This window comes from Salvelinus namaycush, chromosome 3 (genome assembly GCF_016432855.1).
Source record: "Salvelinus namaycush isolate Seneca chromosome 3, SaNama_1.0, whole genome shotgun sequence".
Classification (NCBI taxonomy): domain Eukaryota; kingdom Metazoa; phylum Chordata; class Actinopteri; order Salmoniformes; family Salmonidae; genus Salvelinus; species Salvelinus namaycush.
The window spans coordinates 43,503,894-43,575,982 of NC_052309.1; the positions used below are offsets into that span (position 1 = coordinate 43,503,894).

A 72,089-nucleotide genomic window follows, 5' to 3' on the forward strand; every position below is an offset into this window, starting at 1 on the left:
ATGGGCTTTGCAGGTGAGGTCACTTGCACGCTAAATACATGTCTTTCAATGTTATTCATCCTGAAAGTTGCCGTATTAAATTTTTAAATCCATGATATATTGGAAGGTGACTAAAAGTGTACAATAGGGGTTGAACAGTAGTCCTATAAATCTACCCTAATAATACTCATTAATCATGGAACTGTAATGACAACGGTCTAGTTGTTGTGAACCGTGCGCAAGGCTCCAGGTTTAAACTGCTAGGTATCAAGTAAAATTTTACTTGTCACATACACATGGTTAGCAGATGTTAATGCGAGTGTAGCGAAATGCTTGTGCTTCTAGTTCCGATCATGCAGTAATATCTAACAAATAATCCAAGAATTTCACAACAACTACCTTATACACACAAGTGTAAAGGAATGAATAAGAATATGTAAATATACATATTTGGATGAGCGATGGCCGAACGGCATAGGCAAGATGCAGTAGATGGTATAGAGTACAGTACATACATATGAGATGAGTAATGTAGGGTATGTAAACATTATATAAAGTGGCATTGTTTAAAGTGGCTAGTGATGCATTTATTACATCCAATTTTTTATTAATAAAGTGGCTAGAGATTTGAGTCAGTATGTTGGCAGCAGCCACTCAATGTTAGTGATGGCGCCGACCGAGATGGCCGCCTCGCTTCGCGTTCCTAGGAAAATATGCAGTATTTTTAGTTTTTTTTATGTGTTATTCCTTACATTGGTACCCCAGGTAATCTTAGGTTTCATTACATACAGTCGGGAGGAACTACTGAATATAAGAGCAACGTCAACTCACCATCGTTACAACCAGGAATATGACTTTCCCGAAGCGGATCCAGTGTTTTGCCTTCCACCCAATACAATGGATCTGATCCCAGCCGGCGACCCTAAGCGACGCCGTAAAAGGGGCAAACGAAGCGGTCTCCTGGTCAGGCTTCGGAGACGGGCACATCGCGCTCCACTCCCTAGCATACTACTCGCCAATAACCAGTCTCTTGACAATAAGGTTGATGAAATCCGAGCAAGGGTAACATTCCAGAGAGACATCAGAGGTTGTAACGTTCTCTGCTTCACGGAAACATGGCTCACTCGAGACGCTAACGGAGTCGGTGCAGCCAGCTGGTTTCTTCACGCATCGCGCCGACAGAAACAAACATCTTTCTGGTAAGAAGAGGGGCGGGGGTGTATGCCTTATGATTAACGAGACGTGGTGTGATCATAACAACATACAGGAACTCAAGTCATTCTGTTCACCTGATCTAGAATTCCTCACAATCAAATGTCGACCGCATTATCTACCAAGGGAATTCTCTTCGATTATAATCACAGCCGTATATATTCCCCCCCAAGCAGACACATCGATGGCCCTGAACGAACTTTATCTGACTCTTTGTAAACTGGAAACCACACACCCTGAGGCTGCATTCATCGTAGCTGGGGATTTTAACAAGGCTAATCTGAAAACAAAACTCCCTAAATTCTATCAGCATATCGATTGTGCTACCAGGGCTGGTAAAACCTTGGATCATTGTTATACTAACTTCCGCGACGCATATAAGGCCCTCCCCCGCCCTCCTTTCGGAAAAGCTGACCACGACTCCATTTTGTTGCTTCCAGCCTACAAACAGAAACTAAAACAACAAGCTCCCTCGCTCAGGTCTGTTCAACGCTGGTCCGACCAATCTGATTCCACGCTTCAAGACTGCTTTGATCACGTGGATTGGGATATGTTCCGCATTGCGTCCAACAACAATATTGACGAATACGCTGATTCGGTGAGCGAGTTCATTAGAAAGTGCATTGACGATGTCGTACCCACAGCAACGATTAAAACATTCCCAAACCAGAAACCGTGGATTGATGGCAGCATTCGCGTGAAACTGAAAGCGCGAACCACTGCTTTTAACCAGGGCAAGGTGACCGGAAACATGACCGAATACAAACAGTGTAGCTATTCTCTCCGCAAGGCAATCAAACAAGCTAAGTCCCAGTATAGAGACAAAGTAGAGTCGCAATTCAACAGCTCAGACACAAGAGGTATGTGGCAGGGTCTACAGTCAATCACGGATTACAAAAAGAAAACCAGCCCCGTCGCGGACCAGGATGTCTTGCTCCCAGACAGGCTAAATAACTTTTTTGCTCGCTTTGAGGACAATACAGTGCCACTGACACGGCCCGCTACCAAAACCTGCGGGCTCTCCTTCACTGCAGCCGAGGTGAGTAAAACATTTAAACGTGTTAACCCTCGCAAGGCTGCAGGCCCAGACGGCATTCCCAGCCGCGTCCTCAGAGCATGCGCAGACCAGCTGGCTGGTGTGTTTAAGGACATATTCAATCAATCCTTATCCCAGTCTGCTGTTCCCACATGCTTCAAGAGGGCCACCATTGTTCCTGTTCCTGCTCAGGTGGTGAGGGTAGGTAACAACATCTCCACCCCGCTGATCCTCAACACCGGGGCCCCACAAGGGTGCGTTCTGAGCCATCTCCTGTACTCCCTGTTCACCCACGACTGCGTGGCCATGCACGCCTCCAACTCAATCATCAAGTTTGCGGACGACACTACAGTGGTAGGCTTGATTACCAACGACGACGAGACAGCCTACAGGGAGGAGGTGAGGGCCCTCGGAGTGTGGTGTCAGGAAAATAACCTCACACTCAATGTCAACAAAACAAAGGAGATGATTGTGGACTTCAGGAAACAGCAGAAGGAGCACCCCCCTATCCACATTGACGGGACAGTAGTGGAGAAGGTGGAAAGTTTTAAGTTCCTCGGTGTACATATCACGGACAAACTGAATTGGTCCACCCACACAGACAGCGTTGTGAAGAAGGCGCAGCAGCGCCTCTTCAACCTCAGGAGGCTGAAGAAATTCGGCTTGTCACCAAAAGCACTCACAAACTTCTACAGATGCACAATCGAGAGCATCCTGTCGGGCTGTATCACTGCCTGATACGGCAACTGCTCCACCCTAAACCGTAAGGCTTTCCAGAGGGTAGTGAGGTCTGCACAACGCATCACCAGGGGGCAAACTACCTGCCCTCCAGGACACCTACACCACCCGATGTCACAGGAAGGCCATAAAGATCATCAAGGACAACAACCACCCAAGCCACTGCCTGTTCACCCCGCTATCATCCAGAAGGCGAGGTCAGTACAGGTGCATCAAAGCAGGGACCGAGAGACTGAAAAACAGCTTCTATCTCAAGGCCATCAGACTGTTAAACAGCCATCAAATCAAATCAAATGTTATTTGTTACATACACATGGTTAGCAGATGTTAATGCGAGTGTAGCGAAATGCTTGTGCTTCTAGTTCCGACAATGCAGTAATAACCAACACGTAATCTAACCTAACAATTCCACAACTACTACCTTATACACACGTGTAAAGGGATAAAGAATATGTACGTAAAGATATATGAATGAGTGATGGTACAGAACGGCATAGGCAAGATGCAGTAGATGGTATCGAGTACAGTATATACATATGAGATGAGTAATGTAGGGTATGTAAACATAAAGTGGCATAGTTTAAAGTGGCTAGTGATACATGTATTACATAAAGATGGCAAGATGCAGTAGATGATATAGAGTACAGTATATACATATACATATGAGATGAGTAATGTAGGGTATGTAAACATTATATTAGATTCTGCAACCATTCTGCAACCACGAGAGGTATATACCTTTGGTCTTATCACAGTTTACTTACCTACAAATGGCGCTGCCTAATCCAGACGACTCGTATTTTAAATCATATGAGCAAATAATATTTCACTTCATTTGGAATTGTCACGTTCCTGACCTGTTTTCTGTTAGTTTTTGTATGTGTTAGTTGGTCAGGACGTGAGTTTGGGTGGGCAGTCTATGTTTTCTGTTTCTATGTTGGTTTAAAGGGTGACCTAATATGGCTCTCAATTAGAGGCAGGTGTTTTTCATTTCCTTTGATTGAGAGTCATATTAAGGTAGGTGTTTTCACACTGTTTGTTGTGGGTGGTTGTCTCCTGTGTCTGTGTAGATGTTGCACCATACGGGACTGTTTCGTTCGTTCGTCATTTTGTGTAGTCATTTTCCTGTTTGTGAGTTCTTCGTGTTTCATGTAAGTTCGTCGTCCAGGTCTGTCTACATCGTTTTGTTATTTTGTTTAGTATTCAAGTATAATTCGTTTTCGTCTTGTTTAAATAAATATCATGTCATATCACAACGCTGCGCCTTGGTCGAATCACTACTCCTCCTCTTCGTATGAAGAGGAGGAGGAACGCCGTTACAGGAATGCTAAGCAAGACAAAATTAAAAGTGCCTATTTATATGATGAATATGAGTTTGGGGGCTGAAATGTTTCAATATTAATGCATTAAACCGCTCACTAAAAGCTTCACTCATAGATATGTTCTTCTTAAACCCGAACTGGTTTTCCAGTAGATTATTAAGAAAGAAGTGGTACGCCACAAAAGCTCACCGAACGGGACCACCGAGTGAGGCGCATACTGTGTAAAAATTGTGTAAAAATCATCTATCCTTGGTTTCAACACTCACTGACGAGTTCCAAATTGCCTCTGGAAGCAACTTCAGCACAATAACTGTTCGTTGGGAGCTTCATGAAATTCATGAAATGGATATCCATGGCCAAGCAGCCGCACACAAACCTAAGATCACCATGCGCAATGCCAAGCGTCGGTTGAGTGTTGTAAAGCTAGCTGCCATTGGACTCTGGAGCAGTGGATACGCGTTCTCTGGAGTGACAAGTCACGCTTCACCCTCTGGCAGTCCGAAGGACGAATCTGGGTTTGGCAGATGCTAGGAGAATCCTACCTGCCCCAATGCATAGTTTGATGGAGGAGGAATAATGGTCTGGGGCTGTTTTTCATGGTTCGGGCTAGGCCCCTTAGTTCCAGTGAAGGGAAATATTCCCGCTACAGCATAGAATGACATTCTAGACAATTCTGTGCTTCCAACTTTGTGGAACAGTTTGGGGAAGGCCCTTTCCTCTTTCAGCATGACAATGCCCCCATACACAAAACGAGGTCCAAACAGAAATGGTTTGTCGAGATCGGTGTGGCAGAACTTGACTGGCCTGCACAGAGCCCTGACCTCAACCCCATCAAACACTTTTGGGATGAATTGGAATGCTGACTGCGAGCCAGGCCTTGTCACCCAACATGAGTGCCCAACCTCACTAATGCTCTTGTGGCTGAATGGAAGCAAGTCCCCGCAGCAATGTTCCAGCATGTGGTGGAAAGCCTTCCCAGAAGAGTGGAGGCTGTTATAGCAGCAAAAGCGGGACCAACTCCATATTAATGCCCATGATATTGGAATGAGATGTTCGACGAGCAGGTGTCCACATACTTTTGGTCATGAAGTGTATAAGAACTGTTACAAAAAACAACACTTTATTCAACACGTCAAGTTTTTCCAATTTAAATTATTATACAAAATTCTTGCCACCAACAGAATGCTATATAAATGGGGCAAATAACAATCTAAACTCTGCAGATTTTGCTGCGAAGAGACAGAATCATTAGATCATTTATTCCGGTATAGCCCCTATGTAGCTTGTTTCTTGTCACAGGTTCAGGAATGGCAAAAAAATCCCAACATTCATTTAAAATGTATCTTACAAATAGCCTGTCTGGCGATTTGGAAAGCCATAGTCAATCCATCAACAATAGTATAATAGGTTTTAAAGGTTTTCATCTTTTTCTGACAATCTGTGGATATAATGCGATTAAAAAGGTTAAAAATGAATGTAAAACGTCACAGCACAGTATGGCACATGGAAACCAAATTAGGGTGGTCTACGGTGATAGGTGGGATGGGCTGAGAGTAGCTGAGGGGTGGGATTAAGGAGTTTATGATCAGTAATCGTATTATTGAAAACACTACATACCAGAGTAAAATGTAATGTATGTACAGTACCAGTCAAAAGTTTGGACACACCTACTCATTCAAGGGTTTTTCTTTATTTTGACTATTTTATACATTGTAGAATAATAGTGAATACATGAAAACTATGAAATAACACATATGGAATCATGTAGTAACCAAAAAAGTGTTAAACAAATCAAAATATATTTTCAATTTTAGATTCTTCAAAGTAGCCACCCTTTGCCTTGATGACAGCTTTGCACACTTTTGGCTCCTAGACCATGAGAAACAAGATTATCTGGTCTGAAGAAACCAAGATTGAACTCTTTGGCCTGAATGCCAAGCGTTACATCTGGAGGAAACCTGTCACCATCCCTACAGTGAAGCATGGTGGTGGCAGCATCATGCTGTGGGGGATGTTTTCCGCGGCAGGGACTGGGAGACTAGTCAGGATCGAGGCAAAGATCCTTAATGAAAACCTGCTCCAGAGCGCTCAGGACCTCAGACTGGGGCAAAGGTTCACCTTCCAACAGGACAACAACCTTAAGCACACAGCCAAGACAATGCAGGAGTGGCTTTGGGACAAGTCTCTGAAAGTGCTTAAGTGGCCCAGCCAGATCATAGACTTGAACCCAATCGAACAGCTCTGAAGAGACCTGAAAATAGCTATGCAGCAACGCTCCCCAAAAACCTGACAGAGCTTGAGAGGATCTGCAGAGAAGAATGGGAGAAACTCCCAAATACAGGTGTGCCAAGCTTGTAGTGAGACGACCCAAGATGACTCGAGGCTGTAAATGCTGCCAAAGGTGCTTCAACAAAGTACTGAGTAAAGGGTCTGAATACTTATGTAAATGTGATTTTTTTATTTTGAATAAATTAGCAAAAATGTCAAAAAAACGTTTGCTTTGTTATTATGGGGTATTGTTGGTTGATTAAAATCAATTTAATACATTTTAGAATAAGGTTGCAAAACTTCAAGGGATTTGAATACTTTACGAATGCACTGTACGTGTATATGTACAGTATATATGCATGTGTGTATGTATATGCAATTTTACATTGTGCTATCATATGTTATTTGGGGGGGCCCCTGACTAGTGGCATGTATTCATGGATGCCAAGGGAAGCCAGACTTACCCAAAATATTGACGAAGAAAAAAATATATATACATATTTGGTCTCTGTGTTTCATAATCTTCCGTCAATTCGCAAGAGGCTGAATAATACCTCACCGGAGAAAGCATCCGAGCGAGTGAAACAATGCCCCTCTGTCTCTGTATGTGTAGCCCATCTATCTGATGCTGTCTGGTCAAAAAGAACATGATATGTTTTTCTATACATTTTTATTATTATTAACCCATCTCTCTCCGGAGGACAAAAATAGCTGTTTTTGTTTTTACAGCTTTTTTTGTTAGAGTTAGATATACATATATCTTACATACATGGTCCTATTATATATATATAAAACCCTCTTAAGCCTTACTCCCCCTTATCTGAGATATCTACTGCAGCCCCCATCCTCCACATACACACCCGTTCTGCCAGTCACATTCTTTTAAAGGTCCCCAAAGCACACACATCCCTGGGTCGCTCGTTTTTTCAGTTCGCTGCAGTTAGCGGCTGGAACGAGCTGCAACAAACACTCAAACTGGACAGTTTTATCTCAATCTCTTCATTCAAAGACTCAATCATGGACACTTGACAGTTGTGGCTGCTTCACGCGATGTATTGTTGTCTCTACCTTTTTGCCCTTTGTGCTGTTGTGTGCCCAATAATGTTTGTACCATGTTTTGTGCTGCTACCATGTTGTGCTGCTGCCATGTTGTGTTGTCATGTGTTGCTGCCATGCTATGCTGTTGTCTTACTGTAGGTCTCTCTTTAATTAAGTAGCGTTGTGGTGTCTCTTTTGTCTCTCTCTTGGGCTCCCGAGTGGCGCAGCTTTCTAAGCCACTGCATCTCATTGCAAGAAGTGTCACTACAGTCCCTGGTTTGAATTCAGGCTGTATCATATCTGGCCGTGATTTGGAATCCAATCGGGCGGCACACCATTGGCTCAGCGTCATCCAGGTTTGGCCGGGGTAGGCCGTCATTGTAAATAAGAATTTGTTCTTAATTGACTTGCCTACTTAAATTAAAGGTACAAAAATTGGCGTGATGTGTGTTTTGTCCTATATTTTTATTTTTATTTTTTATTTTTAATCCCAGCCCCCGTCCCCACAGGAGGCCTTTTGCCTACTGGTAGGCCATCATTGTAAATAAGAATTTGTTCTTAACTGAGTTGCCTACTTAAATAAAGGTTCAATAAAAAATGTATAAAAAATATATACTGTACAACATTCACACGACAATATATGCTACATACAGTACATACATAAAATATATGCTATATACACACCTAGTCATTCAAGGGTTTTTCTAGATTTGTACTAGATTTCTACATTGTAGAATAATAGTGAATACATAAACTGTGAAATAACACATGGAATCATGTAGTAAGCAAAAACGTTTTCAAAGTAGCCACCCTTTGCCTTGATGACAGTTTTGCACACTCACTATTCTAAAATGAAGAAAATAATACAAATAAAGAAAACCCTTGAATGCGTAGGTGTGTCCAAACTTTTGTCTGGTACTGTATATACTGTACCTTACTTTGCTCATAATGATGAAATGTTACAAGAATTGTCGGTCTGTGAGAAGAAGAAGCCTGCACACAGTTTGATCTCAGGTTTGCGCGATTATCCCAGCACCAGTACACTTTTTGAATATGTATATCATTGCCTTGTTTTTAAAGACTTAGATCTATCTAATCTACGGTATTTGCTCATTGAGCTTATAGATGGTGTGTGGTGCCCGAGTGGTTTTCAGTACAACTGTGTAATGGGCCACTGAAGAGACAGGGTATAGGGCCCCTTTGGCTCCTATTGTGTGATTGATTTACAGGCACTGGTCAGAGCTATGGATAAGGGGTGCTTAGTCTCTGTAAATACAGGGGAAACAATTACATATTTGTTGTGTTGTTTATATCAATATTACATCAATTACCAAAGCAAATTGAACATCAATTTGTGGAGGAATGCACATTTTTGGCTTGCTTTCTTCCCAAGGTTGCTCCCATTTATTTCTGTTATACATTAGGAGACTGTGCTAGAGAGCTTCCTCAGTGTTTTCAAGTTGAAAGGTAGGTTACTGTTCTATTTTCAGTGAGGACTTTCATCTGTGTTACTTCATATTCTATCATAATTTTTAGCGTCAGTTGATTAGCTTGAGAAAAAAAGGAGTATTGCCAACAGAAGGAGTAGCCTATTGCCAAATCGTCCATTGGGTACTTGGATTTCACTTTGCCCCCTATAACACCTTCTCAACTCAGTATTTGTCTCTATGTGTAACAGTGCCTTTAATATATCAGCAACTCCTCTTAGTTTCTGCCTGTTTTATGTAAGACATCTAGCAACATAGAGATGTTACCATTGCACAAAGATTGGCCAAGATCACGTGAAATAATGCCATGCTATTGTTTGAGGAGAGTGCACAATTATGAACTTGAAAATGTATTAGGCACATTTGGGCAGTCTTGATACAACCTTTTGAACAGATATGCAATGGTTCATTGGATCAGTCTAAAACTTGCACATACACTGCTGCCATCTAGTGGCCAATATCTAAATTGCACCTGGGCTGGAATAATACATTATGGCATTTCTCTTGCATTTCAAAGATGGTACAAAAAAAACTGCATGTTTTTTTCTTTGTATTATCTTTTACCAGATCTAATGTGTTATATTCTCCTACATTAATTTCACATTTCCACAAACTTCAGTTTGTGAAAGTCTTTCCTTTTTTGAAAGTCTTTCCTTTCAAATGGTATCAAGAATATGCATATCCTTACTTCAGGTCCTGAGCTACAGGCAGTTAGATTTGGGTATGTCATTTTAGGCGAAAATTGAAAAAAAGGGTCAGATCTTTAAGAGTTTAATTTTCTTATGGCTGAGATCCCGTTAACGGGATCGACTTGACAACAGCCAGTGAAAGTGCAGGGCGCCAAATTCAAACATCAGAAATCTCATAATTAAAATTCCTCAAACAAACAAGTATTTCACGCCATTTTAAAGATAAACTTGTTGTTAATCCAGCCACAGTGTCCGATTTCAAAAAGGCTTTACGACGAAAGCACACCATCTGATTATGTTAGGTCAGTACCTAGTCACATAAAAACACAGCCATTTTTCCAGCCAAAGAGAGGAGTCACAAAAAGAAGAAATAGAGATAAAATTAATAACTAACCTTTGATGATCTTCATCAGATGACACTCATAGGACTTCATGTTACACAATACATGTATGTTTTGTTCGATAAAGTTCAAATTTATATCCAAAAATCTTAGTTTACATTGGCGTGTTATGTTCAGTAATGTTTTGCCTCCAAAACATCCGGTGATTTTGTAGAGAGCCACATCAATTTACAGAAATACTCATAATAAACATTGATAAAACATACAAGCGTTATGCATGGAACTTTAGATAAACTTCTCCTTAATGCAACTGCTGTGTCAGATTTCAAAAGAACTTTACGGAAAAAGGACACCATGCTATAATCTGAATACAGCAATCAGAGACCAAAACAGGCCAGACAGATATCCGCCATGTTGTGGAGTGAACAGAAGTCAGAAATAGCATTATAAATATTCACTTACCTTTGATGATCTTCATCAGAATGCACTCCCAGGAATCGCAGTTCAACAATAAATGTTTGTTTTGTTCGATAACGTCCATAATTTATGTCCAAATTCCTCCTTTTTGTTCGCGCTTTTAGTTCCAAAATCCAAATTGATGACGCGCAGGCCAGACAAAGTCAAAAAATTCCATTACAGTTCGTAGAAACATGTCAAACGATGTATAAAATCAATCTTTAGGATGTTTTTAACATAAATCTTCAATAATGTTTCAACCGGAGAATTCCTTTGTCTGTAGAAATGCGATGGAACGCAGCTAACTCTCACGGAGGCGCACCTGAGTGAGCTCGTGGCACTCTGCCAGACCCCTGACTCAATCAGCTCTTATTCCCTCGTGCTTCACAGTATAAGCATCAAACAAGGTTCTAAAGACTGTTGACATCTAGTGGAAGCCTTAGGAAGTGCAATATGACCCCATATACACTGTATATTGGATAGGCAAACCTACAAACCTCAGATTTCCCACTTCTTGGTTGGATTTTTTCTCAGGTTTTTGCCTTCCATATGAGTTCTGTTATACTCACAGACATCATTCAAACAGTTTTAGAAACGTCCAAATCCACTAATAATATGCATATCTTAGCTTCTGGGACTGAGCAGCAGGCAGTTTACTCTGGGCACCTTATTCATCCAAGCTACTCAATACTGCCCCCAGCCATAAAAGTTTTAAGAAGAAACTTTAGTCATCGTCATACAGTGACACTTTTGTGTTTAACTCCTGGATTTCTAACCCCTTGATGTTCTTGTTGGATCTAATTTTAATAACTAGCATTTCGATGGCCATAATAAATAGATATGGAGACAACACACAACCTTGTTTTACTCTGCTTGACAGGGCAACACTTTCTGAGACGTAACCATTATTTACTATTTTACACATTATTTACTATTTTTTGCTATACATAACTTTAACCCATGGTATAAGAGATTCACCAAAATTGAAATATTTCAATTCTAGTCGTACTTTATCAAAAGCCTTTCCAAACTCTGCTATAAAGACCAGGCCTGGTATCTTTGATGTTTCATTATGTTATATTGTTTCAAGTAATTGTCGTATATTATCTCCAATATATTATCCATGTTAAAAACCTGTCAGATCAGGATGAACAATATCTGGTAAAAACCCTTTTAATTCTATGTGCTATGCATTTCGCCAGGATTTTCGCATCACAACATTGCAGTGTAAGAGGCCTCCAGTTTTTTTAAATGGACTGGATCTTTATACTTACTACCAGTAGAAATGAAATCAGACCTTCTTGCTGAGTACCTGATAGTCTACCATTTTTATAAGAGTAGTTAAAACATGCTAATAATGGATCTTTGAGTACATCAAAAAAGGTCTGATATACCTCTACTGGTGTACCATCAAGCCCTGGTGTTTTTCCAGACTGAAAGGATTTAATTGCCTCAAGAAGTTCCTCCTCTGTGAGTTGGCCTTTATACAGGTCTTTCTTTGCATTTGTTAATTTTAGATGATTATTATTACAGTCCTTACAGTTAACATCATTCAATTGAAGTGGAGGAGACTAAAAATAAACTATTATGCTTCCTCTTTCAAAATATAATTTGGTGAATCATGGATGACTCCGTCATTTGTAACGAGTTTCTGTAAATTACTTTTGGTAGCATTTCTATGTAGAAGATTCAAGAAAAAATGTAATGCATTTTTCACAATTTTCCATCCAAATTCCATCCACTTTGTTTTTGTAATAAATTACACTTGATCATTCTGGAATAAGTTCCTCCAATTATTTTTGTTTTTCCTCTAACTTATTTTGTGCCTCTATAGAACACTTTTTATTGCTATCTACCTGTGCTGTTATTTATTCTATTTCCTTTATTAGTCTAATCTCTTTTGACCGAAACTGCTTTTGTTTAAATGGCCTCTAAAAGTACATTTGAAAGTGTCCCATACAATAAGGGGTTCTGCTGTACCTACAGTATGTTGTTCAGAAAAAAGTAAATTATGAATTATTTTGTCTAAGTTATGTCACGTGTGCTCCCTCTCCTGCCTCTAGGTCACCAGGCTGCTCATTATGGAGCACACCTGTCACCATCGTTACGCGCACCTGCGTGTCGTCAGACTCGCCTGGACTCCATCACTTCCCTGATTACCTTCCCTATATATGTCACTCCCTTTGGTTCCTTCCCCAGGTGTCGTTGTTTCTGTTTCTTGTCTGTGTGCTGTTTGAGTTTCTTGTTTTGTATTATGTTCTGTTTATTTATTAAAACTGTAATGCGTCTGTGTGTAGCTGGTGTAGATGAGTCAGGCGCAGGACAGCAGATAAGAGTAATGTACGCAATTTACTCAACAATAATACAATACACGTCAATAAATCCAAGGCCATACATAACGGACCGCAATACAAAGAAACAATCACTCACAAACAAACATGGCGGAACAGAGGGTTAAATAATGAACAAGTAATTGGGGGATTGAAACCAGGTGTGTAAGACAAAGACAAAACAAATGGAAAATGAAAAGTGGATCGGTGATGGCTAGAAGGCCGGTGACGTCGACCGCCGAACGCCGCCCGAACAAGGAGAGGGACCGACTTCGGCGGAAGTCGTGACAAAAACACTCACTCCCTGAACTTGCTTCCCGACTCTCAGCGCACGTCGTTACAAGTTAAGAACAAATTGTCATCCAATAAGCATTGATTATATTTCCAATACCCCCGTCCACATGGAAAAAGTTGTTATATGGAGGCCAATTAGATGGTGGTCCGATCGCATTTGGTCTCCTATCAACACTTTTTTTTAAATGTTTGGTGCCAGCGAGAATGACACAAGGAAGTAGTCAAAATGGCGAGCTTGATTAAGCCTCCATGTTTATCTCACTAGGTCAGGGTTTTTTAGCCTCCATATTATCCACTAGTTCTAATGTATCCATGATATGTGCGATCTTAAGTGCATGAGGGTGATAGTGTGTTATGTGATTCCCTTTATGATCCATTGAAATACTTAAGACCGTATATAATCTCCCACCATAATGAAAAATATATTTGTTACTTGTGAGCTCAATAGATGACTTTATATATTTCCAAAGTGTGGATCATCATTATTTGGACAATATAGATTAATTAGCTAAATCAGTTTTTGGTCCAATAGCATATTTAAAATTATATATTTCTCCCTCCCAGTTTTTTTTCCACCCAACCTCATCTTTAGTTGTAGAGTGAGTTCCCTGTAAACAACAGATAGTATATTATTTATATTTTAGCCATTTAAAAATGTATCTTTTTTTATGATTACAATTATAACTATAAGTATGATATGTTGCCATCCATAGCATTGAATGCAAGGGAAGCCAGCGAGCATTTGGACTCCCTTGATCAAAAAATATATACAAATAATAGCCAATGAGTGTTGAGCGAAACTGAGCAAGCTCAATTGTGAATGGTCCTGGCACACCAAAAGAAGTGTCAAGAGAAGCCAGTTTGGTTTCGGCTTCACACCAATCACATCACATCAAAAACCAAACATTATTGTCAGAAAAAAATTGAATTGTTACATCTAGTTGTGTTGTCCTCCAGTGGCTAGCTAGCTAAATTAGCCATGGGTGGAGATAGGGATTTGGACTTGTGGTTTTACTTATTTCTCTGTACTGGCCAATTATTATAATAGCAAATCTGATCCAACCATAAATTCATAAATTCTAGGCAATTCTGATCCAACCGTCGATTCATAAATTCTAGGGAGCAAGCATTTTATCCAGGTAGCCTGAGACAACAATAACATCAAAGCCTGCACTGTATGACAGAGTCATAGATCGTCGTTTTGTCAACATGAAAGAGAGGATGATGACATTGGCATTTCTCAAAGAAGGGTGAGTCAACATGTTTTCTACTTGCATGAACGCACACACACACACAGATAAATTAGGACCATGGACATCCACATCATATTTAGTTTAGATTGATTGGAGTAAATCATTTTTGGTATCTTTTAGTTGTAACTGTATACGACTAAGCATACTGTAGGTGATTTGATTATGTTGAAATGGTGCTGGAAGAGTCGAGACAGTTCCTGTTTTCTTGCGACTTCAATAGTTGGTTAGTAGTCTGAACATTTTATAAACATTAACTTGCTTGACCATGTTGTAGGTCATCTAACTGTTGGTTGAACTAACAGGTTATAGATCAAACAACGCAATTATCACAGCACAGGTTGTAATATGGCAATATTTTCCTGGCTTGGCTTCCCCAGTGATTTTACCCATGCACCACTACTGCCCCCGACCTTGCGAGGACCCACAGTTTACATGAATTAAGTTGCTGTTAAACCAGTTTAATAACACTTATTAGAAGACATGTATTACCCAATCAATCTAATGTTGTTTAGAATGTTGTTTAGAGACGGGGAGGATTTGAAGTTGACCTATCCTTTGCTTGGCATGGCATGGGATCTATCTGTATGTCCTAGAAATGTTTGGTCAAGCTCAATATTTACTTTCCCTAGGCGTAGGATAACAATTGGGCACTTACGATAACAATAGGGCACATTGATGCACTTAAGTGTATTATTGCGCAAACTATTGAATCATTGGAACATGAGTTAATTTATTCTGCAACAGATGTCATTGGCGCCTCTTGGGAAGTATTGTTTGGGGAGTGATATTTATTTAGTTTTGCGAGCCCGCAATTGTCCACAATAGGCCTACAGTGCAGTAGGTTCGTCGCACTGGTTCGTCAGAGGAAGTGACGGGAACGGGATAGTAAACTCAAATGAGGACTTCCAATTTTTCATGAAGGCTGCCACAATATAAGTCTGGTTAAAGTCGTCTGAACGAAGAGCGCAAATGTTACAGTAGCCTAATGATTGTGCGCAAAAACCTTGTATTCACAGACGTCAGAAACGCTACAATGTATCAGAATATAGAACGTACTCGGGCGACACAACGATCAATGTGGGATGGTAGCCCACCAACATTTGCAGAGATTTCACAATACTGAATTAAATATGTGGATCATAGATTGAACTTCATGCAGACTTTTCGGGACTTTTCGTTGATTTGGAAATATTTGCGACCGATTTCAATATTATTTACAAGGGTAGTAGACAGATTTTTAATAGTTATTAAAGTTATTCCATGAGTTTCAGCATGTATAGAAGGGAGATATCGCCACCAGTTCGGATTTCTCTGCTAGTGGTAACTCTTGTATCGCTTGGGATTTGTTCAGAACTAAAAGTACGAGTGCGTTTAAGTGATGGACTAATTGGGGAGGAGATTTTGGACGCCAACAGTGAGAATGATGACATTACAGTCGAGTTCAAGCAAGGAGATGGTACTCATATTACTGCGGTATTTGATTTCAAACGGGTGAGTTAAGTCAATATTCTTCGATGTAAATATTTACAACAGTTTTTAAAAACTCTGTGAAATGCTGCATTATGTTTCTACCAATATATATAAACACACATACACACCATTAGGCTGTCTATTATATAGATATCCTGGACATTATATTATAAAGGCCTATCCATTATCTATAGACCTACTGTATATCTATTTAACTATATGCTGCTGTGTTGCCAAACAGACAAATGTTTTCATAACCCTTACGAAAGAAAATTGCAGTCAGAGTGCAGTATAACTGCAGTATGCTGCAAATACTGTGTCCAAAATAACATTTATTTTTATTTTTTTACTGCAGTTAGAATGCAGTATAACTGTTGTTCAACTGCAGTACACTGCAGTTATTCTGCAATTACTGCTTCCAAAGTACCACAGCCGACTGAAATTACTGCCCTTTTACAGCAATCTTTTTTTGTAAGGGATGAAATACCAAAGACAAATAGTCCTCTTGGACCGACTTTTGGAATTATATCGTATTTGTTATATTCTGTGAACATAGACATATTTATATTTTGGGATTGTCCATTATTACAATCAATACAAGTGTTTGTTAATGAGGATTTGTGGTGAACTACCCCTGATTGAGCAGGCATTTGATATTGCCCTGGCTAATGAACTCCCTACAAGGACCCAGGATATCCTGACATTACAGACACATTCAAAGTCTTATTGACTTGTAGAGCAATTAAGGAATCATACAACTATCGTCCCCCATTGACTCCACTCAGACTTACAGTGATCAGGCCTTTTTTTCTCCTGTTGGAAAACTTTCCTGAAGTCCCAGTGGGCTTATCTGGTTACAGTTAACAGGCAGGGGAACAGGACATATTTTCTTCTGTCTGGATCAAGTCAATTTGGACAGCAGCTTTCCCTCACTCCATGCATGTGCTTCCAATCTACTCCTGTCAGCATTACGCAGATTTATGGAAAGTTGGAATTGGTCTGAAGGCCAGCTGCCAGAGTGGAGTTACTGTACAGCCAGGCGAGACATCTCATCTTGTAGAGGAACCTGTTGAAAAGGTGCAATGAAAAAATGAAGGGAATATTTGTCTTCCTATGGTGTGTAGTGGGGGAGCAGAAAGACACAGAGTCTAACTGGAGAATAACATGATAATTGTTTAAGAAGTAAATGGGCTGTGCAATATTCAGAGAATCCTGCATCAATGGCTGAGAATTCCAGATGCATTTTGGTATTATTTTTCAAGTCTTTTTGGCCGCTTTGTTGTTTGTTTCTGGTTCCTCCCCTATTCCTCCCCCTCCCTCTGTATGTGAACAGATGAATCAACTTTTTAGGCAATGACAAAATACACTTGCCTTTCAGACCTTAATATCAATACCATGACATTTTAAGCCATATTTCATTTTTCACCAGACAGGGAACAGTCTGTATCCAGTTGTGAGAGGCCTGCCAAGCTGGAGTGATGTTAAAGGTACCCAGGATTGTAGACCGTTGCATACGACTGTAATGGCGATCATGTGGCCCACAAGTTACATCCACTTCATACATTGAACGCTATTACAGCATGACCTTAAGAAACCTTAGTTTTTAAAACAGGAAAATATCTTTCTGCCTCAAGCCTAGTTGAGAAATGGAAATCTCCCCCATACACCACCATACACACATCTCCTGTTGAATTTATCTCAATTCAACCATTGGTGCGATTCCCAAGCCATCTGTCATTTGTTTGGTCCCAGGTTGTGATGGCATGGGGATAAGATGAAGGAAAAGAGTCACCTATCACTTTATCCTTATGAGAGCTGCAGTTTGACCTGTCATCGGAGGCTCTGTGGTGCGTTTCTTCTGTCTGTCAGTGAGAGGTATTTACCATGCCAACCCAGCCCCCATGAAGAACCAGGGCAGCTGCAAACCCATGCAGGTTATATCATATTGTATGCATGATGAGCCAACTACACATTCATCTCCGCACCCTCACCTCCAGCTATTAGCTGCCCCATGGAAGCTTGTTAGGTCGGATTTAAGTTTTGTACAGGCTATCTTTTTACAGCATCAGTGCAGTTATTGGTCAAATACAATCCTTTGAGAAAGTAACATTTGACATAGTTTTTTTGTTCATGATGATTTTATCAGTGTTGGTGTGTTCAGTAAGCATTTTAATCAAGTTATGTTATAGGGTACTTTGTTCAAAGATTTATATAAAGACAGTTGATGCTTTGTTCACAGACTGTGGTGATATTCTCAACGTGCGGCCTAATCCCTATTTAAATAGCTTTGTTTCTGTATCCTCTGTCGGTGTGAATCCCTCCTATTTTGTCGGGTCAATCCCCAAACCATGTCTCACTTTAGCTGTCCTTGGACTCTAGTGATCATGCTAGTCATTAGACAATCACGTGTTGCCCATTGAGAGGTTAAGGGCCCACCACAGTGATTTCACAGTCTACGCAAACAGAGCTACGGAGCTCCATTTGCGTTGCATTCCAAAAATTCAGCCTCACAAAAGTACATATGCAAACTAACCTCCAGCAGATCCATTGCGGATCCGTTGCGTAGACTGTGGGTGGCCTGGAGTTCAACCATAAGAAACCCGCCTTGAATCGAGTTGTGCACAGGCCCCTCCAGGAATGCTCCCATCCCCTCCCCCACTCTGTATACCCCATCCATCTGCTCCTCTGGATATTCTACCGTCACAGTAGGGGAAACAAGAGTCCCCCATCCTCCTCCTCCTTCTTGTCTTTTTTACCTCAACCACTCCACAGTTTCCCTGACCTCATTATCGACATCTCGAACTTGAGGACCAGAGTGTTTGAATCATGGTATTTGTTTTACTCAGAGGGAGATCAACCCAATGGGATGGGTAAATGAATAGAAGAAAAGGACTTGTTCCTTGTTCAGATAGCCTTGTCTTCCTTTGTCTACTCAGCTGACTGGGATGTTTACCTCGGCTTTGTGTTCTACTGGGAGTTTTAAGAATGAGTATGTTTACATGCACAATAATTATTAAATATTATATTAATATATTCAACTGCTTATGACACTACTCTGAGTTTGGCATAATCCTAATTATGATAAGGTCATAAGCGGAGTAACCATCAACGAATTGAAACGCCAGTTTTTTAGTTTTTACTATCTTTTGAATTATTAGAAAATGTAACACCTTAATCGGAGTTAATGCAGTGTATTTGATTCACGCATGTGCTTTCACGAGCCTCCCTCTTTGGTGCGAGTGAAGTGTGTTCGGAAATGATAGTAGACTATCTATCTTAGAAATAGTTTTCACATACAAACTGTATATGTATGAACTCAGAATAAAATAAGCTTCCCAAAAATAATATGAACACTGTGATACAAGGATTATTTTGATTGGCGATTTTCTGCATTTTTCAAAGTCTTATTAGGTACAGTGCCTTCAGAAAGTCTTATTAGGTACAGTGCCTTCAGAAAGTCTTATTAGGTACAGTGCCTTCAGAAAGTCTTATTAGGTACAGTGCCTTCAGAAAGTCTTATTAGGTACAGTGCCTTCAGAAAGTCTTATTAGGTACAGTGCCTTCAGAAAGTCTTATTAGGTACAGTGCCTTCAGAAAGTCTTATTAGGTACAGTGCCTTCAGAAAGTCTTATTAGGTACAGTGCCTTCAGAAAGTCTTATTAGGTACAGTGCCTTCAGAAAGTCTTATTAGTTACAGTGCCTTCAGAAAGTGTTCACACCCCTTTGTTTTTCCCACATTTTGTTGTGTCACTGCCTGAATTTAAAATATATAAAATGTATTTTGTTTGGTCACTGGCCTACACATGAAATGGGGTATCATGTGTAGAACAGTGACCAACAAAACTACATTTTATATATTTTAAATTCAGTCTGTCAAAGTGGAATTACATTTTTTACAAATTAATTAAAAATGAAAAGCTGAAATGTCTTGAGTCAATAAATATTCAAGCCTAAATAAGTTTGCGAGCAAAAATTTGCTTAACAAGTCACATAGTAAGTTGCGTGGATTCACATTGTGTGCAATAATAGTGCTAATGTTATAGACACGTTTAATGGAACGTTGCAAGAACATTAATGTGTTTAGTTTTGTGAGGGCTAGCATGATTTTGAATTACTACATCATCTCTGTACCCCACACATACAATTATCTGTAAGGTCCCTCGGTCGAGCAGTGAATTTCATTTTTTTTTTCTTTTTCCAATGGTTCGCAAAGAATGGCATCTATTGGTAGCTTGATACATTTTTTTTAAAGCAGGCATTGAATATACACCCAGTCACTACAAAGAAAGAGGCGTCCATCCAAACTCAGTTGCCGGAGAGGAAGGAAACTGCTCAGTGATTTCACCATGAGGCCAATGGTGACTTTAAAACCATTACAGAGTTTAATGGCTGGGATAGGAGAAAACTGAGGATGGATCAACAACATTTTAGTTACTCCACAATACTAACATTATTGACAGAGTGAAAAGAAGGAAACCTGTACAGAATAAACATATTCCCAAACATTCATTATGTTGGCAATAAAGGTACTAAAGTAAAACTGCAAAGAATTGGCAAAGAAATGTTGTTTATGTCCTGAATACAAAGCGTTATGTTTGGGACAAATCCAATACAAATATCACTGACTACCACTCTTCACATTTTCAAGCATGGTGGTGGCTGCATCATGTTATGGGTATGCTTGTCATCAGCAAGGACTATGGGGTTCTTTTTATGAGAAAAATAAATAGAATAGAGCTAAGCACAGGCAAAATCTTAGAGGAAAACCTTGTTCAGTCTACTTTCCAACAGACACTGAAAGAGTAAATTAACCTTTCAGGAGGAGAATAACCTAAAACGCAAGGCCAAATATATACTGGAGTTACTTACCAAGATGACATTGAATGCTCCTGAGTGGCCTAGTTACAGTTTTGACTTAAAAATCGATGGCAAGACTTGGAAATGGCTGTCTAGCAATGATCAACAACCAACTTGAAATATTTTAAAAGTAATAATGCGCAAATATTGTACAATCCAGGGGTGCAAAGCTATTAGAGACTTACCCATAAAGACCCACAGCTGTAATCACTGCCAAAGGTGATTCTAGCATGTATTTAATCAGGGCTTGAATACTTATCTAATCACGATACATTATTTTTTTTAATATATTTCTTTACAAATGTTTGAATATTTCTCCCTATTTGACATTAAAGAGTATTTTGTGTAGAAATTTGACCAAAAATGACCATCACATCCATTTTAATTCTACTTTGTAACACAACAAATGTGGACAAAGTAAAGGGTTGTGAATACTTTCTGAAGGCACTATAGCCTGATTATCAGATCTGTACATGTTAACCGCATTATAAGGTTAAATGTTCTTCTTGCAAATCATGTAAATGGTTTAATCTTAGTATTATATTAATATGAGTATTCACAATAATCATACTATTGTGTGCATGTAAACATAGTCGATGTTGGGATAGCCAAAATGAAGTCAGTGTAGCATTGTGACAGATGTGGGTATAGGGTTGGATTCAGGTCTCATGTTTCCAGTGAAGGTCAGGTCAGGTCAGGTCAGCCCTCATAACAGACATGACCCTTGATATAGTAGTTACTTATTTATGGATTATCCTTATGCCAAACGCATAGTGGAGTTTTGGCAGCACTTTTACACGAAGGTTCCCTTATGCCATGCAGTATGTATGTAGTTTCTTTCGACACCTAGTAGAGTCCATGCCCTGACAAATTGAGTCTGTTCTGAGGGCAAAATGGGGGGGTGCAACTCAATATTAGGAAGGTCTTCTTAATGTTTTGTGAACTCAGTTTATATTGTATCACTAATATGTGAATTTATATCCTGTTTATATTTCATATTTCTCTCCTCTCTCTTTTTTCAGGATGTGAGGATCGTCCGAGCTCTGATCCTGGGGGAGCCAGAGCGAGGCCAGAACCAATACCAGGTGCTGTGCTTTGTCTCGCGCCTCGATCACCACGAGATCATCCCCACTGAGTCCATGGCTCGCCTCAGACAGGTGAGCTGCTGTAACAAACCACCACCGTCCCTCATAATCTGGGCCATCATTCCCATATAGGGCACAGAGAGAGGTAACTAGGGACAGGTTTTGGATGTGGAGGAATGGTACCAATGGTGTTATTATAAGAGATGGGTCTTTACATGAAAGAGTGCCTTTTGCATCCCTTTGATATTTTAAGTATATATTTTGCACTAATATTGAATTTTAAAAGCTTGTTATATTAAATTAAGTGCCCTTTAATATAGACCACATGGATAATTCAATAAATCTATTTTTAATATCAATAAAGACTTGCTAAAGTGCCAAAATTCAGCATTTCACTGTGACTTCTAGGAAGCCTTAATTTATTTCATGTGATTAGTGATTCATTTATGTCTGTCCCAAGTTGACAAGGGAAAAATCTGTCGTCGTTCTGCCCCTGAGCAAGGCAGTTAACCCACAGCCCCCAGGCACCTCTCTGATTCAGAGGGGTTGGGTTAAATGCGGAAGACATTTCAGTTGAAGGCATTCAGTTGTACAACTGACTAGGTGTCCCCCCTTTCCCTTTCCCTCTCCCTCATTAAGATCAACCCTGTTACGTAAACCGAACTGTTTTTCAATATGGTGAAAGCAGGTGAGCTGGTTCTATACTTTTTGGCAATTTTCTGGTGTTTTGTGTTGGAAAACTGAATGGGTTGAGCATAACATGTCAACCCTCTTACCCCTAGATACACAGGCTAGAAATGTTTTAACAATTTAAATGTTGAATTTAATTTAATTGCCAATTCGTGTTGCACACAACAATCTTCTATTCCCACTGTCACAAAGGGATTTATTGTCAACCCTATTACACAGTCAACCATGTTACTTTACTTGGCACTTAGTAGGCACTTTATATACACTACCGCAAAAGTTATAGAACACCTACTCATTCAAGGGTTTTTCTTTATTTGTACTATTTTCTACATTGTAGAATAATAGTGAAGACATCAAAACTATGGAATAACACATATGGAATCGTAGTAGCCTAAAAAGTGTTAAACAAATCTAAATATATTTTATATTTGAGATTCTTCAAAGTAGCCACCCTTTGCCTTGATGACAGCTTTGCACACTCTTGGTATTCTCTCAACCAGCTTCACCTGGAATGCTTTTCCAACAGTCTTGAAGAGTTCCCACATTATGCTAAGCACTTATTGGCTGTTTTTCCTTCACTCTGCGGTCCGACTCATCCCAAACCATTTCAATTTGTCTGATGTTGGGGGATTGTGGAGGTCAGGTCATCTGATGCAGCACTCCATCATTCTCCTTCTCGGTAAAATAGCCCTTACACAGCCTGGAGGTGTGTTGGGTCATTGTCCTGTTCAAAACAATTTATAGTTCCACTAAGCCCAAACCAGATGGGATGGCGTATCACTGCAGAATGCTGTGGTAGCCATGCTGGTTAAGTATGCCTTGAATTCAAAGTAAATCACAGACAGTGTCACCAGCAAAGCACCCCCACACCATAACACCTCTTCCTCCATACGTTACGGTGGGAAATACACATGCGGAGATCATCCGTTCACCCACACCTCATAAAGACATGGTGGTTGGAACCAAAAATCTCCAATTTGGACTCCAGTCCAAAGGACACATTTCCACCGGTCTAATGTCCATTGCAAGTATTTATTGGCCCAAGCAAGTCTCTTCTTATTATTTGTGTCCTTTAGTAGTGTTTTCTTTACAGCAATTCGACCATGTAGGCCTGATTCACACAGTCTCCTCTGAACAGTTGATGTTGAGATGTGTCTATTACTTAAACTCTGTGAAGCATTTATTTGGGCTGCAATTTCTGAGGCTGGTAAATCTAATGAACGTATCCTCTGCAGTAGAGGTAACTCCGGATATTCCATTCCTGTGGTAGTCCTCATGAGAGCCAGTTTCATCATAGCGCTTGATGGTTTTTGCAACTGCACTTGAAAAAACGTTCAAAGTTCTTGAAATTCCTCGGATTGACTAACCTTCATGTCTTAAAGTAATGATGGACTGTTGTTTCTCTTTGCTTATTTGAGCTGTTCTTGCCATAATATGGACTTGGTCATTTACCAAATAGGGCTATCTTCTGTATAACCCCTCCCCCCCCACCACCTTGTCACAACTGATTGGCTCAAACACATTAAGAAGGAAAGAAATTCAACAAATTAACTTTTAAGAAGGCCCACCTGTTAATTGAAATGCATTCCCAGGTGCCTACCTCATGAAGCTGGTTGAGAGAATGCCAAGAGTGTGCAAAGCTGTCATCAAGGCAAAGGTGGCTATTTGAAGAATCTAAAATATTATATTTGTTTAACACTTTTTTGGTTACTACTGTCATGTTTTTGGCTATGCCGGATTAAGTGATATGACATGCTATTCTATAAAATAATTTCTCTGTAATTAATATTACCTGATTAAGCTAATCAGGTAAATGTAATTAACTTGAAAGTTGGGGCACCACGGAAGAATGTTTATAGAGCTGTTATCTTCCGAATAAACTCTTAAAGACCTAGTCATCTTTTACATCAGTAGCAGTCAAAATTTAATCCTCACCTTAGTTTCATCTGAAAGTTGTAAATTCTTGGTTATTTACAACTTTACAACTGATTCAACCCTGGCGAACAGGTTGAATCAGCAATACAAAATTTGGTTTATTTATTTACTAAATACCTAATACCAAACAGAATTACATCTACACAGAATGGATCATACATTGATTAGAAATTATGTTATAAAGGAAAACGTCCCTAGCGGACGGAACAGATATGACGGCTGGTTACACAAAGAAAGGGGGTTGGGTTTTGAATGAAAGAGCGGGAAGAATGAGTGACAAAGGGAGAAGCTATGCTATCATAAATACAGAATCTTATGCATTCTAAATAACCGCCCATTTGAAAAAAGGAAAATGCAATAAAGATTTACTCTGAGCTGCGCTTCGGTAGATTGGTCGTAGATAGTAGGCCGGTTTGCCCAGCAGGGATCTCTTGTCCTTTGAAGAATGTCTCTGGTGGTAAACTGGATACTTGGTAGTACCGTTGTCGTGTGGTAGGACAGATACTGTGTCCGTCCTCTCCTAGCCCACGTCTACAGTTGCTGCGCTAACACAACGACTAGGTGGTTTCACTTCTTTAGTGAATAAGAGTTCAAAGTACATACCAAGTTGCCATACTTTTAAGCTCATGCTATATTCTGGCTGGTATAGTCGAAATTCATCCTTTCGGCGTGTTGACCGTCATCTTCATGTTGAAATTCGATGCTAATTTCATTAGGTTCCTGCTGAGGTTGACTTAGTTCTGTAGGTGGTCTTTGTCCTTTCAACGTGGGGACCGCAAGTCCTCACATCCTTGGAACAGGAAGTTACATTTTTGTAAAGGGGCTTATATAGGGTTGGGAGAGAGGGCCATGTCTGTTCACATGGGCGGGGCCACTGAGTTGAGCATAGTTCACTCATGAAAACCAATTCTCTCATTTAGAAGCTAAAATTACATTTAATCTTTTCACAAATATTTTCATATTTAAACATTTAAATTGCACAACAATTCCATGTGAATCTGATAACTAGAATGTGTAGACTTTCCAAGATACAGTTTATGTCGTCCTATCATCAGTAATAATGTCTCAGACGCCAACTGATCTGACATCATATTCAGTAAGTACCAACGCATATTTTCAACTGGTTGGATTACCGAAATAGGGTTCCGTTTCCCACCTTTTGATGTTCCCAGACTCTCTATGTTAACAAAGGGATTTTCAATAGTCACATCGGTAGAGTAGAGAGAGGAAAAGGGGGAACGGTATTTATGGGGGTCATGAACGTCCCCCAACAGGCCAAGGTCATGACACTACATGATTGCATATGTGTTATTTCATATTTTTGATGTCTTCACTATTATTCTACAATGTAGAAAATAGTACAAATATAGAAAAACCCTTGAATGAGTAAGTGTTCTAAAACTTTTGACCGGTAGTGTAGTATTTTTTAAATTGAACCTCTTCGTGGGAATACGTGTTTCGATGAAGCTGACGACAGAATGTTAAAATGAGGCGAAAGATAACTTTTTTTTTTTTTTACTTCTCAAAAGGCACCGGATTGGTGGAACGACCCATTTTGTGTTATAATAACATGTTATAGGGCTGGTTTCCCAGACACAGAATAAGCCTCGTCCTGGACTTTCAATACAGCCCATAATGTAAAAATGTTATTGTAGGCAATTAAAATTTTCTTTACTGCACAATGTTATCTGACTTACCACCAAACTGTTAATCCTCACACAAAAGTAGTGGAGCTTACTTCTATTGCTAAATTTATTCTACCAGCAATACTTGTCCTTTTTTGAACTTCCTCGAATTTTAAAATATAGCTGTTCTGTGATGGGATTCTACAGAAGAACCCCCACTTGGTCCGCACGGCAGAGGAGAAGCGTGGGGAGGAACACCTCCACATGGACATGGCGGTGAACGTGAGTCATGCAGGGCACCTCAACACACTCATCCACAACGTGTGTAAGGAGGCCCATGAGGGGTTTTATACCCGGGCAGCTGACACCAAGCATTGGCTGGATAAAGGTGAGTTTGGCTTCCATTCAGATGCTCTGTTAGTGTTGTTTGGGTGTTTTAAAGGAACTTCTTCATTATATCTATCCTAGCTTTTTTCCCCCATATTGTTCCCTAAGTGTCTCTAAGCTTTTGGATGTTTATCTGCACAGCTATGAAGTTCATTGCCATGCATTTTAACAGACATTCTTTGATCGAAAGTCAAAATGTCTCTACAGGAATAGAGGCCATTGAGTTTGAGCCCCTGCCCCAGACAGTGGACGTCTCTGGTCTGCAGCGATGCCCCTCCACTCTGGACCTGTGGCAGCCATGCTTCTGCAGCTATCACCTACGTCTGGAGTGGCTCCCCTGCCTGCTCAAATACTGTCGCAGCCGCCGGGGCGCAGCTGGAAGGGCCAACCCGTACAAGTGTGGCATCAGGAGCTGCAGCAAGGGCTACCGCTTTGACTACTACGTCCCCCATAAACAGCTCTGCCCATGGGACGAGGAGACCTAAAGCAGCTGCTTTTGCCCTTAGTTCTTTCCTAGAAGGCATTTAGCCTACCGTGCACATCTGGACTGAGCATGGCAGGGGATTGGCAAGAGGCCTTGAAGTGAAGGAACAGACCTGCCTAGTGCCTACATAGACACAGAGTATACCAAACATTAGGAACACCTTCTGAATATTGAGTTTTTCCCTCCGAAAAGCCTTAATTCATCAGGGCATAGACTCCGCAAGGTGCCGAAAGCATCCCACAGGGATGCTGGCCCATGTTGACTCCAATGCTTCCCACTGTTGTATCAAGTTGGCTGGATGTCTTTTGGGTGGTGGACCATTCCTGATACACACAGGAAGCTGTTGAGCGTGAAAAACCCAGCAGCATTGCAGTTCTTGACACAAACCGGTGTGCCTGGCACCTACTACCATACCCTGTTCAAAGGCACTTAAATCTTGTGTTTTGCCCATTCACCCTCTGAATGGCACACATACACAATTCATGTCTCAATTGTCTCAAGGCTTAAAAATCCTTATTTAACCTGTCTCCTCCCCTTCATCTACACTGATTGAAGTGGATTTAACATCAATAAGGGATCATAGCTTTCACCTGGATTCACCTGGGCAGTCTATGTCATGGAAAGAGCAGGTGTTCTTAATGTTTTGTACACTTAGTGTAAGTCTAACTTATTTTCAGACCGAAGATTGTCTCTGACTTACCACCAAGGTATTTGGATTCAACCAGACAGTAGCATATCTATTGTAACCATATGTTTTGAATGTTGGATGTTTCCTACAGTGATGTGTCGAGTGTTGTCCATATATAATAATTATTTTTCTAAGCATGCAAGTGTCTGTATTAGGGCAGCTAGACAGGAGACTAATGGGGGAAAATCGACACTATGAAAATTGTAATATCGCCCAACCTAGAAGGAATTGCCCATGCTACTATGGATGAATGTTTTGATTTGATGCCATCAGTCAAAGTGCTGTTCAGTGCTCCCTTGGGGTAAAACTGGATGGTGGATCTGCTCAGAGAAAACATTCATCCATGGTAGTGAATGAATCACTTAACTGATGTCGTTTTTATTTACTTAATGCAAAATAAAGCCATTTATTGACATTCTGTTAAAAGAACAAGGACATTGAAACAGTACAGTCTGTAACCAATATCAACACTCTTACCTTGAACTATAGGGACCAATTTTTGGCTCGCTGGAAGGGTTTTGTCATTGCTGTCAAATGCATCAGCATGTAGCATCATATGCAGAAACGGACTTAAGTCGTGTTTATACTTATGGTATACGGAATAAAGTGATTAACTGTGAGTATTGTACTGTCATATTCATGGTGGTATGAGATATTCATCAGGCAATCTGGGAACTTCTCAGTTCTACTTTTTGTCAATACTTTTTTTAACCTCTTTGATCAACAATATATTTTCAGGTTTACTATCTTGTTGTGATAAACTGAAGACACAAACTAGTGGACTGAAAACTTTATGTAGTCTTTATGTCCCTTATATATTTATTCAACTTTTCAAACTTAATGTCCACAGTGCCAGTGATTAAGCTTGTACTGGAGATTGCTGTTCTGCATGTCATTGGTACATTATGATAACTGCTCATATATCTCTCTGAGGGAAGAATTGTTACAAACAAAAGTGATTTTTCAAAAATGGACCTAAAGCATACGTCCAGGAACAAAACATAAACCTTTATTTTTTAAATCTGTAATTTATTGGTTGATGGTAAGTGCCTTAACTTGTCACTGTGTTGTTTGATTTGAAAGTAATTATATGGTTTAAAACGTTTTATGTAAAACATCTGCAGTTGAAGTTCAAAAATGTTTCCTAAAGGTGTGTTTAACTTTGACAAATTTAAATCCTTATTAGTCTTTATACTAGGCCTAATGCTTCTTCTGTTGGGTGTCATATTAGCAAAGCTGGATTTGTGGCCATATTAACATCATAATTAACAATCTAGACATCTAAAACTCCAAGAACACAGTGTCCTCCATCATTATTAAATGGAATAAGTTTAGAACCACCAAGACTCTTCCTAGAGCTGGCCATCCGGGCAAACTGAGCAACCGGGGAAGAAGGGAGGTGACCAAGAACCCGATAGTCACTCTGAAAGAGCTCTGGATGTCCTCTGTGGAGATGTGAGAACCTTCCAGAAGGACAACCATCACTGCAGCACTCCACCAATCAGGCCTTTATGGTAGAGTGGCCAGACAGAAGCCACTCCTCAGTAAAATGAAAGTGACAGCCCGCTTGGAGTTTGCCAAAAGGCACCTAAAGAAATTCAGGGACAAGTCTCTGAATGTGCTTGAGTGGCCCAGCCAGCGCCCAGACTTGAACCCGATCGAGCATCTCTGGAGAGACCTGGAACTAGCTGTGCAGAGACACTCCCCATCCAACCTGACAGAACTTGAGAGGATCTGAAGAGAAGAATGGGAGAAACTCCCCAAATACCGGTGTGCCAAGTTTGTAGTGTCATAGCCAAGAAGACTCGATACTGTAATCGCTGCCATAGGTGCTTCAACAAAGTACAGAGTAAAGGGTTTGAATACTTACAGTATGTAAATGTGATATTTCTGTTTTTTATTTTTAATAAATTTGCAAACATTTCTAAAAATCTGTGTTTGCTTTGTCATTATTGGGTATTCTGTGTAGACTGAGGAGGGGAAAAAATGATTTAATACATTTTAGAATAAGGTTGTAACGTAACAATATGTGGAAAAAGTTAAAGGGTCTGAATACTTTCCGAAGCCAACGAATACATAATGCACAAATATCCATTGTGGAGTTTGACTGCCCTCTGGTGATGACTGGACTGAAGGTTGCCTGACAAAATACATTTAGGAGACTTGACAGACTTATGATAGGTTTAGCCTGTAGCTAAATTATAAGGCATAGATTTTAGAAACTTTGCTGTTAAACTGCATCAAACAAACCTTTAATATCCAACAGTCTTGATTAAAAGCACCATTTGACCAGATTTGCCAGAACCACATTTTGATCCACATATAGAAAAACTACATTATCTGCAAAGTGAATAAACTACTATTGATTCATTCATTCATCAATTTCCATAAAAACATAGTCTAACTGATTTGTAACCTAATTTGGTGTGGCAGATTATGACGTTTCATGAAACAAGGCAACAATTGAACGAATGAGATATGCGTTGTGTTCCAAAACCGATTAGTTAACCTACCGCTATCGCTACACTCGCTTGGTCCGTTGGTCCTAGGGCTGGGTCTCTAACCTGTCAGAATGTGTGCATTAATTGGAGAAGTGTGTTGAATTTGTTGAATGCATGTGTCTAGGAGACGACAAGCTTACATGGGTCCAAGGTTGAGCACTGTTCCAGATTTCCTTGTGATGGTATGTGTGTGCACGCACATGTGCGGATTTGTCTTTCTGTAGGAGCAATGTGTGAAGGAGCGTATCCAATGGCATGAAAGACTGTTGAAGATGCTGTGTCAACAAGCCAACCAAAGGGAGGAGCAAGGTAGCTGCTTACTCAGTCACCAGTGCCATTCTCCCACTGGACATCAATGTTCTCTTTATCTGTTTTAAAATTGACCAAATTAATTTGCTTGAAGGTCTTTGTGTGTCCCATGCCTTCTTTTCTTCATGTCATTCAGGCAGACAGACCTGTGGTTGTGGCATCCTCTCAAAACATATTAGCACAATGTTGTCTTGTAGTGAAAAGAAACAGATGATAATGCACTTTGAACCAAACCTGCCATAACGCTTTATACAGTTATAGAATGTTATAAATGCTAATGAACTGTAATGCTTACAATGCGTGTAAACGCACATGTTTATAAATGTTTACAGATAACAAAATGTACATTTATTCATCATTAAATACAGCTTATTCATGAAATGTATTAAAAAGTGTTACCCACATTTTGGCAGTCTGCTCATTTTTTCTGCCCATTGGTAGATTTCAATCTCGTTCCATTGTGACAAATAACTACAATTCTCTTCCGAATTTGCCCTGCTTTGATGCTAAGTTATGGCATTGTGACATGCGGTCCTTCCCTTTATCCTTCCCTTTATATAAACACATACACTGAAGAGCAACTTTCCTAAGTTTGCAGACAACCCATTGTTGTTTTATGCAAAAGAACTGAGACTGGATAGGACACACAGAGAGACTTATGCAAATGACTCTATCTGCCTGTGTGGGATACTAAAAAAGGTCAATGTTCCTCCACTATCCCACTTAGGTAAATGCAGATGAGCACTAGTTGGTTTGTGAAATTTCTATCCCAATACCAGCATGTTTTTAGAGAAAAAAAAGGACATATTCACATAGTGCTATCTAAACCAGTGAGTGGAACAATTCTTCAATCCAGGTAATTATTATTAATTATTTTTTTATTCAAAATGAATAAATTACCTGTTCAAGTTTTACATACTTATATTCAATGTAATATAAAGCAACAAAAAAAAATAGCCATTTCAACAAACTTTGTGAGTGTCTCTTGACTTGATTCATCTGGTTTTGACTGAGTTCAGATAGGGTGGAGAGCTGGAGTAACTGTGGTCAATACTGAATGGGGATAACCTCCAACTTATGAATAGTAAACTGCATTAGAATAACCTCAATAGGATTTTACTGGTAGAGCTGTGTGCTGCACTGTCCCAGCGAAGTTACAATCCTTTAGGAAAATCAGCAGTATTTATCATTACAGATATTAAGATGAGCACAGATGGTGTGGAACACTCAGAGGCTCAACATGAACAAGCAGGTAAGGATGTTTCACCTGATTTTCAATGTTTATTTTCAATGTGTTTGTTTGTCGCTAACTCTTGTCAGGTGTATCTGAACAAATTATCTTGGTAATTTATGATGTCAACTTTTCTCCTCCATTGCACCTGCTAAACTTTTTTCTTGGTGATGGTGGTGTTTAAAACAAAATAGCATAACAGAATTTTTTTTACATTTCTGTTTATTCATATGTTACCACTGTCCTCATGGATTTTGGATGCATGGGTATGTGGCGCTTCCATGCAGAGCATGAACATTTTACATTGCTATGGTTATTTTAATCCTTAAACTTTATTTCTGAAGTAGTTATGGTGTGTCTGCACATTTGTTTTGTAGCTTTAAGCTATATTTTACACAAACTCTCTAGTATTTATCAGCATTTCTTCTACAATCCTTTACTGATAAGTGGGGCGTTAGGGTGTATTGATTACCACAGTGTGAATAGTGAATTACTATTTCTCTGTATAATTGTTCTGGTTGAAAGAACCTTTTCAACAGCAAACATCTCCACCAATAACACTTTACTATGAACAAGTGTTTCTAAAATAGGATGTGTTGATTCTGTCAGTTGGAGGCTCTACCAGGATGTGCTGTCTGTACCTCAAGCTGTTTGCAGAGAAGCTGCCACATCCCTAGGCTATTAGGTGACATGGAAGAGGTGGTGAAACACGGAACAAACTCAATGAAAATGTGGAACTTGGATTCAGAGTGTATGGAAGTGAATTCATTGTTTAACATTTTTGGACATAATCTTACAAAAATCGTTTTTTTAATCAGTTTCCATCATGATGTTGCCCCAGCTTCATTCATATCATTCAAACAAATCACTGTAATACAATTAGGATCATTTGAGTACACTAGGAGAAGAAACATTGGCAAATGTGTTGAGACAACTCAGGAATGAATGTTAGTAGAACTTTCCTGCCCCAAGGTTGAGAAACCTTGAAATATGAGTGCAGCGGTAGCTGGTTGCATTAACCTTTCAAGTTGAATCAACTTCACCTCATAGGATCACATCAGGATCACACCAGCTATCAATTTCATATAATCTAACACTAATAGCCACAACGCTATGCAAGACCATCAGGTAAGAGAGGAAAATATCACTATCATTTTACCCTGAGAGCAATGTTATCATGAATCCCTTCCCACAGCTTACAGTTCATTGTTTTATTGTATTTTTCCAACACAAATTAACCAAAATGAATCAAACAACTTAACTCCCTAATATTTGTTTTTTTTCTTCAATGAAAGGTCTGTATGAAACATAAATCAGTAAGATAGTTTTCTGTGTGTTAATTGTACCTTTGAGAGGATATCCCCTAAGCAAATTCATGAATAGTTATTGTATAATATACTAGAGCATGGAGACCTTTTGTCTGTTTCAAGTTTTAATGTCACATGCACACGTACAGTAAAATGCCTTTCTTTCAAGCTCTAAACCCAACAATGTAGTGATCAATAACAATGTACAGTGCATTTGGAAAGTATTCAGACCTCTTGACTTTTTCCACATTTCATTATGTTGCAGCCTTATTCTAAAATATATATTTTTTGTCCCCTCATCAATCTACACACAATACCCCATAATGACAAATGTTTGCTAATTTATTAAAAATAAAAAACGGAAATATGACATTTACATAAGTATTCAGACCCTTAACTCAGTACTTTGTTGAAGCACCTTTGGCAGCGATTACAGCCTTGAGTCTTCTTTGGTATGACGCTACAAGCTTGGCAATCCTGTATTTGGGGAGTTTCTCCCATTATTCTCTTCAGATCCTCTCAAGCTCTGTCAGGTTGGATGGGGAGCATCGCTGCACAGCTATTTTCAGGTCTCTCCAGAGATGTTCGATCGAGTTCAAGTCCGGGCTCTGGCTGGGCCACTCAAGCACATTCAGAGACTTGTCCCGAAGCCACTCCTGTGGTGAACCTTTGCCCCAGTCTGAGGTCCTGAGCGCTCTGGAGCAGGTTTTCATCAAGGAGCTCTCTGTACTATGCTCCATTCATCTTTCCCTCGAACCTGACTAGTCTCCCAGTCCCTGCCACTGAAAAACATTTCCACAGCATGATGCTGCCACCACCATGCTTCACCGTAGGGATGGTGCCAGGTTTCCAACAGATGTGGCGGTTGGTGTCATCAGACCAGAGAATCTTGTTTGAGTCCTTTAGGTGCCTTTTACTGAGGAGTGGCTTCCGTCTGGCCACTCTACCATAAAGGCCTGATTGGTGGAGTGCTGCTGAGATGGTTGTCCTTCTGGAAAGTTCTCCCATCTCCACAGAGGAACTCTGGAGCTCTGTCAGAGTGACCATCCGGTTCCTGACCAAGGCCCTTCTTCCCCGATTGCTCACTTTGCCCGGGCAGCCAGCTCTAGGAAGAATCTTGGTGGTTCCAAACTTCTTCCATTTAAGAATGATGGAGGCCACTGTGTTCTTGGGGACATTCAATGCTGCACCCTTCCCCAGATCTGTGCCTCGACACAATTCTGTCTCTGAGCTATACGGACAATTCCTTCAACCTCATGGCTTGGTTTTTGCTCTGACATGCACTGTCATCTGTGGGACCATATATAGACAGGTGTGTGCCTTTCCAAATCATGTCCAATCAATTGAATTTACCACAGGTGGACTCCAATCAAGATTAATGGAAACAGGATACACTTGAGCTCCATTTCGAGTCTCATAGCAAAGGGCCTGAATACTTATGTAAATAACATATTTAATTTATTTTTATACATTCACAAAAACTTCTAAAAACCTGTTTTCCCTTTGTCATTATTATAAAATAAGGCTGTAGGCAACAAAATGTAGAAAAAGGCAACAAAATGTAGAAAAAGGGAAGGGGTCTGAATACTTTCCGAATGCAAATAAGAAATTGAATTCAGAAACAGTCTATTTGTTGAGTTAACAATATTTATTGATGTATAACTACAATGATTAATTGCAGAAAGTGGCTTTCCAGATATCACTTTCAGAGGTGCATTGATTTCCACAGCAGTGTATCCTGGATAGAGGGCTTTGACACTTGATTCAGAAACTGTCAGTCCCATGACTGAAAACCTGGCTGAGTAGTCATCCAGAGCATGCAACCAGACAGTCTATTCTGTGTCAACTCCATTACCATTACTATTACTATGGTAATGTGTATTGTGGGAAACAAAATCATAAGACACTTTTTATCAGAGATTTTAGAATGACAAGGGGTGTGATATAACCATTATATTGAAGTTAAACCCAGTTCCATTATAGTTCTGGGTCTGGAGTTAGGGCTCTATTCAATCTGTAAAGCTGAAACGTTTCTGAATCTGCAATAGAAATGTAAAGACATTTTTTTATTTTACCTTTATTTAACTAGGCAACTCATGTAACGGTGGTCCTCCTCCTCTTCAACCGAAAAGGAGGAGTAGTGAGGGAACCAAGGCGCAGCGGGTTGTGAACACATAATTTATTTAAAGACAAGACGAAAAAACACGAACTTCACTATAACTAACAAAACAACAAACGGAGTAGACAGACCTGGACGACGAACTTACATTAAACACGAAGAACGCACGAACAGGGAAAATAGACTACACAAAATGACGATGTACAAAAACAAACCGAACAGTCCCGTATGGTGCGACAAACACTGACACAGGAGACAACCACCCACAACGAACACTGTGAAACAACCTACCTAAATATGACTCTCAATTAGAGGAACGCCAAACACCTGCCTCTAATTAAGAGCCATACCAGGCAACCCTTAAACCAACATAGAAACAGAAAACATAGAATGCCCACCCAAACTCACGTCCTGACCAACTAACACATACAACAAACTAACAGAAATAGGTCAGGAACGTGACATAACCCCCCCCTTAAGGTGCGAACTCCGGGCGCACCAGCACAAAGTCTAGGGGAGGGTCTGGGTGGGCATCTGACCACGGTGGTGGCTCAGGCTCAGGGCGAGGTCCCCACCCCACCATAGTCAATCCCAGCTTACATCTCCCCCTACAAATGACCACCCTCATATTACACCCACTTAATCTTTTGGGTAACATCGAGACAAGGGGCAGCACCGGGATAGAGGGATAGCTCAGGACAGAGGGATAGCTCAGGACATAGGGATAGCTCAGGATAGAGAGGTAGCTCAGGATAGAGAGGTAGCTCAGGATAGAGGGGCAACTCCGGACTGAAAGGCAGCTCCGGACAGAGAGACAGCTCTGGACTGAGAGACAGCTCTGGACTGAGGGGCAGTTCTGGACAAATAGCCGCTCTGGGCTGAGGGACAGCTCATGACTGGCTGACGGCTCTGGACGCTCATGGCTGGCTGACGGCTCTGGACGCTCATGGCTGGCTGACGGCTCTGGACGCTCATGGCTGGCTGACGGCTCTGGACGCTCATGGCTGGCTGACGGCTCAGGACGCTCATGGCTGGCTGACGGCTCTGGACGCTCATGGCTCACTGACGGCTCTGGACGCTCATGGCTCACTGACGGCTCTGGACGCTCATGGCTCACTGACGGCTCTGGCAGATCCTGTCTGGTTGGCGGCTCTGGCAGATCCTGTCTGGTTGGCGGCTCTGGCAGATCCTGTCTGGTTGGCGGCCCTGGCAGATCCTGTCTGGTTGGCGGCTCTGGCAGATCCTGTCTGGTTGGCGGCTCTGGCAGATCCTGACTGACGAATGGCTCTAGCGGCTCCTGACTGACTAACGGCTCTGACGGCTCGGGACAGACGGGCGGCTCTAATGGCTTGGGACAGACGGATGGCTCAGACGGCGCTGGGGAGACGGATGGCTCAGATGGCGCTGGGGAGACGGATGGCTCAGATGGCGCTGAGGAGACGGATGGCTCAGATGGCGCTGCGGAGACGGATGGCTCAGATGGCGCTGCGGAGACGGATGGCTCAGACTGATCCTGTCTGGCGGAAGGCTTTGGCTGCTCCTGTCTGGCGGAAGGCTCTGTAGGCTCATGGCAGACGGGCAGTTCATGCGGCGCTTGGCAGACGGACAGTTCAGGCGCCGTTGGGCAGACGGCAGACTCTGGCCGGCTGAGACGCACTGTAGGCCTGGTGCGTGGTGCCGGAACTGGAGGCACCGGACTGGAGACACGCACTTCAAGCCTAGTGCGGGAAGCAGGGACAGGGCACACTGGACTCTCAAAGCGTACTATATGCCTGGTGCGTGGTACCGGCACTGGTGGCACCGGGCTGCACGCACATCAGGACGAGTACGGGGAGAAGGAACAGTGTGTACAGGGCTCTGGAGACGCACAGGTGGCTTAGTGCGTGGTGCCGGAACTGGAGGCACTGGGCTGGAGACACGCACCATAGAGAGAGTGCGTGGAGGAGGAACAGGGCTCTGAAAACGCACTGGAAGCCTGGTGCGTGGTGTAGGCACTGGTGGTACTGGGCTGGGGCGGGGAGGTAGCGCCGGAAATACCGGACCGTGCAGGTGCAGGCGTATTGGCTCCCTTGAACACTGAGCCTGCCCAACCTTACCTGGCTGAATGCTCCCCGTCGCCCGACCAGTGCGGGGAGGTGGAATAACCCGCACCGGGCTATGTAGGCGAACCGGGGACACCATGCTTAAGGCTGGTGCCATGTAAGCCGGCCCAAGGAGACGTACTGGTGGCCAGATATGTAGAGCCGGCTTCATGGCACTTGGCTCAATGCTCAATCTAGCTCTACCAGTGCGGGGAGGTGGAATAACCCGCACCGGGCTATGCACACGTACAGGAGACACCGTGCGCTCTACTGCGTAACACGGCGTCTGCCCGTACTCCCGCTCTCCACGGTTAGCCTGGGAAGTGGGCGCAGGTCTCCTACCTGCCCTTGGCCCACTACCTCTTAGCCCCCCCCCAAGAAATTTTTGGGTAGTACTCACGGGCTTTTCGGGCTTCCGTGCTAGACGCGACCCCTCATAACACCGGTTCCTCTCTCCGGTTTCCTCCGCTCTCCGAGCTGCCTCCAGCTGTTCCCATGGGCGGCGATTACCTCCAACTTTAGCCCATGGTCCCTTTCCTTCCATGATCTCCTCCCAAGACCAGAAATCCTGTTTTGTGCGCTGTCCGTGAACCCGCTGCTTGGTTCTGGTTAAGAGGTGGGTGGTTCTGTAACGGTGGTCCTCCTCCTCTTCAACCGAAAAGGAGGAGTAGTGAGGGAACCAAGGCGCAGCGGGTTGTGAACACATAATTTATTTAAAGACAAGACGAAAAAACACGAACTTCACTATAACTAACAAAACAACAAACGGAGTAGACAGACCTGGACGACGAACTTACATTAAACACGAAAAACGCACGAACAGGGAAAATAGACTACACAAAATGACGATGTACAAAAACAAACCGAACAGTCCCGTATGGTGCGACAAACACTGACACAGGAGACAACCACCCACAACGAACACTGTGAAACAACCTACCTAAATATGACTCTCAATTAGAGGAACGCCAAACACCTGCCTCTAATTAAGAGCCATACCAGGCAACCCTTAAACCAACATAGAAACAGAAAACATAGAATGCCCACCCAAACTCACGTCCTGACCAACTAACACATACAACAAACTAACAGAAATAGGTCAGGAACGTGACAACTCAGTTAAGAACAAATTCTTATTTACAATGACGGCCTAGGAACAGTGGGTTAACTACCTTGTTCAGGGGCAGAACGACAGATTTTTACCTTGTCAGCTCAGAGATTCAATCTAGCAACCTTTCGGTCAGTGGCCCTATGCTCTAACCACTAGACTACCTGCCACCCCACTTTGCAAAAATCACTCCACCATTTCCTGGTTGCTAATTCTAATAGTTAGCCTAATTTCAGTTTATGTGGCAAAACAAGCAAGTATAGTGTAGAGAATCATTGTACCATCTAAACCACTGTGAAATATCTTTTCCATAAACAAAAATATTATATTTTCAGCTGTTTGAAGATGGTTTACAGAACCGAAATTAAAAGAAGAAAAAATTAAACTGAAGAACGAGAAGCATAGAAATAGCGCACATAGAACAGATCCACTGCTTCTTAGACTTGCTTTCAATGAGAATGACAGATCAATAACACAGTTTTATGTGAATTTTGTCGGGCTGCCCAAAAAGTTAGATATTGCGGCTTTAAAGGTAATTTTCGATTGAGCTGACATATGCAGCATTTACCGTGAATGCAGTTTTTGCTAAACCGGGAACATTGCCTTTAAATTTCGATCACGCTGTAAAGCTGAATTTCCGTTACGCGGATTGAATAGGTCCCTTAGTCCGTGTGTACAGTGCACCTGGGGGTCTGTAAACATTACAATGGAAGGGCCTGAAAAGGTTGCCAGGACTACGCAGCTGATTTGCATGGCTTGATGATTTCCATACTGGAAGTTTGGCCTCTGAACAGGGTGGTGGGGGGGGGGGGGGGGGGGGGATTTCCATACTGTGGGTCGAGCAGGCACATCGCCCGCCACAAACTCCCAGAGGTTCCATTTGAAATTCAAATGAGGGAAGATTACCTGTCACAGCAGACCTTTGCACTCTCTGTCTGTCACATGGTATTGTTGTATTGAAGGGAGGGTGCCATGCCAGTGTAGGGTTAAAATTACCATAACCTTCTTAATCACTCCATATGGTGGTGAATCATCCATATGGCTGTATTGAATTTTTACAATATACCCCTGATTAGGATAGATATGATTAGTGCCAAGAAACTGTATCTTGTATATTATTATCCTATATATTGATAAAATTCAGGGCATGGTGTCTCTGTGTGTTGTTTATTATAACACATTATAATAAATGTCATGAAATAACATTCATAAATTATTTAAAATAAACAAGTATTTCATCATTTGTAAACATTTGTAAATAAGTGTTACGAGTGTAACAATTTATAAACGTTTATAAAAAAGTATGCTAGTTTATAAAGCATTATGAACATTTACAAGCATTTATAATGCCTTATTCATGAAAGTTATGAGAAAGGGTTTAATGATTTGCTTAGTATTCCCTCTTGTAGCTTAATTAGGAAAAACCAGTGATGGGCAACTTTGATGGGGGTAGGGGCTACAAAAAATCTGAACTCATAAACAGGTGCCTCAGTAGTCTGCGTACCCACATCCATACCCACACATGCAGTCAGAGCTGGCCCTCGCCTTTTGGAGGCCCTAAGTTAAATTTAGTTGAGTTGGGTCCCCCCCACCTTGCGAGCAAAACATTTTAGGACCCCACTTCACAGTGGAGAGATATCCTGCAATTTTGCCATGGAAAGAAGAAAATATATTGTACTTTTAAAGACATTTTGCTGCAATTCTACACATTTTTGCCATAGGGCGGAGAGGACCGCCAGTTGCACATCCCTGAGCCATGATGTTATCCAGAGCGCTACTTCCTGTGTAGGCCTATTCTTAGAAACAAAAGGTAGTTTAACCCAGTGTAGCCCTAATATGCTAGGAAGGGCATTGTGATATTTGGCTGTCTAATATTTTATATTTACTTTCTCCTGCAGACATTGAACAAAGACAAGTGAGTATAGAAAACACATTTAATTCTAACTTCAGATTAACTTTCCATAAATGCGAATTCATTAAAGTGGGAGCTACTTTCCATCTGAGAACAGATTTATAGTAGGATGTTACAGGAAAACCATGCTTGTAATTTATTCGATATAGAAAAACTTGAAAGGTTTTTAGTTCATGCCATATGTCTCGAGACAATTGGTACTTGTAAGATTTTATAAGAAAAACATTGATTGTGATGTCAGTCAAAACTGAAAGTAATGTACGATAGACAGTGTAAATAATGTCATAAGAACATCTACTATCATATTACAGGAACTGATTAGACTGCTGGACAGTCAAACTAAGATCATCAGATTTTTCACACAACTGTTTATATACCTCATAATGTCTTCCTATTATTATAACCTATTACCTATAAGTTATTCGTAAACTATGTATTTCCAATTGGCATTCGGAGATTGTTAGAGGTTTATTGTTTTAGTCCTGGGGGATCCAGAAACTTTCTCGAGCCCTGGTGAGACATTTGCATACTGCACTGCCTGAGGGGAGTTGTGTTTATCACAGTTTGTATCTTGTTAAACAAGTCCAGCAGCCTAACCCAACCGGTCCACCCACACACACACGGGCGCGTGCGCACACGCACAGACAAAGATACACATACACACACACAGACAGAGAGACAGACAGACACACACACACTGTGATCTATGACAACATAGGCCAAATGTCAGCCTGGTTGTTCCATGACAATTGGTCATACCCAATTGATATCCAGATTTCCATTGAAAAAGACAAGACAGTGTTAATGGACTGTTATTCTTCTAAAGACAATGTCAACATCAGACAGCAGGAAGTAGGAAAGTGAGTAATACTGTCTTGTGATTGGTTCACAGATCAAAACAGAGGACCTCAACGACTCTCTCCATGCAGTCTCATCACACAAAACATGTCACCCGACACAAGGATCCCCAATACCTGGAGTCCAGGCAGGCCAGCTGTCAGTGGTAGGCCACGCATCGTCTGTCTCAGTAGATCAGGCCATATGTATCTGGTGTCTTAAAATAGGAGTGCTGCCCTAGGATCAGTTTTACCTTTTAAATCATAATATATATGATTATATAGACAGGGGGGGGATCTGATCCTAGATCAGCACTCCTACTCTATTACGCTTGATACAGTGCCTTCAGAAAGTATTCACACCCCTTTACTTTTTCCATATGTTGTAGTGTTACAGCCTGAATGGATTAATGGATTAAAGTGTTGACTTAAATAACCTTGAAAGTCTATGGCAAGTCAATGGCTGTCTAGCAATGATCAACAACCAACTTGACAGAGCTTGGAGAATTAAACAAATTATAATAAGCAAATATTATACAATCCAGGTGTGCAAAGCTCTTAGACACCTACCCAGAAAGACTCACAGCTGTAATCAAAGGTGAATCAAAGGTGAATTTAACATGTATTGACTCAGGGAGTTGAATACTTATCTAATCAAGATATATGAGTGTTTTATTTTCATTAATGTTTTACAAATGTTAGAATTCTTCTTCCACTTTGACATTACAGAGTATATGGTGTAGATTACAATTACATCCATTTTAATCCCACTTTGTAAAACAACAAAATGCGGAAAAAGTCAAGGGGCGTGAATACCTTCTAAAGGCACTGTATATACCGCCCCATGTTTAATGTCACGTAAAGCTATGATTATTGATCCTTTTCTAAGAATAGGAGGAAATGGTCATTCTGTAAGGAATGCATTTTGTTGGTTGTTTTTTGGTTTACATCCAGGTCTCTCTTGCAAAATATATTTTATCTAAACGAGACTCATCTGGATAAATAAAGATAAAATAAAGGAAAAATCTAAGATAGTATTTCTGTTCACAGGAGCTCCCCTCCCTCCACACGATGCCGCAGCTGGTGCTTATGTCAGGCTCTCACCACCTCTCACCCCCCTCCTCCTTCCTCCTCTCACAGACACAACACACGGGGCATCAAGGTACACATGTGTCATGTAAACTTTCCCACAGTTCCCAGTTTTTCCAGATACAGTATACCAGTTTGAGGACTCCGAAAACCAGGAGAGAATAAGCAGGGAGGGAATCCTCCAACTGGAAATCCTTCAACCAGGATTTCTGAAAAATCTGGGAAGTTTTGGAAAGTTACAATATCTATGATACTTCTCCAAACAAATTGTATCAATAACAATTTTTCCCCCTGTGTAGCACTTCTGCAGCAGAACCTACACAGCTTTCCCACCCAGAGCCAGTCAGGTCTCCTCCAGCACCAGCCTGGGTTAGCACTAACACCTCAGGTAAAAATCACACCTCTTACACCAGTTGACATTATTAGCTGTATGAGGCAGAGAGATGTAAGTCAAGTGACCACATTTGCTGAGAAGATTAAAAGGGCAACAATACAGGTTATGCATCCGGATCCTTGAACTTGATAACCGAATTATCCTTTTACAGGACATACCATGAGAGGGATAAGGACTTACAGTATCATGGAACTTTCACTGACATCAGTCAGATATACACTGAGTGTACAAAACATTAAGAACACCTTCCTAATATTGAGCTCAGGGCCGGTCCTTGCCATTTTTGGCGAGACCAAAAAATGCCACCCCGCAAAACTAGAATAGTCCCAGTAAGCAAAATTATGTTGAAAATACATTTAAAATATGTTTTTTCCAGATTGTGAAGTTAGTTTCAATTTAGGTTCTGAATGAAATGTGAAAATACATATTTTACGTACGTTTAAAATACATATTTTCCAGTAAGTTGAAAAGGCATCTTTTCCAGACATGGAAAAATATATATTTTCCGGACATTGAAATCAGGTTCATTTTCGGTTCTGAATAATGGTAGAAAATATTTATTTTCCGGATGTTGAAAATATGTATTTTCCAGACATTGAAAAAATACATATTTTCCGGATGTTGAAATCAGGTTCATTTTGGTTCTGAATAAAAGTTGAATAGTTGTAATTTATATAAAATCTGAACCAAACATAGATGTCTATGATTGGTTCATATTTGACCGGACCTTACAAAAAATCTATGTCCATGAACGTTGAAATCAAGGCCGGTTTGGACCGCACAAAATCTGAACCAAACATAGACGTCTATGATTGGTTCAGATTTGGTCCGGACTGGACCAAAAACCAATGACCGTGGGTGTAGAAATCAAGGCCGGTCCGGACTGCACCAAAATAAGACATCAAAAAGGCATTGGCATAGGTCCATGCTTACTGAGGTGTAGCCTAAAGTGTTGCCTGAAATTGTGTTTTATGAATGCCCATCCACGTGGTAAGCCTATTGTTTGTAAAAATCAAATCAAATCAAATTGTATTGGTCACATACACATGGTTAGCAGATGTTAATGCGAGTGTAGCGAAATGCTTGTGCTTCTAGTTCCGAGCATGCAGTAATATCTAACAAGTAATCTAAGAATTTCACAACAACTACCTTATGTGTGTAAAGGAATTAATAAGAATTTGTACATATAAATATATGGATGAGCGATGGCCGAACGGCATAGGCAAGATGCAGTAGATGGTATAGAGTACAGTACATACATATGAGATGAGTAATGTAGGGTATGTAAACATTATATAAAGTGGCATTGTTTAAAGTGGCTAGTGATGCATTTATTACATCCAATTTTTTATTCATAAAGTGGCTAGAGATTTGAGTCAGTATGTTGGCAGCAGCTACTCAATGTTAGTGATGGCTGTTTAACAGTCTGATGACCTTGAGATAGAAGCTGTTTTTCAGTCTCTCGGTCCCAGCTTTGATGCACCTGTACTGACCTCACCTTCTGGATGATAGCGTGGTGAACAGGCAGTGGCTCGGGTGGTTGTTGTCCTTGATGATCTTTTTGGCCTTCCTATGACAATCGGGTGGTGTAGGTGTTCTGGAGGGCAGGTAGTTTGCCCCCGGTGATGCGTTGTGCAGACCTCACTACCCTCTGGAGAGCCTTGCGGTTGTGGGCAGAGCAGTTGCCGTACCAGGCGGTGATAGAGCCCGGCAGAATGCTCTCGATTGTGCATCTGTAAAAGTTTGTGAGTATTTTTGGTGACAAGCCAAACTTCTTCAGGCTCCTGAAGTTGAAGAGGCGCTGTAGCGCCTTCTTCACCACGCTGTCTGTGTGGGTGGACCATTTCAGTTTGTCCGTGATGTGTGCGCCAAGGAACTTAAAACTTTCCACCTTCTCCACTACTGTCCCGTCGATGTGGATAGGGGGGTGCTCCCTCTGCTGTTTCCTGAAGTCCACGATCATCTCCTTTGTTTTGTTGACGTTGAGTGTGAAGTTATTTTGCTGACACCACACTCCGAGGGCCCTCACCTCCTCCCTGTAGGCTGTCTCGTCGTTGTTGGTAATCAAGCCCACTACTGTTGTGTCGTCTGCAAACTTGATGATTGAGTTGGAGGCGTGCATGGCCACGCAGTCATGAGTGAACGGGGAGTACAGGAGAGGGCTGAGAACGCATCCTTGTGGGGCCCCAGTGTTGAGGATCAGCGGGGTGGAGATGTTGTTTCCTACCCTCACCACCTGGGGGCTGCCCGTCAGAAAGTCCAGGACCCAGTTGCACAGGGCGGGGTCGAGACCCAGGGTCTCGAGCTTAATGATGAGTTTGGAGGGTACTAAGGTGTTAAATGCTGAGCTGTAATCGATGAACAGCATTTTTACATAGGTATTCCTCTTATTCAGATGGGTTAGGGCAGTATGCAGTGTGATTGCGTTGTCTGTGGACCTATTGGGGCGGTAAGCAAATTGGAGTGGGTCTAGGGTGTCAGGTAGGGTGGAGGTGATATGATCCTTAACTAGTCTCTCAAAGCACTTCATGATGACGGAAGTGAGTGCTACGGGGTGATAGTCGTTTAGCTCCCTTAGATTTTTTGGGAACAAGAACAATGGTGGCCCTCTTGAAGCATGTTGGAACAGCAGACTGGGATAGGGATAGGGGTCTGCGCATGCTCTGAGGACGCGGCTAGGGATGCCGTCTGGGCCGGCAGCCTTGCGAGGGTTAATACGTTAAATGTTTTACTCACGTTGGCTGCGGTGAAGGAGTCCGCAGGTTTTGTAAAACACAAAAAAAAGACGTCCGGTCTGGCCGCAATGGAATTTTGTATGTGCCCTTCCATGTGATAGGCCCACCATTTGTAAAACAGGTCATTGCATTCGCTTTATTAGTCCTGATTCCTGTGACTAATGGATGTGACTATTTGCAATGTGTTCACACAGCGGGAAATGCATAAATATTTTATTTTTTCGAAATGATCAGCTTGTCAAAAATGTACAGATACAAACTTGAAAGCACTAATCATGACAATGATGCGAAAGTCCTGTACAACACTTGTGAATGTCCATTACATATTTTCCATTTTACTTTGACCTGTCCTGGTTTTTGGATATGTTGTTTGTTAACACGACAGTGCCTTTTTAATTTGATTGGGTGCCATTTAGGTTAGGCTATCCGATCGGAGAAACCTGCATGATGTACAAAGTGTCAGTCTCATTACATTGTCATACATTTTATCTCCAGCCTGTAGGCTACAGAAAAGGCCACATACTCTTTCTACCATATCCTATACGTGCTACATGATTTATGTTACATTCTTTTTTTGACGGATCGTTGGTGGAGCGCCGAAGCGATGCATCTCTCCAACAGCACCCTGGAGAGGTGAGCTGGGAATGGACAAGCTAAATATTTTGCGCACTGCCTTTGACAAAGTGGGCACTGCTTATCACATGGCAGCTAAAAAGCCCTTATGCCATTGCTTGAGAGAAATTGTAATTGTTTAGGGGCCGAATTAGGCCTATGTGAGGTTTTATGTGTTGTTGGAGGTGCGTCTTGCTAAGTTTAGCTCAGAAAATGCCGCCCTCGTCAATTTGCCGCCACAGGCGGACACCTAATCCTGCCTAATGAGCGGGCACCCCTTTTCCCCTCAGAACAGCCTCAATTCGTCAAGGCATGGACTCTACAATGTGTCGAAAGCGTTCCACAGGGATGCTGGCCCATGTTGACTCCAATGCTTCCCACAGTGGTGTCAAGTTGGCTGGATGTACTTTGGGTGGTGTACCTTTCTTGATACACACGGGAAACTGTTGAGTGTGAAACACCTAGCAGCGTTGCAGTTCTTGACACAATCAAACCAGTGTGCCTGGCACCTACTTAAATACTGTGTCTTGCCCATTCCCTCTGAATGGCACACATACACAATCCATGTCTCAATTGTCTCAAGCATTAAAAATCCTTCTTTAACCTGACTCCTCCCCTTCATCTACACTGATTGAAGTGGAATTAAAAGGTTACATCAATAAGGGATTATAGCATTCACCTGGATTCACCTGGTCAGTCTATGTCATGGAAAGAGCAGATGTTCTTAATGTTTTGTACACTCAGTATATTAATGAGGAAATATGAAGAGAACATTTGCATAATACAGAAACATGTTCCATTTCCATATGAAAAAGGTTTCTAACACTGCTCTAATTTTCACATGGCTGAACACAACACGTTCTATCATCCATTTAACCATTTTTCTCCTCCTTAAAGGCCATGAGTCGGTCGGGCCTGACGTCGTCGTCCATGGAAGGACACGTGGACATGTCCCACCTGCAGGTCCCCAAACACATCGGGGCCTCCCAGCAGGACGATCCCAGCGACCTAGAGGAGCTGGAACAGTTTGCCAAGGTCTTCAAACAGAGACGCATCAAACTGGGCTTCACCCAGGTACAGATTGAGGACCACCGGCTCAAAATACAATATAGCTTTATTTGTATTTTTGCTGTCTTGTTTTTTCCCTAACCCCCGGACACCACACATACCGGCAGTGCCGTTTCTAGGCATAAGCGAAATAAGCAGCCTCTTAGGGCCCCACAGCCAAACCCCCAAAAAATTCAATAAAATGTGGTTTTATTTTTAGGAAGTGAGTGGGGGTCTCAACTTATTGTTAGTTAGTATTGTAGAATACACAACGTGCAATTTCGAAATTTGATGGTGCATCAAATGTTTTCCTCTTGTTATGTCAGCCAAACCCCCCAAAAATTCAATAAAATGTGGTTTTATTTTTAGGAAGTGAGTGGGGGTCTCAACTTATTGTTAGTTAGTATTGTAGAATACACAACGTGCAATTTCGAAATTTGATGGTGCATCAAATGTTTTCCTCTTGTTATGTCAGTCACTGACAGTCACTCAGTAAGCCCACGTCAGCTAACATTTTATAGATTTCTAGGTAAGTTAGTCTAGTCAATTATCTAAATATTGTAGTAATCATGGCTGAATTACTGACAAGGAATGCAAGGCATGTGCCAATGGGCCCTGAACTCTTTTTGTTAGTCACTCTCACTCAGATATCATATAAACATGGCATAAGTCATGGCAAAGTCAAAATCAAGTTTATTTTATATAGCCCTTCGTACATCAGCTAATATCTCGAAGTTCTGTCCAGAAACCCAGCCTAAAACCCCAAACAGCAAGCAATGTAGGTGTAGAAGCACGGTGGCTGGGAAAAACTCCCTAGAAAGGCCAAAACCTAGGAAGAAACCTAGAGAGGAACCAGGCTATGAGGGGTGGCCAGTCCTCTTCTGGCTGTGCCGGGTGGAGATTATAACAGAGCATGGCCAAGATGTTCAAAATGTTCATAAATGACCAGCATGGTCAAATAATAATCAGGAATAAATGTCAGTTGGCTTTTCATAGCCGATCATTAAGAGTTGAAAACAGCAGGTCTGGGACAGGTAGCACGTCCGGTGGACAGGTCAGGGTTCCATAACCGCAGGCAGAACAGTTGAAACTGGAACAGCAGCAAGGCCAGGTGGACTGGGGACAGCAAGGAGTCATCATGCCCGGTCGTCCTGACGCATGGTCCTAGGGCTCAGGTCCTCCGAGAGAGAGAAAGAAAGAGAGAAGGAGAGAATTAGAGAGAGCATACTTAAATTCACACAGGACACTGGATAAGACAGGAGAAGTACTCCAGATATAACCAACTGACCCTAGCCCCCCGACACATAAACTACTGCAGCATAAATACTGGAGGCTGAGACAGGAGGGGTCAGGAGACACTGTGGCCCCATCCGATGATACCCCCGGACAGGGCCAAACAGGAAGGATATAACCCCACCCACTTTGCCAAAGCACAGCCCCCGCACCACTAGAGGGATATCTTCAACCACCAACTTACAATCCTGAGACAAGGCCGAGTATAGCCCACAAAGATCTCCACCACAGCACAAACCAAGGGGGGGCGCCAACCCAGACAGGAAGATCACGTCAGTAACTCAACCCACTCAAGTGACGCACCCCTCCTAGGGACGGCATGAAAGAGCACCAGTAAGTCAGTGACTCAGCCCCTGTAATAGGGTTAGAGGCAGAGAATCCCAGTGGAGAGAGGGGAACCGGCCAGGAAGAGACAGCAAGGGCGGTTCGTTGCTCCAGAGCCTTTCCGTTCACCTTCACACTCCTGGGCCAGACTACACTCAATCATATGACCTACTGAAGAGATAAGTCTTCAGTAAAGACTTAAAAGTTGAGACCGAGTCTGCGTCTCTCACATGGGTAGGCAGACCATTCCATAAAAATGGAGATCTATAGGAGAAAGCCCTGCCTCCAGCTGTTTGATTAGAAATTCTAGGGACAATTAGGAGGCCTGCGTCTTGTGACCGTAGCGTACGTGTAGGTATGTACGGCAGGACCAACTCGGAAAGATGGGTAGGAGCAAGCCCATGTAAGGCTTTATAGGTTAACAGTAAAACCTTGAAATCAGCCCTTGCCTTAACAGGAAGCCAGTGTAGGGAAGCTAGCACTGGAGTAATATGATCAAATTTCTTGGTTCTAGTCAGGATTCTAGCAGCCGTATTTAGCACTAACTGAAGTTTATTTAGTGCTTTATCCGGGTAGCAAGTAAAATGTTCCTGTCAGCCCTGGGATTTGAAGCTACTGCCTCGCTCTGATTATTGTTATGCCACCTAACTTCTGTACTTGGTGTACTTGCTCACTTTGAAATAACCTTACTGTTGTAACACACACAGTTCAAAGACAGTAGTGAAGTGACATGTTTTTTGTCGTCAAAATACTTAAAAGAGATAACATTATTATTTGAAAGTTTGCCATAATCAGATTCAAATATATCCTGTGTGTGTGTTCTAGGGTGATGTAGGCCTGGATATGGGGAAACTGTATGGGAATGACTTCAGTCAGACTACCATCTCCCGCTTCGAGGCACTCAACCTGAGCTTCAAAAATATGTGCAAGTTGAAGCCGCTACTGGAGAAGTGGTTGAGCGACGCAGGTACTATAGTGTATAACATTATATTTTGCTGATGTCTTTACACACGTGTACCGTTGATTTCTATGTCGAGGGGATATTTATTTTAAGTCGTGTTCACTATCTCTTTCCACATCAGAGAATTCTCCCTCTGACTCTATGGCCAACGTAGCCTCTCTACCCCCCCTGATGGAAGGCTATGGAAGGAAAAGGAAAAAGAGAACAAGCATTGAAACCAACATCAAGTTCACCCTGGAGAAACGCTTTCTTGTCGTGAGTTAACTCTGTCTATCCCCTAATATTGTCCCCTGCACTTCCAACCATAAATACATAATTTAGGAACTGTTGATATAATTTGTATTTAAAAACACTTCATGCAGGGAGAAAAACAATCCACCTTCATTCACATTGTTGTGGCACTTGAGTGACTACATAGCAGCCATTTTGAGTTAGTTGCAATGTTGATACATATGATATGGCTTATTATAAGACATTATAGAAGCTCATGCATGCTTATAATAAGTCATAAGCATTGTACCTGCAGGCTTTACAGTTAGCTACCGGTTTATTTTCAGGACACCTAAGCCCAAGAAGATCACAATTAAGCCCAAGAGAAGATCACAATTATATCAGAGCAGCTACATATTATATGCCATATTATAAGTCATTATAAAGGTTCATGAATGCTAATAGCTTCTACAGTAATACAATTATACTCACGTTTCTATTCAGAACCCCAAGCCTAACTCGGAGGAGATCACGCTGATCTCAGAGCAGCTGTCTATGGAGAAGGAGGTGGTGCGGGTGTGGTTCTGTAACCGTAGACAGAAGGAAAAGAGGATCTACTGCCCTGTGTCCACCTCACCCATGAAATCACATAACTTCAACCCCAGAATGGTTAGCCTTAAATCTCTTGGTGATAATGTTTTGGGGAAATGTTGTATGTTTTTTTCCTGATAGTAAAGTGGCCAGCTCTGAATATGTACAGTAGCTCTATATTTTCAAGTCAATTTGAAAGCCTATATATTTTTAAGGGGGGGGCTGAACTTTCTGATTTGGCCACATTTTTCGCCTTGGTCATTAAGAAGTTGCCCAGGCAAGCTAATGCTTTCGCCAATTAGCTTCAGGCAGCTGGTGTGCCACTGTGGCAAAGTTGATTTTAGTTCGGGGCCGTCGATAAATTACACATTGTAAATGCTTTCAATATTTTTATATGAATTTCTACAGTTTATAGTTGGTTTGAGGTTTTTAAGTCATTGAAATTTAGAGCTGTTGACCTTTTAAAATATTGTCTCGTGTACATTGTGTAATTTACTGATGGTCCCTAACAAGACCCATAGGGATATCATGGGCATTATGATTGGGTCACGTGCAGCTGCACTCCAAATGGATGATTACTTGGGTGCTTCCAGCTGTGGGCATATGGGCAGGATTGAAGGTACCCTTCATTCCGTGACATACCTTTTTTCCCTATAATCTCACAAATTTCAGTTTTGGATGAGACTGACTTGATGACCAACATTATAATATTTACACTTTGTAGTCAATTTTGACACTAGAATAAATGTTTCTGACTCCTATCGATAGCACATAGGCCGTTTTCAAAACGAGAAGTTGCTTTTTAGGGGCTTTTGCTCTTCACTGGTATATGATAAGATTTGTGTAATACAAGAGTAGTGTAATAGTAATGCATTATGTACACTACAACATTTTCAGTACATTGTCTTATTTTTTGCCCACTAGCCTTCATGTAACACCCTGTTTCAGGCCTCCACGTCCAGATCATACAGCCCTCTTGCTTCAGGAGGAGGCAAGTGTCACCATATGCACTTCATATAATCTGTATTTAAGACTACTTCATATACAGTGGGGTCCAAAATGGTTGACACCCTTGATAAAGATGAGCAATAACGACTGTATCAAATAAATAATTGAAAGGTTATATTGTATGCTCCAAAAAATGAAAAGATTATATTATTTTATACTAATACAATTGCTCAGAGAATGATATTTTCTGTAACAAGTAATATTTTCTCTCTCAAAAAGGTAGGGGTCCAAATTATTGACACCACTAAAAATTATACTACTTTAATTTATGACAAAATGTAGTGTTTGGTCCCATTGTAATGCGATGCTACTGGCGGCAGAGAAATCAGGCGCATGAGAGCGGAAACTGATTTACAACGGTTGAGTTTAATAACCATAAACCACCGTTAACAGAATCAATACAATAAACGGGTCAAACAAAACCCAGTACACACCAGCATAACGTGCACAAGCACTACAACAAACAATTACGGACAAGGACATGGGGGGGAACAGAGGGTTAAATACACAACATGTAAATGATGGAATTGGAACCAGGTGTGATGGAAGACAAGACAAAATCAATGGAAAATGAAAAGTGGATCGGCGATGGCTAGAAGGTCGGTGACGTCGACCGCCGAACGCCGCCCGAACAAGGAGAGGGACCGACTTCGGCGGAAGTCGTGACACCCATAATGCTAGAACGCAATGACTACATCAAGTGAGAAAGTTAGAGGGTCAAAGATCATACCCCCAAGACATGCTAAATTCTCACTGTTACCAATGACAGGGGAGGTTAGCATGTGTTGGGGTTATGATCTTTGACTAACTTTCTCACTCACCATTATTAACGATTCATTTAGGATTATCCATAATCATGGTAGCATCCACATTAATGTATAAGTGTTTAGAAACCTATAATATTCTTATTTACAATTAAAGTGACTCCAAAATGACATAATACATTATTTACCATTCATATTTATTGGGTACAAAATAATCTGAAACACAACCAAAACTAGCTGAAAATGAATCCAACAAGTTTTTAGAGTCACAAGCTTGATGAAGTCATTGCGTCCTAGAAATATGAGACCAAACACTGAACTTTTGACTACTTTATTTACAAGACTCATTAGGGGTGTCAATAATGTTTATCCTGACCGTTGAAAGATTTTTTTTGATAACTTGTTAAACAAAATCTCTTTCTCTGAGCAATTGTATTAGTATAAATGTGTTTCAGCATACAATATAGCTCAGTATTTGAATCATTCATTGTATACAGTCATTATTGCTCATCTTTATCAAGGATTTCAGTCATTTTGGACCCCACTGTAGTCTGTAGTACTTAAGACTTGTAAAAGTGAAGGGCATGAAGACATTTGTGTGAAATCCACACTGTCTGAGAAATCTAACCTATAAAACCTTCCTCCATATGAAACTCACTGTATGAAGTCTCAAGCTTTCTCGTGAAGTGAGTGTGTGCATGTTAAATTGAGTTTATTCATTTGTGCTCTAGTGTCATCGAGTCCCTCTCCTAATAGTCCTAGTCATGGACCTTCGCTCGGCACCTTCTCGTCTGGCTCCACTGCTTTGACCTCCCAGGTCAACCAATCCTTCAGCTCACCAGGGTAAGGGGCTCACCCCTCACCACAGCCAAGCACATCTGAACAGATTACACCCCATTACCCACAGTATATAGTCCACTACCTTTGACTAGAGCCCTATGGCCTGGTCAAAGGTAGTGCAATACATAGGGAATAGGGTGCCATTTGAGAGACACCCAGAAGATTATTCTAATGCTGTAATGGCAACATGGCATTGTACAGATGAGCGATGTATCTGTTATGTTTACGTTTCAGGTCGTGGTATCGCACATGGAACCCTATGCCCTATCACCACTGAGAAATCCTGCCTGTTGTGGAAGAGAACTAAAACTACCGATGTCAATGAAGGGAAACAGAAATGGATACAATCCATCAGACACACATAATGTCAAATGTCATATACAATACTTGGTCCCGCTTTAAATGATGTTCAAATTATAAACGCTTCATGATGGCTTCATAAGCACTACATAAATGTGTTGCAAAGTATCTTTAACTGTACGTCATGGTTTATAAAGGGTTCATAAATGTGGCCTAACTATGTGACATAATCCCCAATGTCAACTGCGACATAACCCACTATGTCGAATGTGATATAAACATGTGCTTTATAAAGGGTGACATGTTGTACTGAAGCATGGCATAAGGCTCTAAAGTGATGTCATGTTAGTCACATTACTCCTAACTTCAGACACTTCTGCCCAAATGCGCAGAAGGTCTGGTGGATTAACACATCAAACTTGGCCTTCACAAGTTAAAATCACATTTTTGTTCTGTGAAGGGAGTAGTACACAGCGTTGTACGAGATCTTCAGTTTCTTGGCAATTTATCGTATATAATAGCCTTCATTTCTCAGAACAAGAATAGACTGACGTGTTTCAGAAGAAAGATCTTTGTTTCTGGCCATTTTGAGCCTGTAATCGAACCCACCAATGCTGATGCTCCAGATATTCAACTAGTCTAAAGAAGGACAGTTTTATTACTTCTTTAATCAGAACAACAGTTTTCAGCTGTGCTAACATAATTGCAAAAGGGTTTTCTAATGATCAATTAGACTTTTAAAATGATACACTTGGATTAACTAACAATAATGGGCCTCTGTACGCCTATGTAGATATTCCTTTTTTTTTTTTATCTGCCATTTTCAGCTACAATAGTCATTTACAACATTAACAATGTCTACACTGTATTTCTGATTAATCTGATGTTATTTTAATGAACCAAAAATGTTAGATTTCTTTCATAAACAAGGACATTTCTAAATGACCCCAAACTTTTGAACAGTGGTGTATGTGCTTACTGCACTACAGAAAATCTGCTCACCAAACAGTGCAGGGCTTGCTCACTGAAATAACGGGCAACTACACAAAAAAAATCTACATTTCTTAGATTCTTCCTAGATCTCAAAAGTCATCCCCTGATGTGGTTTAACCATTGTTGTGAACACAGAAAATATTTTTTTTGTTTTTCTATTTGAAAAAATTGTAAAAAAAACTGGGATAAACCAGAAAGAAAAAAAAAATGGGGGAAATCCGAAACCTGGAAAAACAAAACGGTATTTGGGTCAAAAACTGAAGTAGGCAAACATTTTTAAATGGCCTTTATTAAGCGGTGCTTCTGCCACCCTTTATAAAGCACAGTTTTATGTCATATTTGACATAATGGGTTATGTCACATTTGACATTGGGGGTTATGTCAAACAGTTATGCCACATTTGTGAAGCCTTTATAAAGCATGACATACGGTTATAGATGATTTGTAACACATTTATGTAGTGTTTATGAAGGCTGGATTCAGTTAAACCTGCCGTTACAATATGTTTATTCAGCAACTGTTAAACCACTGCCCACGCATAAGTGACTTATTCAGAAAACTGGAGACATATAGCCTAAAGGTACTTTACCAGGTATTTTACAGTACTGTACTCTAAACTTCTAAAGTTTAGACTTTAGAGTATAAACCACTGCAATTTGGGCGGCAGGTAGCCTAGGGGTTAACGCATTGGACTAGTAACCGAATGGTTGCAAGATCGAATCCCCGAGCTGACAAGGTAAAAATACGTCATTCTGCCCCTGAACAAGGCAGTCATTGAAAATAAGAATTTGTTCTTAACTGAGGTGCAATTTTTTTTTTTTTTTTTTTTTAATGTATTTGCCCACCGGAAAATGCATGTAGCCTATACAGTTGTATATGTTGGATTCAGTTGAGCTGCCCATGTACATTATGTTTTGTTTCGTATTACTTTACTTTACTTGACACCCAGCGTCATAACAAGTTATGACACGGTCATAACCATATCGTAATATGTCATAACACCTGACATAACATGGTCTTAACACTGTCATAACCCATATATTTACACCTGTTGTGGTATATATTGCATTATTTTATGGCTGGTTATGACACCTATTCAAATGTTTTTTCCCTGCCAAGAAGTTTCCTTTTGTTTGAAAGTTTGTCTTTTGTCCTTTGTTGTTGTTATGAATTCTTTACAGTCATGTTTTTTTCCCCCATCATATTTTAAATAACTATTTTAAATAATTTTCTACTAACTTGTAGAAAATATACTTTTTGACACGGTCATAAAGCATTATAACCACCCTGTGTCACTTGGACTAAGAAAATACACTTTATGACACTGCCAAGAAGCAGTATGACCATCATAACCATATAAGCAAGATAGGCCTATCACATACATGCCCTTACGCCAGTCATCCGTCAAAAATAGTCTTGTCATGCTCCTGAAATCTGTTCCTGTGTTCATCCCAGTCATCAGAAACAGAGCATTGGGGTAGGTGCATGTTTGACATCAACGTGTGCACAGTTACAATGCTAATTTAATATGGTACATTTCAGAAGATGTTATATAACATAAACAAGTAGGCTGTGGTATAATGGAATGTTTTGCCTGGTGTGGTAGTTTTGTGGGTTTTGACACTCTTATGTAGGTGTCATAACCAGCCATAAAATAACGTAATATATTTCACAACAGGTCTAAATATGTGTCATGACAGGTTATGATCATATTATGTCAAGTTATGTCAGCTGTTATGACATATCATGACATGGCTAACAAGTCAAGTGTTACCGTATTGGGTACAGTGAGGTTAATTTGGACATTTCCTTTGTTATTCATCAGGGGTTCAGGTGTGACAATAATTGTGTGAAGGTGTACATATTAAAAGACAGCAATCTTACATAATTATGTTGTCTATTGTTTGTATTTGTATATAAAATGTTTGCAAATATATTTAGGCTGTGAAATGATTAAATATTATGGAGGGGCCAGAACTTTTGAAAAAAAATAAGCACTAGTATTTTTTAAGGAATGTTTCAGAAGTGCATCACACTTTAACATCTGCACTGTGTTTCAGGGTGATCTATCAATGGTCCAATTCATACATTGTTACAGTTTATTACTTTCATGAAACACACTTTGTTACATTGTAGCTCATTTTAGTGGAGTCTCTTGGGCATGGATCTGTGAGGGTAATTGAGGTTTATTCTTGCAGGGACATGTGGTGTGGGACAGCTATTGTCTTTACACTTTACCACTCAGAGGGGTGTATGTGGTGTAGATGTCTCCCAACTCTCTTATAGAGAGATTTGAATCTAGATCCGTCTCTTTACACTACACAAGTACTGTATCTCTCCTGGACCTAGTTTGGGTCATCAAAGTAGTGTAGTGTAAAGAGGCCATTTGTCACCTGTCTGCTTCATAGCTCTAAGGGTAATTAACTCACAGTCCCAAAGGGAAATTAGGAGGCCTAATCAAACATAGAAACACTAGTTTCCAAGAATGTGTTATGATGCTTGTAGACCCTGCACACTTGACTCGCCTTTAATTGCCAGGCTTGTAATGCTTGTCACCTTGAAATCCAGACTGAATTCAGCGCTGTTGCTCGTTTGTTTCACTCCACCAGTGAAACATAGCGTGATTCAGTCTGTATTTTGAGGCTACCTGTCTTCAAAGGCTATCAGTTTTACGTCAGAATTAGATTTTCGTCCATGTTTCTCAAACATCAAATTTCAAAGTGTTTAAGATTTAGACAAACTCCAAATTCTTAAGGTTAGGCATTAACTCCGAATGGTTAAGGGTTAACTTTTGGGATAGGCTTAAAACAAAAATACATTTAAATATTGCTGGATTCAAACTTTCAACCTTTGGAATCAGAGGCAGATGTCCATCCACCATCCCGTCCACAACACCCTAGCACAACTGAACCCCACTTTAAGGTAACAGCGCTCACTGTTGCCCCTAGTGGCCTTTTTCCACATCATCTCCCAACAACCTCAAACATGGACGGATGTCGAATACTGACTTGTATCACGGGCGACCTGGCTGAGCCTATAGTCACTACAATGTCCAAGGCTAGCCTATATTTCACTAAATTCTATTATCCTCACAGTTACAGTCATAGAGACTGATGCATGTAGTATTTTGAGGAGAGAGTAAATGTAGAACCTTAAATCACTTGCTTGGTCTACAGCCAGGGTATATAATTGGAGGAAATCAACTAATCTCATAAGAGGCTAAAGCTGCTTGAGAACCAAGGGGAAGGGATTTAGACTAGTTAGGGAAGTAATTGATTGTGGTAGGCTTGCTTGACATTTTATTGCAGTGAAAAAGTGAACATGCACTCCATTTTAAATGTGCCAGGCCTTTTTGGACGGACTTTTTGAGGCAGATCAGAAAGGTAATAGCAACACATATGGAGGCTGAAGATGGCAGACATTTGTTGTTGATATTGCAGATCTGGATTACAGGTTAGGATGCTTGTGGAGAGAAACGGATAAAGGTACAGTATGTAGGCTATGCAGTGGTGGAAAAAGTACTCAATTGTCATAGTAAAGATACCTTAATAGAAAATGATTCAAGTAAAAGTGAAAGTCACCCAGTAAAAACTACTTGAGTAAAAGTCTAAAAGTATTTGGTTTTAAATATACTTACGTATCAAAAGTAAATGTAATTGCTAAAATGTACTTAAGCATCAAAAGTAAAAGTACAACCCAGATGGCGCCCTTTTCTTGTTTTTTATTTACAGATAGCCAGGGGTACACTTCAACACTCAAACATCATTACAAATTAAGCATGTGCGTTTAGTGAGTCCGCCAGATCAGAGGCAGTAGGGATGACCACTGATGTTCTATTGATAAGTGTGTGTATTAGGCAATTTTCCTGTCCTGCTAAGCATTCAAAATGTAACAAGTACTTTTGGGTTTCAGAGAAAATGTAAGGAGTAAAAAGTACATCATTTTCTTTACGAAAGTAGTAAAGTAAATGTTAAAGTAGTAAAAATAAAAATGGTAAAGTACAGATACCCCCAAAAACGACATAAGTAGTACTTTAAAGTATTTTTACTTAAGTACTTTACACCACTGAGGCTATGCTTGTATGCTAGCATTTTGGCTATGATCTTGATTGTTACTAGCCTATTACTATGGCTAGTAGGGCCATGTATGTATTAAATTGTTTTGCTGTTTAATCATATTCTTAAAATAGCCTAGATATTGGACCAAACAAGTGTGTCATATGGTACATGTTTGGAAATGACATAATGTAGCCTAAGCTAAGTTTAGAAAGAATAAGCCTGTTGTTTGATTACAATTGACACCGTATAGACCTAGCTACTTAACAAAATGTAACAATGACTTAAAATATTAACACTAAAATAAAAAGGGTGTGATATGAATATTATGTGCTTAGGCTATTTGGGTATAAAGCTATAGCAGAAATAATACTAAGCCTAGATATTGCATTGCCTCTGTTTGATCAGAATGTTACTTTTACTGCATAATAATGTCAAGAGGACTCTAGTTTCACCTGTAGAGTGACAACAATGCTATTTTTGCAGGTGTGAATGGCCAGCGTGGCAGGGAGTGGAACTGCTGGCTGGTGACACACGGGATCCTTTAGTACCTCCTACTGCATACATTAGCTTCGTACAATGCATTCGGAAAATATTCAGACCCCTTTACTTTTCCGCATTTTGTTTCTGTCACGTTCTGACCATAGTTCTTGTGTGTTTTACTTGTTTTAGTGTTGGTCAGGACGTGAGCTGGGTGGGCATTCTATGTAGTGTGTCTAGTTTGTCTATTTCTATGTATGCCTGATATGGTTCTCAATCAGAGGCAGGTGTTTGTCATTGTCTCTGATTGGGAACCATATTTAGGTGGCTTGTTTTGTGTTGGGGTTTGTGGGTGGTTGTTTCCTGTCTTTGTGTTCGTTTCACCAGAGAGGACTGTTTCGGTTTGCCACGTTTGTTATTTTTGTATTTTGTAAGTGTTCACGTTTTCGTCTTGTTTATTAAAACATGTTGAACACGAGCTACGCTGCGTGTTGGTCTGATCCCTGCTACACCTCCTCTTCAGACGAAGAGGAGGAAGGCTGCCGTTACAGAACCACCCACTAAACTCAGAACAAGCAGCGCAGTAACGGGCAGCAGCGACAGCAGCAACAGCGGCCCATTACACAGGACTCCTGGACATGGGAGGAAATTCTGGAGGGTAAGGGACACTGGGCTAAGATTGGAGAATATCGCCGCTCTCGTGAAGAGCTGGAGGCAGCTAAAGCCGAGGAGCGGTGGTATGAGGAGGCAGCACGGAAGCGTGGCTGGAAGCCCGAGAAGAAACCCCAAACATTTCTTGGGGGGGGGGGGGCTAAAGGGGAGTGGGGCGAAGTCAGGTAGGAGACCTGCGCCAACTTCCCGGGCTTACCGTGGAGAGCGAGAGTACGGGCAGACACCGTGTTATGCGGAAGAGCGCACGGTGTCTCCTGTACGTGTGCATAGTCCGGTGCGGTACATCCCAGCTCCACGTATCGGCCGGGCTAGATTGAGCATTGAGCCAGGTGTCATGAAGCCGGCTCAACGCATCTGGTCTCCAGTGCGTCTCCTCGGGCCGGTGTACATGGCACCAGCCTTACGCATGGTGTCCCCGGTTCGCCAGCACAGCCCAGTGCGGGTTATTCCACCTCCCCGCACTGGTCGGGCTACGGGGAGCATTCAACCAGGTAAGGTTGGGCAGGCTCGGTGTTCAAGGGAGCCAGTACGCCTTCACGGTCCGGTATATCCGGTGCCACCTCCTCGCTCCAGTCCAGTACCACCAGTGCCAACACCACGCACCAGGCTTCCTGTGCGTCTCCAGAACTCTGTTCTTCCTCCACGCACTCTCCCTGTGGTGCGTGTCTCCAGCCCGGTAACACCAGTTCCTGCACCACGCACCAAGCCTATTGTGCGTATCCAGAGCCCTGTACGCACTGTTGTTTCTCCCCGCACTAGCCTTGAGGTACGTGGCTACAGCCCGGTACCACCAGTTCCGGCACCACGCACCAGGCCTACTGTGCGCCTCAGCAGGTCAGAGTCGGCCGCCTGCCCAGCGCCATCTGAGCTGCCTGTCTGTCCAGCGCCGTCTGAGCTGCCCGTCTGCCCAGCGCTATCTGAGCTGCCTGCCTGCCCAGCGCCATCTGAGCTGCCTGTCTGCCCAGCGCCGTCTGAGCTGCCTGTCTGCCCAGCGCCGTCTGAGCTGCCTGCCTGCCCAGCGCCGTCTGAGCTGCCTGCCTGCCTGCCCAGCGCCATCTGAGCTGCCTGCCTGCCCAGCGCCATCTGAGCTGCCTGCCTGCCCAGTGCCATCTGAGCTGCCTGCCTGCCCAGCGCCATCTGAGCTGCCCGCCTGTCCCGAGCCGTCAGAGCCGCCCGTCTGTCCCAAGCCGTCAGAGCCGCCCGCCAGTCAGGAGCCGCTAGAGCCGTCTGTCAGTCAGGAGCCGCCAGAGCCGCCCGCCAGTCAGGAGCCGCCAGAGCCGCCAGCCAGTCAGGAGCCGCCAGAGCCGCCAGCCAGTCAGGAGCTGCCAGAGCCGCCCGCCAGTCAGGAGCTGATAGAGCCGCCCGCCAGTCAGGAGCTGCCAGAGCCGCCCGCCAGTCAGGAGCTGCCAGAGCCGCCCGCCAGTCAGGAGCTGCCAGAGCCGCCCGCCAGTCAGGAGCTGCCAGAGCCGCCCGCCAGTCAGGAGCTGCCAGAGCCGCCCGCCAGTCAGGAGCGACCAGAGTCGCCCGCCAGTCATGAGCTACCCGCCAGTCATGAGCTGCCCTCCAGTCATGAGCTGCCCGCCAGTCATGAGCTGCCCTCCAGTCATGAGCTGCCCTCCAGTCATGAGCTGCCCTCCAGTCATGAGCTGCCCTCCAGTCATGAGCTGCCCCTCTGTCCTGAGCTACCTCTCTGTCTTAAGCTACCTCTCTGTCTTAAGCTACCTCTCTGTCATAAGCTACCTCTCTGTCATGAGCTGTCCCTCAGTCCGGAGGAGTTTCCTCAGTCTAGTGGGGACCTTGGTGAAGGTTCCTAGGCCAAGGTCGGCGGTGAGGGTCGCCACTCAAAGGACGCTAAGGAGGGGGACAAAGACAATGGTGGAGTGGGATCCTCGTCCAGCGCCGGAGCCGCCACCGCGGACAGATGCCCACCCAGACCCTCCCCTAGAGTTTTAGGTGGTGCGTTCGGAGTCCGCACCTCAGGAGGGGGGTACTGTCACGTTCTGACCATAATTCTTGTGTGTTTTACTTGTTTTAGTGTTGGTCAGGACGTGAGCTGGGTGGGCATTCTATGTTGTGTGTCTAGTTTGTCTGTTTCTATGTTTGGCCTAATATGGTTCTCAATCAGAGGCAGGTGTTTGTCATTGTCTCTGATTGGGAACCATATTTAGGTGGCTTGTTTTGTGTTGGGGTTTGTGGGTGGTTGTTTCCTGTCTTTGTGTTCGTTTCACCAGAGAGGACTGTTTCAGTTTGCCACGTTTGTTATTTTTGTATTTTGTAAGTGTTCACGTTTTCGTCTTGTTTATTAAAACATGTTGAACATGAGCTACGCTGCGTCTTGGTCCGATCCCTGCTACACCTCCTCTTCAGAAGAAGAGGAGGAAGGCTGCCGTTACATGTTACGTTACAGCCTTATTCTAAAATGTATTTTAAAAAAATCTATACACAATACCCCATAATGACAAAGCGAAAACAGGTTTTATTTTTTTCTTCCCATTTATTAAAAATAGAAAGACCTTATTTACATAAGTATTCAGACCCTTTGCTATGAGACTCAAAATTGAGCTCAGGTGCGTCCAGTTTCCATAGATCATCCTTGAGATGTTTCTACAGCTTGATTGGAGTCTACCTGTGGTAAATTCAATTGATGGGACATGATTTGGAAAGGCACAAACCTGTCTATATAAGGTCCAGAAGTTGACACTGCATGTCAGAGCAAAAACCAAGCCATGAGGTCAAATTAGTTGTCCGTAGAGCTCCGAGACAGGATTGTGTCGAGGCAAAGATCTGGGGAAGGGTACCAAGAAATGTCTGCAGCATTGAAGGTCCCCAAGAACACAGCAGCCTCCATCATAAAAGGAAGAAGTTTGGAACCACCGAGACTCTTCCTAGAGCTGGCCGCAGGGCCAAACTGAGTAATCAAGGGGGAGAAGGGCCTTGGTCAGGGAGGTGACCAAGAACCTGATGGTCAGTCTGACAGAGCTCCAGAGTTCCTCTGTAGAGATGGGAGAAACTTCCAGAAGGACAACCATCTCTGCAGCACTTCACCAATCAGGCCTTTATGGTAGAGTAGCCAGATGGAAGACGCTCCTCAGTAAAAGGCACATGACAGCCCGATTGGGGTTTGCCAAAAGGCACCTAAAGGACTCTCAGACTAGTCAGGATTGAGGGAAAGGTGAAAAAAAACAAAGTACAGAGAGATCCTTGATAAAAACGTGCTCTCGAGCGCTCATGACATCAGACTGCAATTTCTGGTAACTGTAATGAACTTATCCTCTGCAACAGAGGTACCTCTGGGTCTTCCTTTCCTGTGGCAGTCCTCATGAGAGACAGTTTCATCATAGCGCTTGAAGAAACTTTAAAAGTTCTTGATATTTTCCACATTGACTGACCTTCATGTCTTAAAGTAATGATGGAATGTTGTTTCTCTTTGCTTATTTGAGCTGTTCTTGCCATAATATGGACTTGGTCTTTTACCAAAAATGTCTATCTTGTGTATACCGCCCCTACCTTGTCTTAACACAACTGATTGGCTCAAACGCATTAAATTCCACAAATTAACTTTTAACAAGGCACACCTGTTAATTGAAATGAATTCCATGTGAGTACCTCATGAATCCGGTTGAATGAAAAGAGTGTGCAAAGCTGTCATCAAGGCAAAGGGTTTACTTTGAAGAATCTAAAATATATTTTGATTTGTTTAACACTTTTTTGGTTATGAAATGATTCCATGTGTTATTTCATAGTTTTGATGTCTTCACTATTATTCTACAATGTAGAAAATAGTAAAATAAAATAAAAACCCTTGAATGAGTAGGTGTGTCCAAGCTTTTGACTGGTACTGTAGGTCCTGTGTCACGTCCTGACCATAGTTCTTATGTGTGTTGCTTGTTTTAGTGTTGGTCAGGACGTGAGCTGGGTGGGCATTCTATGTTGTGTGTCTAGTTTGTCTGTTTCTGTGTTCAGCCTAATATGGTTCTCAATCAGAGGCAGCTGTCAATCGTTGTCCCTGATTGAGAATCATATATAGGTGGCTTGTTTTGTGTTGGGGATTGTGGGTGGTTGTCTTCTGTCTTTGTGTTCTGCACCAGATAGGACTGTCTCGGTTTTCACATTTGTTATTTTGTATTTTGTATAGTGTTCACGTTATTGTCTCTTCTTTATTAAATCATGTTGAACACTAGCCGCGCTGCTTTTTGGTCCTCTCCTTCATCCCAGGAAGAAAGCCGTTACATCCTGGATGTCAGGAAGCTTGGCCCCAGTGGCGCACTGGGCCGTACGCACTACCCTTTGTAGCGCATTACAGTCAGTTGCCATAGGAGACAGTGATGCAACCGGTCAGGATACTCTCGATGGTGCAGCTGTAGAACTTTGAGGATCTCGGGTCCCATGCCGAATCTTTTCAGTGTCCTGAGGGGGAAAAGGTGTTGTCGTGCCCTCTTCAAAACTGTCTTGGTGTGTTTGGACCATGATAGATTGTTGGTGATGTGGACACCAAGGTACTGGATGAGCATTTTCTTGTTTGCTTTTGGCCGTATACAGCTCGTTGAGTGCGGTCTTAGTGCCAACATCGGTTTGTGGTGGTAAATAGAAATAGACAGCTACGAATAATATAGATGAAAACTCTTGGTAGATAGTGTGGTCTACAGCTTATCATGAGGTATTCTACCTCAGGCGAGCAATACCTCGATACTTCTTTAACCTCTCTAGGGTACGTGGGACGGTAGCGTCATCAACAGCCAGTGAAACTGCAGGGCGCCAAATTCAAAACAACAGAAATCCCACAATTAAAATTCCTCAAACATACATGTATTGTACACCATTTTAAAGATACACTTCTTGTGAATCCAGCCACAGTGTCCGATTTCAAAAAGGCTTTACGACGAAAGCAAACCAAACGATTATGTTAGGTCAGAGCCAAGTCACAGAAAAACACAGCCATTTTTCCAGCCAAAGAGAGGAGTCACAAAAAGCAGAAATATAGATAAAATGAATCACTAACCTTTGATGATCTTCATCAGATGACACTCATAGGACTTCATGTTACACAATACATGTATGTTTTGTTCGGTAAAGTTCATATTTATATCCAAAAATCTGAGTTTACATTGGCGCATTATGTTCAGTAGTTCCAAAACATCCGGTGATTTTGCAAAGAGCCACATCAATTTACAGAAATACTCATAAACATTGATAAAAGATACAAGTGTTATGCATGGAATTTTAGATCCACTGCTCCTTAATGCAACCGCTGTGTCAGATTTAAAAAAAACTTTACGGTAAAAGCAAACCATGCAATAATCGGAGTACGGCGCTCAGACAACAAATTAAGCCAAACAGATATCCGCCATGTTGGAGTCAACAGAAGTCAGAAATAGCATTATAAATATTCACTTACCTTTGATGATCTTCATCAGAATGCACTCCCAGGAATCCCAGTTCCACAATAAATGTTTGATTTGTTCAATAAAGTTCATCATTTATGTCCAAATAGCTCCTTTTTGTTAGCACGTTTAGCCCAGTATTCCAAATTCATGAGGTGCGAGCACTAGGTCCAGACGAAAAGTCAAAAGGTGCCGTTACAGTCCGTAGAAACATGTCAAACGAAGTATACAATTAATCTTTAAGAATGTTTTTAACATAAATCTTCAATAATTTTCCAACCGGAGAATTCCTTTGTCTGTAGAAATGCAATGGAGCGCAAGCTAATTATCACGTGAACGCGCATGGTCAACTCGTGGCACTCTGGGAGAGACCTTACTCAATCGCCTCTCATTCGCCCCCACTTCACAGTAGAAGCATCAAAAAAGGTTCTAAAGACTGTGGACATCTAGTGGAAGCCTTAGGAAGTGCAATATGACCCCATTTCCACTGTATCTTGGATAAGCAAATAGTTGAAAAACTACAAACCTCAGATTTCCCACTTCCTGGTTCGATTCTTTCTCAGGTTTTTGCCTGCCATATGAGTTCTGTTATACTCACAGACATCATTCAAACAGTTTTAGAAACTTCAGAGTGTTTTCTATCCAAATAATATGCATATCCTAGCATCTGGGCTTGAGTAGCAGGCAGTTTACTCTTGGCACGCTTTTCATCCGAACGTGAAAATACTGCCCCCTACCCCAAATAAGTTAATATTAGACATTCCGTACCAGCAGTTATTGACCAATAGACACACACCCCCGCCCCGTGTCTTACCAGACGCAGCTGCTCTGTCCTGCAGATACACAGAGAAGCCAGCCAGCTCCATATTATCGGTGTCGTCGTTCAGCCACGTCTCGGTGACACATAAAATATTACAGTCTTGAATGTCCCGTTGGTAGGATAGTCTTAATCGTAGATCGTCCAGTTTGTTTTCCAATGATTGCACATTGGCCAATAATACGGCGGGTAGTGGTGGTTTACCTTCTCATCTGCGAATTCTTCCAAGGCACCCCGCCCTCCTCCCCCTTTTTTTCGGTCTTTTCTTCACTCGGATGACAGGGATTTGGGCCTTGTCTCGACAAAGCAGTATATCCTTTGCGTCGGAAAAAATTATTTGTCCAGTTCGAGGTGAGTAATCGCTTTTCTGATGTCCAGAAGCTCTTTCCGGTCATAAGAGACAGTAGCAGCAACATTATGTACAGAATGAGTTACAAACAATGCGAAAAAACGAACAAAATAGTACAGTTGGTTAGGAGCCCGTAAAATGGCAGCCATCCCCTCCGGCGCCTTTATCCCAAGGCCTTCATGATCGAATTGCTAAAGGACACCAATAAGAAGAAAATTCTTTCTTAGGCCAACACGAGCAATGGACATTAGACCGGTGGAAATCTGTCCTTTGGTCTGATGAGTCCAAATTTCAGAATTTTGGTTCCAACCGCCGTGTCTTTGGGAGACGCAGAGTAGGTGAACGGATGATCTCTACATGTATGGTTCCCACTGTGAAGCATGGAGTGTATGCAGCAAAGTTCAATGATGATTTCTCAAATCTCTTTTTGTACGGCTGATTCTATTGATCATAGATCTAAGGAGGTATCTGGGGAGGTATTGGCATCAATCACCTACTATAACCAATTGCATTGAACTGAATGTCAGAGCAACCTTGATGCACCTGTTTGTGGTTATTTTATGGCTAAATAATGACTGCAACGTCCTATAACTAATCCTGATTATAATTAAGATTTGTGATGAGACAATTGATGCACCGTATGTTATGCAGCCAGGTAAAATGCATTAAGCATGGTAGGCTATATAATGACTAATTACCCAGTGCTTAGATTGTCCAGACAATTGGCTAAAGATTTGGAGAGTCGGATATATTACCAGACATAACATCATCTGATCATAGATAAGGGAGATAAAGGAGGAAATACCATCAGGTTTTTTTCAGTGTATACAATGCAGCTTAAAAGACTGTCATGCAGAATGTAGCCTACTATAAATAGTTCACTGAAAGGATTTTGGGCTAATATACAGTACCAGGGCTGCTGGAAGAAATAGAGAACCGCACACTGTAGAAAAAAGGAATAGATTTAAAACTGAGGCTTGAATGCAAAATAAAGATGTTAATTGAAGCATCATGGTGCCAAAGAAGATATTATAGTGCAAGAAAGTGCATAAATAAAAGATGAAAACAAAACAAAAATGATTTTGCCTCAGGCCATCGTCAGTGTAAATTGTCAGCACACACACCTGTTTTCTATGTCAAGGATAATTGCATATGTCACATGATCAGGCAAGAAAATACAATATGGCTGCAGTGCAAACACTTAAGACAAACCCTATCTCCTCATCCCTCAAATTAAGTGGACACTTCTGATGACGTATCATGACGTCTGACAAGTATACACATGCAGGGCAAGGGGTGAGGAAGTGAGGGATTTTTAAATGGACAACCTTTGGCTGAAAACTCGACACTCGTTCATCCCGCAATGATTGTGTTTTCAGCCACCGGTAGCTTGTTGGTGCTTTATATGCTCTACAGTCAATTATGAATGCATGTCTACTTATATGAAATGTATAATTATTAATATACACCTACTGTATGATAGCTAGCAAATTAATTAGCTAACTAATGTTAGCCTGCCTAGCTGGAACTTCTGAAGAAGGAAAACATTTTATTTCTACAATTTCCAAAAGATAACCAAACAAAAACAGATTTACTTTTTACAAGACGTGTTTGTGCCGTCGTGCATTAGTAGCACAATTTCTAACTTATTTGTATTCGTTTTCACTTACACTTGTATGCTGACTTCTCCATTGATGTTGTTTTAAGTTTTCGCTGACTTTTCTTAGCGGGTGTACAATCGTCACAAATTTAATTATGGGGAGTTTCAGGCCACGGAGTGAACACAATTGTACACTCGCAAAGCCGACTAAAAACGAGGGCTGAGGGGCTTACGTTGCAAACTTCCCTTGCTTGGCTAATCATTTGGACCGCCCGCCAAGATGGCGAGGGTAAGTGGACAAGGGTGTGTCTTTTAAGTGTTTGGACCGCAGCCTACATATACAAAAGTATGTGGACACCACTTCAAATTAGTGTATTCAGCTCTTTCAACCACACTCATTGCTGACAGGTGTATAAAATCGAGCACATAGCCATGCAATTTCATTTCAAACATTGGCAGTTGAATGGCCTTACTGAAGAGCTCAGTGACTTTCAACGTGGCGCCGTCATAGGCTGCCACCTTTCCAACAAGTCAGGTAGTCAAATTTCCGCCCTGCTAGAGCTGCCCCGGTCAACTAAGTGCTGTTATTGTGATGTGGAAACATCTAGGAGCAACAACGGCTCAGCCGCGAAGTGGTAGGCCACACAAGGTCACAGAACGGGAGAGTCGAGTGCTGAAGCACATAGCTCGTAAAATTAATCTGTCCTCAATTGCAACACTCACTACCGAGTTCCAAGCTGCCTCTGGAAGCAAATAACTGTTAGTCGGGAGCTTTATGAAATGGGTTTCCATGGCCGAGCAGCCACACACAAGCCTAAGATCACCATACGCAATGACAAGCGTCGGCTGGAGTGGTGTAAAGCTCGTCGCCATTAGACTCTGGAGTAGTGGAAACTCGTTCACTAGAGTGATGAATCACGCTTCACCATCTGGCAGTCCGACGGTCGAATCTGGGTTTGGTGGATGCCAGGAGAACGCTACCTGCCCGAATGCATAATGCCAATTGTAAAGTTTGGTGGAGGAGGAATAATGGTCTGGGGCTTTTTTCCATGGATCAGGCCCTGTAGTTCCAGTGAAGGAAACCTTAACGCTACTGCATACAATGACATTGAATACAAACTTTGTGGCAACAGTTTGTGAAAGGCCCTGTCCTGTTTTAGCATGACAATGCCCCTGTACACAAAGAGAGGCCCATACATATTTTTTTTCTAGATCTGTGTGGAAGAACTTGACTGGCCTGCACAGAGCGCTGACCTCAACCCCAACGAACACCTTTGGGATGAATTGGAACACCGACTGTGAGCCAGGCCTAATCGCCCAGCATCAGTGCCCGACCTCCCTAATGGTCTTGTGGCTGAATGGAAGCAAGTCGCCGCAGAAATGTTTCAACATCTAGTGGAAAGCCTTCCCAGAAGTGTGGAGGCTGTTATAGCAGTAAACGAGGACCAACACTATGATTTTGGAAAGAGATGTTCGACGAGCAGGTGTCCACATACTTTTGGTCATGTAGTGTACATCAGAAAATCTATAAATCAGTACCTAGTACAATAGAATGCATGATCTAGAATATATACTAAACATACAAAAGCGGACAGAGAAACATTAAAAATTATTGCTTATATATACAATGCGAACATTTCCTCAAAATGTCTGTAATAAAGCCCTTTTGTGGGGAAAAAACTAATTCTGATTGGCTGGGCCTGGCTACTACTTATAGAGCCTATACATATATATCTAGCCAATATAATATAATGTAGTTGATAGCCGAATAAACATTAAATTAAAATGTATCTGTTGGAATGTGCAATAATAGGCTTAGTAAATGGACCATCTACTGTTCTGTCATATAAAGCATGGAGATGAGATGCTGAACCATGACCATCCCATTTAGCCAGCCTAACTAAACTGACATCAAAGGTTTTGAAAGCTCTATTCCGAAAACGTACCTAGGTGTTTTGATTCAAATACATACTGTAATTCAATGAAACGTAGTAGTCTCAACCGCAAAAGAAACTAGCCTGCAGAATTTGTCGAGATCTGTGTGTTGCTTTCAAAAGTTGCTGTTACGAATTGCTGTGTCGGGACCCGATTTGGCCCAAGAGGAAAGGTGATATTTTTGTATATATTTTTTCCTCTCCCTTTTTAGGGGTGGGAAAATTATTTCCCTTTTCCATCCGCACTATAGTACAGTAAAGAGCGAGAGGCCTGTGAGGATCGCTCATGTAATCTAAACGGTATTTGGAACGGAGTGGTGAAACAATATTTCAAATTTCGTGAAAACCTTTAGAACGCAGCGAGGATCACTTTCATTGTTGTCGACATTCTTCCGGGCATGAAGGACCAAATCTGTCTGGGTTAAGGGGCGAATCGGATGGGAATTTTACCATGAAAACATTTTGGAAGGTAAATAAGCGACCAACTTCGAGAGAAACCAAGCTTCATTTGAGGGAACTTAATGAAAAGAAAACTAAAACAAGGAATCTTCAGAACGATTAGACCAATCTTGTCAAGACATTGGTCGAATTAGTAACTTTGTGCAGTGTTATTTCACATGGAAACAAATTAACAATAAGTAGCCAGTGCTATTATTTTCCCGGTAGTCTATTGACAAAGACGGATGCAGGCAGCGGCAGGCGATGCCCATGATACAGTGTGTTCGCAATTAATGTTTCTCCTAAGGATATTGAGAGGTTAACGTTTTATTTTCTAGTAACATTTCACCATACTCAGAGTTATCAATGTATCATTGGCAATACGTTATTTCATGCACGCCCCCGTAATGGTTCTGAAGAAGAACGTTTACAGTCACCTCTGATTTCTTCTGTCTGGAACAATTATTTTACATCAATATTTGAAAAAACTAAATACACCAAAGAATTGAAGTCTACACCGTGGAATCACCCATATGTTCTTTTTTTAATGGATTAAACGAATTTGAATCGTTGTGGAACGCCCTTGGACGGACATTGAAAGCCAAGGCGAAGCCATTCTCCAAAATACAGTTTGTCATTTTTGTGAAAATGCTAACGTTATTTGGATAAAATCCGTGTGGGAAAAAACAACGGAAGCCCAATGAGCGAGACACAGTCAACACTCACTGACAGGTAAATAATATCTCATTCCCACGATGCATGAATGGTAGCTCAACTCCTATACTGCTTATGCCATTGCATTTCTCCCTTCCCACGGCTCTGTATTGGTATTTTAATGTAACTAGCAGCATATTGTCATGTAGCCTAGCAATACACATGATGGAATTTGTCCATGTCATGTTTTCAGGCCAGTGGACCAACGCGTTTGTTATGAAACCCCATGTCCTTTTCCTTTTATAATATTATTAGATGTGTCTGATTTTCTCCTACCCCATTCATAGACGCTAACTGCTTTGGCGCCTATTGAAGATAATGTAGTATCTTCTGACTGGGGGAGTTTTGTTTAGAGCCCTGACTCTTGCTCTAAACATAACTTGCGGTACGTTTTTGGGAAACGGCAGTGGTGGAAAAAGTACCCAATTGTCATACCTGACTGAAAGTAAAGATACCTTCAAGTGAAAGTCACCCAGTAAAATAGTACTTGAGTAAAATTATTAGTTTTTAAATATACTTAAGTATCAAAAGACAAAGTAAAAATAATTTCAAACTCCCTATATTAAGCAAACCAGATGGCACAGTTCTTTAAAAAAAAAAATGTAATTTACGGATAGCCAGGTGCACACTCAAGACAACATTTACAAACTAGGCAATTGTGTTTAGTGAGTCCGCCAGATCAAAGGCAGTCGGTTGGCATGACCAGGGATGTTCTCTTGATAAGTATGTAAATTGGACCATTTTCCTGTCCTGCAAAGCATCCAAAATGTAATGAGTACTTTTGGTTGTCAAGAAAAATGAATGGAGTAAAAAGTACATCATTTTCTTTGGGAATGTAGTGGAGTAAAAATTGTCAATATAAATAGTGAAGTACAGATACCCCCTAATTAAGTAGTACTTTGAAGTATTACACTACCGTTCAAAAGTTTGGGGTCACTTAGAAATGTCCTTGTTTTTGAAATTAAAACACATTTTCTGGTCCATTAAAATAACATCAAATTGATCAGAAATACAGTGTAGACATTATTAATGTTGTAAATGACTATTGTAGCTGGAGACGGCAGATTTTTAAAACATTTTTATGAAATATCTACAGTTGAAGTAAGAAGTTTACATACACTTAGGTTGGAGTCAAAAACTCGTTTTTCAACCACTCCACAAATTTCTTGTTAACAAACTATAGTTTTGGCAAGTCGGTTAGGACATCTACTTTGTGCATGACACAGGTCATTTTTCCAACAATTGTTTACAGACAGATTATTTAACTTATAATTCACTGTATCACAATTCCAGTGGGTCAGAAGTTTGCATACACTAAGTTGACTGTGCCTTTAAACAGCTTGGAAAATTCCAGAAAATGATGTCATGGCTTTAGAAGCTTCTGATAGACTAATTCACATAATTTGAGTCAATTGGAGGT

The 72,089-nt window shown here is 41.5% G+C and overlaps 2 protein-coding genes across 3 annotated transcripts; both read left to right on the forward strand.

The window, feature by feature from the left end:
* Positions 1 to 15,193: 15,193 nt before the first annotated feature.
* Positions 15,194 to 27,310, forward strand: LOC120044376 (out at first protein homolog). Of its 2 annotated transcripts, none has more exons than XM_038989002.1 (4): positions 15,194 to 15,934; positions 21,793 to 21,927; positions 26,289 to 26,493; positions 26,700 to 27,310. In XM_038989002.1, the coding sequence occupies exons 1-4, from the start codon at positions 15,704 to 15,706 to the stop codon at positions 26,975 to 26,977; spliced, it is 849 nt and encodes a 282-aa protein (XP_038844930.1). In that variant the 5' UTR covers positions 15,194 to 15,703; the 3' UTR covers positions 26,978 to 27,310. The 2 variants fall into 2 exon arrangements, with proteins under 2 accessions (XP_038844930.1, XP_038844931.1); XM_038989003.1 differs by having other exon boundaries at positions 15,199 to 15,934; positions 26,313 to 26,493.
* Positions 27,311 to 31,687: 4,377 nt separating this feature from the next.
* Positions 31,688 to 53,213, forward strand: LOC120043884 (POU domain, class 2, transcription factor 3-like). The gene is made up of 11 exons (XM_038988488.1): positions 31,688 to 31,726; positions 41,125 to 41,235; positions 42,119 to 42,230; positions 42,457 to 42,545; positions 46,796 to 46,972; positions 49,388 to 49,529; positions 49,645 to 49,778; positions 50,238 to 50,402; positions 51,273 to 51,315; positions 52,828 to 52,939; positions 53,171 to 53,213. The coding sequence occupies exons 1-11, from the start codon at positions 31,688 to 31,690 to the stop codon at positions 53,211 to 53,213; spliced, it is 1,167 nt and encodes a 388-aa protein (XP_038844416.1).
* Positions 53,214 to 72,089: the final 18,876 nt, after the last annotated feature.

What these genes read in the sequence shown, in the direction of transcription:
- LOC120043884 (XM_038988488.1), top strand. Translation starts at nt 31,688, where the DNA reads ATGGTGTGGAACACTCAGAGGCTCAACATGAACAAGCAG. An exon ending in TCAAACTGGGCTTCACCCAG is followed by an intron (nt 46,973 to 49,387) that starts GTACAGATTGAG and finishes TGTGTGTTCTAG; the next exon opens with GGTGATGTAGGCCTGGATAT. An exon ending in GAAGTGGTTGAGCGACGCAG is followed by an intron (nt 49,530 to 49,644) that starts GTACTATAGTGT and finishes TTTCCACATCAG; the next exon opens with AGAATTCTCCCTCTGACTCT.
- LOC120044376 (XM_038989002.1), top strand. Translation starts at nt 15,704, where the DNA reads ATGAGTTTCAGCATGTATAGAAGGGAGATATCGCCACCAGTTCGGATT. An exon ending in CGGTATTTGATTTCAAACGG is followed by an intron (nt 15,935 to 21,792) that starts GTGAGTTAAGTC and finishes CTCTTTTTTCAG; the next exon opens with GATGTGAGGATCGTCCGAGC. An exon ending in CCATGGCTCGCCTCAGACAG is followed by an intron (nt 21,928 to 26,288) that starts GTGAGCTGCTGT and finishes TTTAAAATATAG; the next exon opens with CTGTTCTGTGATGGGATTCT.